General features: G+C 31.2%; 1 protein-coding gene across 2 annotated transcripts; it reads right to left on the reverse strand.

Annotated features, from left to right (window-relative positions):
- Positions 1-56,379: 56,379 nt before the first annotated feature.
- On the reverse strand, positions 56,380-60,172 carry LOC107623667 (putative glycosyltransferase At5g25310). Of its 2 annotated transcripts, none has more exons than XM_016326013.3 (5): positions 60,032-60,172; positions 58,713-59,537; positions 58,487-58,617; positions 57,854-58,202; positions 56,380-57,187 (listed from the first exon to the last, which is right to left on the reverse strand). In XM_016326013.3, the coding sequence occupies exons 2-5, from the start codon at positions 59,481-59,483 to the stop codon at positions 56,522-56,524; spliced, it is 1,917 nt and encodes a 638-aa protein (XP_016181499.1). In that variant the 5' UTR covers positions 59,484-59,537; positions 60,032-60,172; the 3' UTR covers positions 56,380-56,521. The 2 variants fall into 2 exon arrangements, with proteins under 2 accessions (XP_016181499.1, XP_016181500.1); XM_016326014.3 differs by having other exon boundaries at positions 59,882-60,151.
- Between the last annotated feature and the right edge of the window lie 8,416 nt (positions 60,173-68,588).

Genomic DNA, 68,588 nt, shown 5'->3' on the forward strand with positions numbered 1-68,588 from the left:
ACGCAAGGATTGATTGGATTGGATTTCTTCTCCTAAAAAATGGGTTTTCTATAACATTTTATTGTTATTCTTTTCTCCTTGTATAGAGTTAAAAAAATACAAAAGAGAAACGGTTAAAAAAAATTGCCTATAGAATGAAACTGATACATTACAGTGTCTTTGTTTGATTTGATCAGAGTATTGAGGTGATTTTTGTTTCTTAATAACAAAAAATACACAATGAAAATAAAAAAAATAGAATACAATGAAATAAAATTTAATATATATAAAATAGAAAAATTAAAAATATACATGAATGATGTGAAGCATATTTAATTATTGAAGTAAAATAAAAATTAAGGAGGATCAAGTAAAAAATAAAGTAGGGTTGAAATGATTTAAAGTAAAAGAAAAAAAGATGAAAAATGAACATATATTATGTCATGTTGTTTTTTTTATCTACCTTTTAAGTTAAATTCGTGAAAAAATATAACAATATAAATAAAAATATTATCGAAATTAAAAATAAAGTAGCTTAAAATGATTTAATGAAGTATTTTTTGACTGAATTATTTAGACTTTTTGAAAATAATGCTAAATATTGTTTTATATGAATTTTTTATATATAAATTAATGAAATAAATATTGTGTTATCAATATGTTTAATTTAAGAAGTATTTATATTTTTTTAGAATTTTACATATTTTATTTATAGTTCAAACGAAATAAATATACACAAAATTTGGATTATTAATTTTACTTCTACAAAAGATGGGTGGTTAGTTAGGAAAGAAAATAATTAATTAAAAATTTTAAAGTTATAAAAATTTATATTTAAATTGAATTTTATGAGTACAATTAAATAGCCAAGCATTGTTACTGCTATCTTATATTAGTCTAACAAAAATATGATAGTAGTTAGAGGAAGGGTTAATTACAATTGTGAACCCTATGCTTTAGGTGAAAAATGTTTTTGATTGCCAATTTTTTGTTGCATACAAAATCATACCTAACGTTGAACGTAGTTTTATAATCGTGTTTTGGACAATTATACCTTCACTCAAATATCATTATCTCCGTCGTCGTTGCCTTCAGTCGCGCCTCGCAGCACGTTGCACTCGCGACGGATTGCGCTGTAGCCTTGCTGCGAGTCGCCGTCTTCTCGCAAGTCGCAACGACATGTCTGGCCCGTTGAACTCAGGTTCATTGTCGTTGTCGGGGTGGTGGTGGTGGTTGTTGTGTTCCTCGCGTCCTTCGGCAATATCTCTTCTTTAGACAGTACATTCAAAACAAACCACAAGATAGTAGTGTAACCTTTCAAGAACGTCAGCTATGAACGAAAATTGGAAAAAATTGCATGGTTGTTTTCTTCCTTCTGACTTGTGTGTGAAATTTACAATAAATATTTTTAGAGGGATCAAAACCTTTAGCTCAATGGAAGGGCGGTCACAAGCAATTCATCTAAGTTTCGTTCATTGTTCTTGGTAATTAGGGTTACGAATTTTCGGTCTCTTGCAATTGAAGATGAATTTGGGGGTTATTGGTTATTGTAATTGGATATGAGTTTTGCTAATGGAAGAAGAAGAATTTTAGTTCTAAACTGTGTTGATGGTTTTGAATTTTGACGATGATGATTTTCTTGTTTCTTGTTAGGGACAATGGTTTAGGTGATGAATTGTTGTTTTGGTGTTGATCTATGTATAGCTGTTTATGTAGGTTAGATTTTTTTGTCTGATACATGAACAGATGGTGATGAGATGATAGTCGATGGGGCGATGCAGATGGTGATGGAATGGGGGGTGGGGTGGTGGGGGGTTTTGGTGAGAAAAAAGAGAGGGGCATTTTTGTCACCTAAAGTATTAATCTTTTGAAAAATGACAATTTTAAAACTACCTTGAACTTTAGAGACAATTCTGTATGTGAGAAAAGGTCAGGGATGAAAAATAATAAAAGTTGACATAAACATTATATAAAAAATTAATATCAAATATAATAAAATTTGGCGATGAAATATAATAAAAATTGATATTAAAATAATATCAAATATATTATATCCTCTTAAAAAATTAATATTATATAGATACTACTAATTTAGTTACTATAAACATAAACTATTAACTTATAAAAAAGTTGACATTGTTAAGTAACTCCTCTACTTTCGATACTATTTGCAATAATTTTTAATCTTTCTTTAGATGAACTTCTATTTTTTCAAATAATAAATTTTTTATGATTCTTTAAAGTTTTGATTAATTTTTTAAGGATTTAGGATTTAGAATTTTTTAATATCTTTAAAAAATTAATTTGTTTATTTTTAAGTTATAAATTTGAAATTAAAAAATTTAAAAAATTAATAAATAATAAATTATCAATAAATAAAAACAAAAATATTATAAGTTATTTTAATTTTTTAATTTAAAATAATTAAATTTAAACTAATTTAGATATAATACTAAAATTATTACGTTGTTATTATATGTAACAATTATGGTAAAAATTTATAAATATTTGTAATTTATTTTATTTTTATTTTATTTAATTTGAAGCAAATATAAAAATTTATATTTAAAATATTTTTTCGCATAATTTTAATGGCTAAAAAATTTTTTATTATTTCCTGCTCTAAAACAAATAATATTTTCTGCCTTTTAACAATTAATTCCAATTTTTCACAATTAAAAAGTCCATGAATATTCGATCCAAACAAAAAGTCCACCTAGCCATACTACCTTAACGGATAGTAATAAGTAATAACACTAATTGGCTCCACAAGCTGATGCTCCTGTTGGGTCGTTGAGTGAGGTGCTCCTCTAAAAAAGATAGCTACACACGTGTCATTTTAAGGTGAATTTAAGAGGAATATCTGTAAATCTGTATGAATTTACATCTTTATTATAGAGCGACCCTTTATTTTATTATTATTATTATTGAACTATTTTTCATAGTATACATGATACTGCATTAATATTTATATTTAAGTAATTTAAATAATACTAACGGTCTTTTTCAATTAAGCTCTTATTCAATATAATTCAATTTTTAAATCTTATTAACAAACTACTTTTATAAATACTACACAAAAACTTCTCTACTCAATAACTCTCATTCATTAAACTAATAGTAAGTAAACTAATAATAAGTAAACTAAAATTATCAAAATTTTTCAGGTCAATTTTATAAATTTTATACAAATTTAGTTATTTTAGTTAATAATTATATATTTCTTTAGAAAGGAATTTTATTCTAGTACTTGAATAAAATAAAAATTATTTTTAAATAAAAAAATATGCAAAAAAAATTATGTTGACATTGAATTTTAATTAATTAAATTTAAAAATTATTATTAAAACGTTTTTTGTTTGACTCAAATTTTTATATGTTAAAGAAATTTATTTAATTTTTTATTTGATTTATTTTACCATTTCTCGTCTCAATTAATTCCAAACTCTTTTCTTCATTATATATGTACCAACTAGTAGTTTGGTCATTATTCTTTCCATCATTTTAGTCTTCACTCCAGGGATCTTTAGTATTCCAGTACATACATTTTATTATTAAAGACAGTTAGTGTATTATAATAGAGATTTCATATGGGACAAATAATTTTTTCAATTGCTAAATGATTATGTGTTGGTTTTACATTATGATGATCACATGACACGCAGCAAGTTGTTGCAAACAAAATATGGACTTTGCCAATATTAATAAAAGGCGAGAATATTGAAGTTTACTGTTATTAATTGTTATGATCCCAAGTTCATATTGGGACAGATGATGACAAAAAATTATTCGATATTTCATTAACATGATCATAATATGTGCGTGTTATTAATTGCATGTGTTACTATTATATTAACCTTGTTCAGAGAGAATTCTAAAGAAAAAATCAACTAAAATTTTTTTATATATACCCGCATCTCCTTCATTCTTCCCAATCAAATTTACTGCAATTCTCTCTACGGTAATCTTCGTTAACTGAATTGTTTTCTTTTTTTAATTTATTTATTTATTATTGTTACCTATATTATTTTTTTTATCAATAATAAATATAACTTTATTTGTTATAATTTTATTTAGTAGAAGTACATAAAGAATATATAATATATAAAATATAATAATTTATTCTCTTTAATAGTAAAAATAACTTATTTTTCTTTCTTCCTTTCTTAATCGTTATTGATTGATTGATTTATTTATTCAGATAAGCATCGTGTTACCAAAATTAAAGGTAATTTTCTCGGATAGAAAGGAGTTGAAATTTGTTATTAGCCTAGGTACCACTGCGGAGGACGTCATCAACTGGGCTTGTGGAACACGCCGCATTGGGGATGGGAATGCACTTTTTTCGACAACGTTGGTAGACGAGGAGAATGTACCTGCTGAACCTCCTGAACTAGTGGACGAGGACGATGTACTATAAGAACGACTACATCTAAGATCTCTCTAGTCTCAACTATATTAGTATTTTTTTTTGTGATAAAGGGTCAAGGGACCCAAGAAACATCTCTATTATATCAGTTTATAAGCAAAATATTTAATGGATTTGTCAAAGAGATCTATTAGATGGAGTTACCTAAATTATCTATAAAATAATTCTTAACCTTGTGATATATTTATTTGTGAGCAATAATATTTATTATATTTCTAAAATAAATTCAAAGAGACTAATCTACAGTATCTAATATTTTTATTTATATCCATATGAGAAAACAAATCCCAGTCACTAATATAAAAATTTTTATATTTATATTTAATAAAACAGAAAGAGTACATAAAGAATACGCAAAAATAATAAAATTGTGAAAGAATAAGAAAAGAAAAGAAAAAATGAATAAATTTTATTGATTGTTGATTGATTGAAATTGTAGACTATGAAAGTAAAACTAAATATATATAGAACATTGGCCTATAAAAGGTAAAAGCAAATAAAGATAAGATAAAGATAAGATAATAATAAAGACTAAAATTATAACTGAATTTGTTTATTATGTTGGACTGAATTTATGGGCCGTGAGACTTCTTTATTGTTGTTATGGGCTAAGATGAAAAAGTAATTTAATAATATTCATATCCAATATATATATTTGGGGACTCTTGTGTTTGTATTATTTTTTTGTTAATTATTATATATATATATTTTTCTATATTTAAAATTTTAATTTTTTTTAATTTGTCCCTTTGTGTACAACATAAATAGTTTTCATTTATTCTCTTGAAAATGCTATTTATTTTTGTTTAGGAAGAATTATTTTGTGCCTACAAAATTTTTGTCTAAAAATAGAGATAGAATGTGAAATAGAACTCAGCTCTTTATTTTTGAATGGAAAAACTACTATTTGTACCCACAAAAGTACCCATTAAACAAGAAAACTAACGTTATAGCCATGAAAGATGGGTTCCGTAATTTTTCGTTGACTTTTTAATAAAATTTCCAAATTCTCTCTCTCTCTAAAATGCTTCAGCGCACTCTAACCAAACTTCGGAGTTTCGTTTTACATCACTAAACGTGGTTTCAATTTCTTGCTAGGGTTCCCAAAAATGGAGGTGAAACTCACCGAATCGGTGATTACGAAGATGTGCGAGAATTCCAGTTCAGCTGAGGATCTGAAGCCGATTTTGCAAGTAATGGACTTCAAACTTGTGCAATCGCAACAGAACAATACCGAGAGATTCCGTTTGGTTCTCTCTTATGGCTCCCATTACCAGAAAAGCATGCTCGCTATGCAGAAGAACGATTTGATCCATTCTGACAAGTTGCAGAGAGGTTCTATCATCGTTCTCAATCAGTACACATGCAGCCTTGTCCAGGGCCGATCGTATGTGTTGTTTCTCCCTTTTTCTCTTTGTGTCTTAGCTATCAATTTTATCTTTTTAGATTTGGAGTCAACGGAAAGGTGATGGTGTTGCTTTGGATTGAGAAGATTTTCTGGGGGTGGTGGTTTGTTAAAGGTGGTTCTTTATTGTGTTGTTCTCTTATCTTCTGGTGTGTTTGACAGCTTTAATATCTATTCTTGTTTATTCAAGTTTTGATGAAGTTCAATGTTCTGTCCTCCGGGTTTCCAAATTTGTGTTGTCTTTGAAATCTCATGAATTTTAATGCTTCAGAAAATGGGATCTTTGGAAGGAGGATGACTGGGAATTGTGTGATAGCTGAAGAATTAAATGAAAGGAAATTAATTTTATATTCTTCATGCCTGGTGGCTGGCAGCAGCAGAGGAGGAAGACGAGGGGTGAGGGTTGTGAAATTTAGAATTTGGAGAAGAAGATAAAAGGGGTAATTTAGAAATTTTATTAAAAAGTCAACAAAAAATCACGGTTTGGATACTATTGTCACACGGAACCCATCTTTCATGGGTACAACATTAGTTTTCTTGTTTGATGGGTACTTTTGTCAGCGTTCGCAAAATTCATGGGATATTTTAAATAAACAAAAATGGAATGAAATAAAGAAAAATTAAATAAAGGAGTACTTGTGATATTTAAAAAAATAAAAGAGAGAATTATGATGCCTTGAAGAAGGAAATTAAATGAAAAATGTCTTCAAATGGCATATAAAGTTATTACATCGTACATACAAAAATTACTAGTTCTAAATAAAACTCAAAAAAAATTAACTTCTATATTTTTTAAATATAAAATTAGTGCATGTTTCGGTGTATCTATAAATTTATTTTTAGTCAAATTCGCAGGTAACACGCATTTTATGATTGAAAACGGTTGTATTAGGATAGAGATTTCGTATGGGACAAATAATTTTTTCAATTGTTAAATGATTATGTGTTGGTTTTACATTATGATGATCTCATGATAGCTGCAGGTTGTTACAAAGACAAAATGAAATTAAAGTCGTTCGGTTAGAAATAAAGGAAAATATGGACTTTGCCAATATTAGTAAAAGGGGAGAATATTGAGATTTACTATTGTTATTTGTTATAATCTCAAGTTCATATTGGGACAGATGATGACAAAGAATTATTCGATATTTCATTAACATGATCATGACATATGTGTGTTATTAGCTGCATGTGTTACCATTATTAACCTTGTTCAGAAGAGAATTCTGATCTATAGGCTAAGAGCCATGCATAGTCGTGTTGGTAAATTTCCGCATTTATATGCATGGCCATGGGAGTTAGGACCTCCTTTATTGCTAACAATCCTATTTAAGGATATATTAGATAATATATAAAATAATATAAAATTTGAATGTTTATTTAACTACGCAAAAGAATATTTGTAAAGGAATGAAAATGACGTATTGTATTAGCGGGAATTTTGAACTTAAGGATAATAATAGGAAGTTATAAAAATGAGACAATGTAAGAATACAAGTTGAATTGAGTTAATCGGATATCATTTTTCTAAAAAATAAGAAGGTAATTTTATTAAAAAAATATTATAGATCATGGACTATCAATGGAGCTTTGTAAACATGGAATATTTTCGACTCTTTTTATTTTTATTATCTTTAAAAACCTGCATGTTTACTATGTTTTTAAAAGCTCATGTATACCAAAATTTAAATTCTTTTAATATGAAACTCTAATTTTTAATATATTTATTTAAAATAAATTAGTAAAAACAATATACCGAACATATTAATATTGATACATATATTTATGTTGTATTTTCTAATTTTAATATCACAAAAAAATAAATGAATTCTATTGTAATTTAATTTTTGTTATATGTTTTGTAACCATATTTAGATAGGAGTTGTTATAGGAATTAAAGTATTTTTCATACGATAACAGATGTAACAACTAAAAATAAAACAAGTATAAAATAGATAGAATATTATGCTTCTTAGACTTTAATTGTAAGGTGCAATGATATTTAAAATTTGGCATGCCAATTACTCAATTAACAAATAAAAATCAAACTTTATTATAATTTTAAGATGGTATGAATTCAATTCATTATTAGGTGAAATAGTGAGAATTTTGTGTCCAAGGCAACAAGGCAAAACATCTTGATCATAAGTTCATAACTAAATTTATCATTTAAGTTGTCCAACACTCCAACCTATAGACACTAGTAGCATACTTGAGAGATTAGGACATGGTGAAAATCCACATACAATATTAGAAAATAATTTAGTCAAACTATTTACTGATTTTTTGCTATCAACTTCATATGAATAACACAAGTAATGCCTCTGAATCCATAAAATAAATAATATCACAAGTGAACATAGATATACGGCTCACATATTACATATGTATAAAGAACAAGGCATACGGCTCACAAGCAATGTTTTCTAACATATTGAAAACAAATCTTGATTTATGGACACTAAATATACATATTATATACAATGCAACTTCATATATGTTTTTTTACTGTACAAGAAACTACATCTTCATTTGCGAAACTATATTTTCACCCTAAAAGGGCATAGAGATCAGGACCTTCATTAACCAAAGGGGTATTATCAAATCTTTCTTTGCATACAAAAGGGCCTCATGAGATGGCAACAACTATATGTGTCTCTGAGAAATATATATGCATCAACTTATTGGTGACTTTATAGAAAAGTGGTAGGTTCAAGATCTCACCAATTTCTACCTGCTTATAAGAAGGAACACCAAGAGGGAGAAAAAACCTTGTATTTTTTGTTGCATTAGCAAGCTTGTCCTCCCTTTTACTTCTAGAGATAGAACTATTCAGGCAGGTTTCTGCTCTCTCAGACTCAAATGCGACTGATTGGACTACTTCATTTGATGAATTAAGTAAAATAACAGAGTAAGGAAGGATGAGTCGAACCTGCTGAAGTATCGCCTCTTTGGTGGTACTGCTATTCAAGGATGGGTGTGATGAATCATTTTCATAAGGAGATTGATCATTTAGTAAATACCTATGTACAATCATCTGAAAGAAAATACTAGAGACAGTCGAAATAGCCGCCAAAAGAAACAATCTTCGCCAGTCGATTTTGTGGCCAAAGAAACGCCATGATAACTCCCTCATCAGGATAAAAGCAGATTGTCGGAGGCCCCCTTACATCTCATTATACAACATATTAGAACTGAACCATTCAAATATCCAAACAAATGCTACAGATCATAAAAGCTAAGCATGCCATTTCATACATCTCTGTAGTCTTAAATGGCACAAGGACAATTCGGATACCGCAGTTCGTCTGTGGGTGTATGACTGCACCAACACAAAGACACTCTGGAGCTCGACCTAGCCAAAATCCTGCACTTATTTTAATTAAACAATTTTTTCTTGAAAAATGGATGAGGTTAGTATTGGTTAACACAATAAATTTAAAATGTATTAAAAAGGAGATTATTTACAAGTCATAACGGAGGAGAATGTTTATTTTACAATTATGAAGGAAGAAAGTGTCATTTTAAAATTTTTCAAAAGAAAGGAGTGTAAATTTTTCTTAATTTTTTTAATGTATGAATGACGTGAATCTTGAGAAAATTCCATAAATAATTATAAAAATCGCTGTTACTCATTTAACAAATGATTTACTTTATTCATTTTCAACTTGTGGTTCTGTTTTGTTGATTTGTCTTTGTATTTGTTCTTTTTTAATTTATCTTGTATTGTTAGACCTAAGAAATATATGTGTGGGTTCGGGAAAGTCTAGAATCGTATTATCTTATTTAACGAAGTCGTTGTGGAGTATAAGTAAATCAAAAAACCCTCTCCAATACGCTATGTTACATATCATAGTAAATCTTCAACTTTGCCTTACAGTTCGTGCGACTCTCCAACCTCTCCTCCCTTACTCGCTCAGGACGGTCATAGTGCTTAGGATGTCTTGTACCTTGTCGATGGCAGAAAAAGTCTCTCCTAATCAACACCCCATTCACACGAGCTACATCTCCTTTTCGAACTCCAAAACCCCTTAATTTAGCGAACTCCTTGTAGGCAACATAAGCATCCTCCTTCGTTGCAAACTCTTTTCCCAAGAAGTCTTGCGCACCGACTGGACGACTGAGACCACCCTCTGCCACGTCATCTGTACCAGCCGACCTGTTACCATCGACGGCACCCCCTACACTATTTTCCCCGGATTCATGGCCCTCATGGCACTTGAGGCCTTCGTCATCGTCCCATTTATCATCACTCGAGGTCTTCACACTCACTGTTGAACATGCACTTGAAATCCATTAGCAACAAGTGTGCAATCTTCTAGCCTGATTACATACAAAATAGATAAATATAACTCATAATCGCGCCGTTGATACAGTCAAAACATCAACCACAACTATCCCAAAGAGACTATATCTTACTCCACAAATAAGGCATAACCTGCATTATAACTGTTTAAACATAAAGTGACTAAACAAAATATAATTCTTTTAATCGAAGACCCTTAACATTCCTAAACTACAAGAACCCAACCTGAGTATCTATCCTGAACTGAGCAAACAATTTCTTCACCCCTGCACGAAAATCTCAGCTACTCCAACTTCAATGTGAAAATCATACAACACCCACCCCGACAGCAACAATCCATGTACACATTCCTAACCATATCTCCTGATCCCTACAAAAATGCACATGAATCCCACCACCCATGGAACGATATAAACCCTCAAGTTCGGACAACTACATGACTCCATGAACGAATCCCATCAAGCAATGACTAAAAGTGGCAAACACCACTGCATCATTATAAAAAAAAATAGATTATACCACTACTGAAGTTATAATCATATAATTAAAACATATTATATGGCTTTTGAATTCATAAAGACATTCACCAGAAACAAAAACAAAAAATACAGAGTTAACCAAACTAACAACAAATATTCGCTCATCTTGTCTTCTACTTAACTGCTTTAGTTTAATTCATCTATTTCTTCGTAGAATGAAAAATTAGATTGAATAAAGTATTTCTTTCCTTGACAAAGCTCACCAACTTTAGCGCATCTTCATGAAGTTAAAAAAAATTAAGAACCTACAGAGCACCATAAGTTCAACAAGCTTCCCAGCAGAATTGTAGACAACAGGGTAAAAACCCTTTCCACATTTTATCGGCAAGAATTAAAAAATAAAAAAACAACAACGGGGTCTTATAATATAAAAAACATATGAAGATCTAATTATAAATCATTTATGACCTGCTTTACATGATATATTTGTGGCATGTCTGCTACGAAACAAAAAATTGAAATTACCATGTCTATGTCTCTAGTATCTATGAAGGTGCCCATGCTTAGTAGAGTGCTACAAGTCCTCAATTTTACAAGAGCTCCAATATTTAGACGCAAACATGAAAAGGACATTACATTTTGAAAAAACAAACTACTTTACAATATGACTACATCGAATTAGCAGTTTAACTCAATCTCCATGGAGAAAATCTGAGCCATCAAAGTTCTTACGAAAACATGAAAATCACCTATGGGTCAGTAACAGGAAGTGCCTTCTTAACAGCCATGTATTCATTATCATGCCTAGCTTATTAGTAGTATCTGTAGCAATAACAATTTTCCAAACCCACAATATATTGAACTTACTAATTTTTAACTAAAACATATGTCTAAGGAATCTAACAATTTGTTCATATAGGAGTTTGTGAAAGAAGAAGAATGATCTAATGTGACTCAGTCTTTAACTAACTACCCAAGCTCCAATCAGACTAAAATCATGGATTCCTAATCCTATATCCACAACATCAGCAGCATTTCAAATTTTCCCCTTCAAGCCAATACCAGTAACTAGAACTTCACAATACACGTTTCAAATGCAATACATATACTCGATCTAACCTGAACACGTTTCGAAGCCAACACTCAAAGCAGATCATTCAGTGGGCAGAGCAGCTCATACCTTCGACTGACAAGCACGGCGGAGGACGAGCAGCACGATTGACTGTGGGACATGCGCACCTGACCAACATGATGTCTGTGAGCACCACCGCTACCTGGCTATGAAGCATGAGCTGGAGATTGGCATCCGTGGAGAAGTCATTGATCAGGAAGGAGCACCCGAAACAGACGCATTTGCCAATTGTCGGAGACAGTGAGAGTCATGAGACCCGCGGCGGCGGTCTTCGTTAACGCTGATAGGGTTCCTTTTGATGAAAGGAGAAAACTGGCCCAGAGAACCAACTTCTTGGGTTACAGCCACTCTTTTTTAGGATCAAACTAAAAGGCCCAACTATGGCACAAACAGAACTCTCTACAACGAAATCCTGTTCTGAATTAACCTATCCAACCGGCTCGCCCAATCCTCCAATGAGCCTCGCCAGTTTCCTCACAGCTAGCTACTTCCCGCCAGAGAGAAACACCACGTGTCCACAGGAGATGCAATAAAAACAAAAATCTGTAAATCTGTACAAAGATACATCTGAACACTAGATGGACCATTATAATATCATATTCCTTACTATTAGACATTCTTGTAATCAATACTTAATATTTACTTTTATAATTTGATTTTTATATTTAAGAATACAATAAAACTAATAATAATTATAAAGAACGGTAATGATAATTTGTATTAAATGAGTTAATTGTAATTGATTTTTTATTTATGTTAAGTCATTTATCATCATTCAATGGAGATACAAAACCTGAAAGCTATCCTAATATGATTTTGTTTCCGTTAATTCAATTATTTTCATTCAAAATTCACAATTCTAATACCATTGCAAACACAATTAGGATAGGCCAAAGAATTTTACAAGAAATCGTCTTTATCATTGTAAATAGTATGGTATTTGAATTCGACCTTAATACGGTACCTATGGTAGAAGGTGCTGAAGAATTTGAACAACAGACGGACTCACCCGATGAGGTTGTTGTCAGTCAACCAATTTTCGAGAATATGGAAAAGCACACTAATTTTGATGAGATATGGTAATAAATTGATTTAATTTTTTTTGTGTTTTTATGTGCATTTATAATTATTTTGTACTAACTAAGTTCATACACATAACATTCATAAGTTCATATACATAACATCCATAATTACATACAACTAACATCTAAAAATTAAATTCATGTTTATTAGATATTACATTTATATACATACATATCATTTTTTAGTTATTGCATAAGTAACTATAAAGTTAACACATATGTTTTTAAATTTTATCATAATTGAATTAAAAAAAATGTCAAATTCTTAAATTAATGAGAAAATTCCACTCCCCTCTCCTACGAGATGCTAAAATGACACTCCCCTCCCCTCTATTTTATAAATTACATTCTCCTCCTTTCTAACTTTTAAAAAACCTCCTCTTTAATCCATTTAAAACTTTTTGTGTTAACTAATGTTAACTTTATTTATTTTTTAAGAAAAAATAAATTATTTTTTGAAAAAATATCCATTAACAAAAATTTTATTTTTTATCATTAAATTTTGCCTACCAAAATACTCTTTAATAAATTATTCTTTTATTGATACACATAATATCCATAATTTCATATTAATAACATCCATAATTTTGTATTTATAATATTCATAATTTCATACATATGATGTCTACAATTTATAAATTTTTATAATTAATATTATCAAATTTTAAACTATACGTCTTATTGTATTTTTCACATTATCTCATGTGTGTACTAATAGGTCATGATTTTAATTATTTTAATATTTTTATTTAATATTCATATGTATGCTTATTTATTGATTTTAATATGACGAGTTAATAATTATTTTAAAAAATTATTTTTTAATTTTTTTTTATATGTTATTTTTTATTTTTTATTTTTTAATAGTCTATATGTAAAATATAAGTTGTATAGTAGAAATTGTTAAAAATTTTAATTTAACCTTTATAATTTTGGCAAAGAATTATTGTATTTTAATGGATAATAACGTGATTGAAGAATATTAGGGATTTGATTTGGGAGAAATTGAAATTGATTTTGGAAAGAACATTAATGACTCAAAGCATGCAACAAAATGGTTAGTGATAAAGAGGATAAGTGATAAGAATGTGTATGTCACTTGCTAATCAAGAGAATAAAAATTTTTATATAATATTTTTATATTGTAATTATTTTTTGGCTACCTAGCATCTATAAATCTTATCTCATGCTAATCAATTCTCTAATCAAATTTTTTATAGTATCACTTTAAAAGGAAACATCCTGATAATAAATCTTTTCATTTAAGAAGTTCATTTAGAAAATGGATCTTTTCAATTTTTTTTTTAACAATTGAGGGAGTAAAGTATGATTTTTAACCATTAATTTTATAGTAGGACTAAGAATAAATATAAAAAAATAATAAAAAATTAGAGATTACACTTTACGCTCTTATTTTTTTTTGACAATTGAAAAAATTTATTCCCGTTAATTTATGCAATCTCGTGTCATTGATTTTTAAGTCTATATTTGAAATCAATGTTATTTTATGATCTGTGCATTGTCAATTTATTCTTTTAGTATTTAATAAGTTCAAATTATTATCATAATAAATGATGTGGATTAATTGCCACCATAAATCCGTATGAGTTTCGTAAAGAAATCAAAATAATTTTTAATTTATATATGAGCTGGAAATAAAAGTTAATCAAATGGTCAAAGATTGTAATGTTAAGATTTACGAGTTGTGAAACTAAAACAAAATTCTCTTTAATACATGTTAATATAAAGAAGCATGTAGATGAAATTAAGTTAAAAAGTTTGAAAAAGTCAAAGATAAAGTGTTATCAATAAATATGTATCAACTAAATCTTGTAATTTTTTTTACTGAATTAGAAATTATAAATTGTTAAGCTTAACAAGTGACATTTTCTCTTGTATATCATCGTAGGAGTAATATAAATAGATGGTTAGAATTAACAAAATATATGGTATTTTTATGAGTTAGAGTTGTTAAAGGGTAGATTATAAGGTTTTTTTATATGTATTGTATTTTTATATTTGTTTTATTAGCCACTCTTTTAGCTAGGTTACGAAAATTAGTCTTATATTTTTGGTATCTACTCTGTGTTTTTTAAATTGAGCGTTTATATCATTTAGTTTAGTATCAATAAATAATATGAATGTAATTGGAAGTGGAATTTGACTTTGAATGGAGTATTATAATTTAGGTGTTTGCTACGGTATGATAATAAATTCACACGTACCGATACGTTTAAAATATGGATAAATAGTAATAAATTATGTGGTATTTTTTTTTACATCAGTATTTAATTTTTTTTAAATATATATTATATCAGCACTTTTACTAATATATCTCTTTAATTAAATAAAAATAAAAATATATTTTTTATTTAATTTTATAAAAAGTCTTAAACATCCTTATTTTATTTGATTAGACAAAAATACCCTTTTAAATTAATCAAATTTTAGAATTCAATTAATCCTAATTTTATAGTTTCAATTAATTTAAACAACAAAATAAAAACATATAAAAAAAAAACAAAAATCAATTGTTCTTCGTCTTCTCCAATTCCCCTAATCATTCATCCCCTCTCTGAAGCAAAGCAAAACATATCAAAAAAATAAAAAATCAATATGTTCTTCATCTTCTCCTAATATCATTCGTGCCCCCTTCCCCTCTGAAGCACACCAAAACGGTAAAACCCTAGCAATAATTGACTGCATTGATCTCGGTAGCTAGCTACCCACGGAATTTAAAGAACCTAAAGGAGAAGGAAGGCTAAACCACTCAACTCGGCAAACACTGTGTCTTTCTCCTCTATGGAAGTTCTTTGAATGCCCTTTCGCCCTCCATCGTTGAGCCCCGTTGCCCTCCATCGTCGAGCCTCGTCCAATCGTCGTCGTCCAGCGCCTCTCCCTTTCTGGCGCCTCTCCCAGTGTGTCTGGTTCTGCCACTCAACAAACTTATTCCCATATGCCCAACAAGAGTAGAATGAATGAAAGGCAGATATTGAGTAAAAACCATAAAGGTATTGAAGAGATGTGGTTAGAGGTTCTTGAGAGGATTCAAGTTACTGGACTGAGAGAATTTTTTTATAAAGAAGGCAAGCTGATCTCTGTCAGTTTTGGGGCAGGTAAACATCAATTTCTCGCTGTTTATTTTTGCATGTTGCTTTGTGAAGAATTAGGTAAACTGGTTTATGTACTTGATTACACTTAATGTTAGTCAATTGAAGGGCCTTGTAGCAAAATGCATTGAAAACTTGCTTTTGGGTTCGTCATAAAGTTAATAGTGATTTTTAATCCAGTTATGCAGCTTTTTATTTGCTTTCATAAGTAGCTTTCTTTTTTGTTTAATGTGTTGATATTGTTGTTATTATTATGGTAGGTTGCTTATGTGTCTCCATCCTGTTTTTGTTGTTTGTATTGACAATTAGTTACCATTTATCTAATGATAGAGGATGCAATATTGTGCAGCTCCAACTGTGCAGCTAATGTTTAGTTCTCAAATGACAAAATCTACGGCTGAGAAGTTCACAGGTCACATTTTACAAGCATTTGAATTTGTCCTCGGAACATCTGTAACGATAGAAATTAGATGCGAGTCAACTAGAGATGCAGGCTCAGCTGTTCAACTTCCTCTTACATTGCCTGCTACTGATGATAGTTCATCACACATTAGAGAATTAAGTGGTGTCAATGTCGGTGTCGCTCGAGCTCATCCAAGGGGTGAAATTATAGAAGAAGCAGCTTCTCCATCAGAGCACAAGAATGATGCACAGCAAGTTGATGCTCATGCAACATCTTACAGAAGTGTAGAAGGTTCAAGTATAGGGCAAGCATCAGCTTCCCAAAGAAATCCAATAGTTAAGTCTCACTTGGACTGCAGAAAGCTTAGGGAACAAGGTCAAAGTAAAAGTATTGTAAAAAGTAAGGTATCTCTTGCTCATGTAATCCAGCAGGCAAAAAGCCAGCGAAGTGGGTGGTCGAAATGCAAAGTAGTTTCTATTGCTGAAACGCTTGAACTAGAGAATCTGTATGTTGCTTCTTTATTCATTTTCTTTCGATGTGTACACTTCGTAATTCAAGGATGGTAGCTTGCTTAGAATCTCCATTAGCCTGGGTACTAGTAGTGTTTTTCTGTTTCGGTAAACTAGTAGTGTCTCTTTTGTAACTGCCTATTGATTCTAAAATTCTTACTCTGCAGAAAACTGGAACCAAGATCAAGGAGCTTACTTTGCTGGAAAGCATCAAGAGCAACCCGTCAGAAGGTAATCATATTTTGCATGATCTAAACTTAATGTTAGAATTCATACATGAACCTTTTTCCTTTGAAGTAAATAAAAATAATAATATTTTATCCACCATCAAGAATATATTCAAACTTTTCAGGCAAGACTATTAACTAGAAATACAGCAGTGTTAATGCATATGTTTGTAGTTTTTATGCTTCAGCTTCATATATTGTGATTGTGTTGGTGAAATTGCATATTTTTATATTTTGTTTTGCATTTGCTTTGATTACTATACACATTATTGATTTATTTGATTGCATTGGCAGTTGTCCCGCTTGAAAATTCGAACCCGAAAACCAAGAGCATTGCTGAAGTTAGTCTCATATGGGAGATGTCTCTCTTCAAAATCTCCAAGATAGTTTTGGGAATCTCTCAGAGGATCCATCCCACTGCCATTGTAATTTCTATTTGCCTGTATTTAGGTTGGTTTTTTTTCATCCTCATGTTATAGGGTCCAATTTCATAAGGCCAATCTTTATTTCCATTTAGTCTAATAAAAAGCATGTAGTTATATATCTAATGAAGAAAAATTAGGAATGTAGTTGATGTAGTTATTCCATTTTAGCGATAAGATGTTGTATATTTTTCCTTCCAGGCATAAATTTGATGAGAAATTTAAATTTAGGTTCAATTCAAAATTTCATTAACTACTGTGGCAGTATCTTTTGTTGGAGCTCTATTAACTGGTCTCAATTATTGCTTTGGTTGTTCTGTTGAACAGAAAATGTAAGCAAGAACTTGTCTTATTTCAAGACAAATCTGTGAGTTCAGTCTTGTATCTTGAACCCATTTTTGTTAATTTGGTTTTATATCATATTGAGTAATGATAGAGGACTATAAAAGCGTGCATATAAACAGTAGAGTTAGATGACTCAAAATTACCCACTGAGTTTTTTACCCACTGAGTTTTTTTCAGAATCTATACTCCCCTTTTATAAGATTGAACATGACTCAGAATTAGATGAACAAAATCAAAGAGTTATATTTATTACATAAGAACAAAAAATAGTAACATGTAACTCGATACATTAAAACAAAAATGAACCTTTCATCTACTACACCCTGCTGCCTTAATCTACAAAATATATCTTGACAATTCAAGTCAAGAATACCAAAATTTGTGCTACCGATGAAACACTAACAGAATACAAGATATTCAATTACAAAATTTTAAAATGGAAGTGATGAATGATTGGGCTTAAATGTTAATCATCGCTGGGCGATTTGTTTCCTTTGGTCTGATAAACTTGGAAAGCACCTTCACATCACAAATCCAATGGAAGAATCAAGAGGTAACTACTGAAAATATGACATGAAGTCGGTCAGCAGGCGAGTCGTAGGAGCTACACAAATATAGCAATTGAGAGATCTTATATGCACTACTTAGTAGTTAGTATACACTTCTATTATATACCTATTAAAAGTGATTGATAAAAAGTGAGAGAAGATAAAAAAAATTCCTCTTTTATATCATAAACGAAAGGTGTACAAGAAAGGTGCACAATAAAAGTGGTACATTTCTCTATTGACAAAGTATTAATGAGTGCCATATAGCAGTAGTAGTTGATAACATCAACATTCAAGCCCTGAGATGACCAAGACAAGCACTAATGATCTTATGATTAAAAAGGGAAAGTCAATTTATATATATCTGTAGATAAATAAGTTATTATAGCTTCATGCATCACTTAACAATAGTCCAACTGAGGGACTTACTTTAAAGATGTTGCTATGAAGGTTTCAGATATCCTGCTAATCCATCTCCTTAAGAATAACATATTTGCCAGCAGAATCTGTTGTGTGAAGCACTGCCACCTCGCCTTCACCAAAATGGCCCTTCTGAAGCTTCAGATATCTAAAATAGAAAAATATACCGAAAAAACATATAAACAAGCATAATAGAACTAAAGGAAAAAGAATTTTGGAAGATAAATTTGCTAATGACTTACTTGTACCGGTTGAATAAACTGACACCAAACAGAATAGTGCAGAGACCGAGTCCTTTCACCCATGTAAATTTATCATAAAAGTACAATACCGCAACCTACACATAAACAGCATATAATAAGAAAGCGCAAGTAAATCTACAATCAGCAACCGCAACACTAAGAAACCTCTATCCTATTCGAACATAACGTGCAACAGTTATAAAAAATATAGTACTAAATTAATTCATATACTGAAGCAATGTAATCTTGACAAAATGATACCGAAAGGATCTGGTAATAAACATACAAGATTAAGAGGAACCACTGGATATTCATATCAAAAGATAAGAACAATATCGAATCATAGTTCATACCAATATGGTGACGGCCTCCTTGACTATCCCTGCTATTGTGACTGTGGCTGCACCGGTTACTGAGACCAAAAAATATTTGGTTAACACCTGGAACAAGAAAAAATATCATATAGTTGCCTGTTGAGACTATAAGTTTTAAGCAGAAGAGAAAGAAAAGAGAAGAAGAAAGATTATTAAAAAATATGGACGTATTAGTCTAATAGAACATGATGTGTTTACAAGAGAGGAATACTATCTCTATTTATAATGAAGTGAAATCCTAATCCTAATTAAGGATTAAGGAAATGAGTGACATAATCAATCAGAAACCAAGAATTTATCAATGGAATTAAGAGTTATGAATTCATCAAAGCAAGGCAGCAACTAGAGTTTAGTGGGCACTCTAATATTAATTTTAGATCAAGACTATACTCTAAGAAAATGCATGAAATGCCACTTTGATTCTAGACATATTATGTTTCAATACAAGGTTAAGGGGTCAATGCTTCATCCATCCTTCCAGCCTAAACAACTTCTACTTATGTGAGGTATACCACATATAAGAACCATTCCCAACCCAAGAAAAATGTGAACTTCTAAGTTTAAGTTAAGCAATCATTATTTCAGGCATTCAATAAGCCCAACAACACATGAAGTCAGTATTTTGTATTAACAACTTCTGGAGAGGCAGCAGCTATGTATGAGCGTGAGAATCCATCAACCCAGTTAAATAGTTTTCAGTAAGTAGCAGAACAAGAAAATTACAAATACAAGAAATAGAAAGCCTAAGATCATTATGAAACTATACTTACTTTTAAATCATGTGAAAGTTTTAAATTTTCTTCAAGATCGCTTTTTCTTTTGGCCAACTTATTAGATGCAGCTGTGATGGCTTCATTTTGCTTGTCATCGACTGCCTAATAAACAAAAAATATGTGAATTTGGGAATTGTAGTTTAACAAACTACTGAAAGATAACCATAAATAACAAAGACATCAATAGTGATTTACTGAGTGAAACATAATAGATTAGTGAAAGACACATATATGAGCTGAGTAACTTTACCTTTTTTCCCTGATCAGGCAGCATATTCAAAATTGAGCATAAATGAACTTTTAATTATTTAAACAAAAGCTGCATCAACCAGCCCTTTCTCTCGGGTATAATCCAAATCACTCGAACTCTCACTTCCACTTCAAAATTCCAGAAAAAAGGGAAAACTCCACTTGCACTAGAACTCCCACATCAAGAGGGAATGATCAAAATGCAAAGAAATATCCCTTAGAGCTAATAAATAAATAAGATAAAACAAAAGTAATAGAAAAAATCTTCACTTCAAATCCCAACAGAGCTCAATTCATATATCAAAGATACTAATATTAGCTAATATGTATTGATTCTGAATCTATCTAATTATGATCAAATCAATCATAATGTCAAAATGGCATAATAATAAGCACCACTAGCGGAAAAATCATAAAACATAGAAGTAATAATGATGGTCAAGAAAACCCAACCTTAAAAATAATAATACTTATATCTCTAGTCAAATGGAGACATTAAATAATCTGGCAAACAAATACCAACACAAACGTAAACAAAATATAATGTCGTATGTCATTAGACAGTTCATATGCCCACAAGAAAATAATAAAAACAAAAATAATAAAAAATATCCTATGTTGTAAATCTAATCCTGTGGAACCAGCCCTAATTTTTATAAATTGATAGCACAAGCACTTGAAAGGGAGATATAATCAGCAATTTTAACATGCATAAATTAAAAATATAATATATAGATTATAACTCTATGGCTTTTTGTTGTTGATGACATCATTCAAAAGTCCAGCCCATGTATTGCTATCACTGGGTCCACTAGAATACGACGAGACATGAGAAAACTGAGGATATGATGTAATTCCGGCAGTAGAAGGATATTGGTTGAAGTACGCCATGCCATTTGGAACAGGATGAAAAGGAATAGGGAGGACTCCACCATAAGGTTGATAAGGAAGGACCACTGGATAATGATGCATAGGATATTGTGGCAATCCTGGTATTTTGGTTGTGGATGCATCTGGAACTTCGGTCACTTCTATTCCTAATGTGTTGGTCTTATCTTTTAATGTCTCTTGAGTTAGAGTGATTTCTTCGGTCTAAACATAAATCATAATTTTTAAATAATTACGATACAGAATTTAAAAAAAATAAATAAAGAAACTAGTCAGACAAGCGAGAGTCGAGTAAGAATTTTCTCAAAGTGTTGGCCTCACTCACCCTTAAACTCTCAGTTGCACTTATGGTATTGGATTAAAATAATTTAAATTCAAATTAAGACTTTAATTTTCCTTCTTGAATTATCTAATATAAATTATTAGATATGCGAAATGTTACCTTCTGTCGACTTTTTTTTGCCATTTGCTCTAATCTTCGGTGTCTCTGTCAATTTAGATACAGACTTTTTGCTTCCACAACCCTTGAATTTTTTGTAATAGAATAATAAGAAACAATATAAGCACTACGAGAATAATATGTTGCAAATTTGAATTGAAATGACAATAAATTTGATAGATGGTATAACATGGACAAGTGCTTACTTTAAAATTATTGTTATTGTGCACGAGTGTATTTTCTACTGATTTTGTGTTCTAAACGGGAGTCTGTTTATTGGCATCACATTCTTCAACCTGCTAAAAAATTTTTAAAAATTGCTCAAAATATAGCATTATTTAATAGTTCTACGAAAGACACTAAAATAATAGGTAAGCATAAAGTATATCCTTAAGCAAGGCATTATATTAATACCATTGGTTCATCTTCAGCATTTGAGTATTCGGCGGGGGAGTCCTCCTTGGCGAGTAATGGACATGTCCTAAGGAAATGCCTGCTTGACTTACAATGCGAACATCTTTGCCTCTTTTGGCCTTTTGGAACCTTTCTTGGAGCCCTTTTTGACTTCACAATAGCTGGATCACCTATTAGCGCTGACGTGGGGGAAAGCCTCGCTTGTGCATCACCTTTATTTTGCACCTTCGAAATTAGCTTAAGTAACTCACCTGAGATTTTCTTATAGTCGGCTGAATTTTTGGAAGAAATATCACAAAGCTTCCAACAAATAGATGCCATTGCACCGCATCTAAGTGTGGACACTATATCATCAGCAGTGTCTTGCTCGCCAATTGAGCATATAAAACCACTCTTTGCATCTCTTGTCCATCTTTTCAGGATAAGAGATGTAGGGATGCATTTTGCATTGCGATGCTTCAAGACCCCAAAGATGTGGGAACACGGTAATTCATGAGTCTCAAATAGCCTGCACTCACACGCAAATAGGTCCTTGTCTTTATTGTAAGATACTTTAAATTTCCATTGCTGATTAAAATACTCACTCGTGTTGTACTCAACAATGTCTCCACTGTTTGGGCATTCAGTCACATTTAAGGCACCTGCTGCTTCTATCTCATCTTTCACAAGTTTGAAAATATTTCTAGTATAAAGTTCAGCAGCTTGTTTCTCAAAACTTTTCAAGCACGTAGTCAAAACAGGAAACTTATAAAAGGTTTTAAAGTCAGCAGTAAGATGGTTGTTTCGGTAATGCCTTAGTACTTCACTAAATTATGCATGAATTCAAGGAGACTGGTTTTACTGTCAACATAGTTCTTCAATAATGAATGAATTTCCTCACGCTGTGATGTAGTTCTTATGCGGCCAAAGAAGTGCTCCCTCAAATATGCGGTAGCCCACTTCATTCTATCATTATAAATGCCCTGGACCCATTCATTCTCGGCAAGTCCGTATTTGGATATGATCTCGTTCCATCTCTGTTCAAATATTTGTACGGCAAACTGTCCATACAATAATACACTAAAATCGTCCCAAAAATGCTTGTTTTTTTATATTCTGTACCGCACTACGATGGAGATGCCATGCACAAAGGTGGTGTGGTATACCAGGAAATACTTCTAAGATAGCCTCTCTCATAGCACGGTCTCCGTCTGTAACAATGCCTCCAGGTAGTTTTCCTGACATGATTTCCGAAAATTCCTTCAGTGCCCACTTGAAAGTTTCGGACCTTTCATCTGAGAGCAGAGCGCATCCAAAGATAGTTGTCTGGCCATGGTGGTTGGTCCCTGAAAATATGACTAAGGGCTTGTTGTATACATTTTTCTTGTAAGTGGTGTCAAAAGCCAGTACATCGCCAAAACATTCGTAATCAACAATGCTTTCTCCATCAGCCCACACCAAATTATCCAACCTACCATCCTTTAAGGTGAACTTTCCTAGAAATAATGGGTCACTGTCTGCCTTAGAAAATAGATAGGCCAACGCAGCAAATGCATCACCGTCTTTCACTTTGCCACGCCTAGTCTTACTAATGTGGTTATGTAAGTCTTTGCTGGTAAAACCCACTTTATCATATCCACCTTTTTGGGAAACCATGTAACCCATTATGTGGCAAGTTTTAATACCACATGCTCGTAAGCTGTCTGCTTGTGTTTTATCGGTCTCATCAAGCCTACGATTCACGGCAATGAGATGTCTGTACTTAGGTGGACACAGTGGATGATTGTGTTCACTCTCAAAGACACTAACTTTCCACTTACCCGTTCTATAGTGACGAATGAATCAAATCCTCGCCCTGTAGTTGACACGAGTAATTGCCTTATGCTCCCTTTGCCGATTGTCCCTTTTAAGGTGCTTCCAATGTCTTTCTCCTGCTTTATTACAAACCAACTGTCTTGTATTAATGTTTCCATTAGCATCCACCGTCTTCAAGTCCTTTTGGGACACAAATCCATAGCACTTGGCATAAAATTCACAAACTTGATATTCTGTATCAAACACCAGTTCCCATATGTCTTCAATGGTCAAATCAATTATCAACTTTTCAAAACCATCAGCATTAATTATATCTGCCTCTGCTTCATCTACAGTTACATCTACCATATCATCACTTTCATCGGAACTGCACTCATACTCAACACTTAAATCCTCAGATTGATCACCATCCTTATACGACTCTTTGCCATCATTCTCCATGACTGAACTTAAAATTTTAACAAGTTAGGTACTAACTAAATGCTAGGAGAATGGAATAGGCATAATGAACTAAACTTTTTTCTTATTAAAATTATTAGTCAATCAAATTCTATGAAATCTAAGAGCTATTAGTGCATAAGAATGTTAAAACAGTTTTTAAAACTTAAAAAAATTATAATAAACATGTTTATAACGAAGAATAATTTATTTTTTTAAATTCTTTAAAATTTTATAAAATATTTTAAAATAAAATAATTTATAAATAAAAAATTCATAATAAACATAAATATAATAAATAAACTCTTTTATTTTTTAACTTTAAAATTTTACATATGTATCATAAAAATTTATTTTATCCTAAACATTATCATTAAAAATACTAAATTACCTAACTCAAATTTTAGAGACTAATAGTTCAAATTTTAGAGACTAATGTGTGATTGATTTTTCCTTTTTTGCTCTCAATTTCCCATTAGTTTCTTATAAAGTTAATTCCTTTATCATGTGTTTCCCAGTTACGGTTTAATACTTGTGTAACTGATTATTCTTTTCTTTTCTTTTTTCCTCCAAAAAATCCAGTTTTCTATGAATATGATTATGGAAAAGAGAAGCTTAACATCATTCAATTGTTACGAAATATGGCTTCGGGCAAAGATGAGACAAAGGTAGAATTCTGAAAATAAGGCAACATTTCTTGTGAAATTGACTGTATTTGTTGTTGTTAATTACTTAGTTATCTTATGTAATAGTACTGTGCAGGAGAAGATGGCAGAAACCGAATTTTTTATCACCAGTGGTGAAGTCTCTAACAAGAGATGCAGAAGAGAGGAGGGAAGCAGTGGGACTGCTGCTAGAACTCTTTGATCTTCCTGCAGTTCGAGGGCAAATTGGAAGAATTCAAGGGTGCATTGTAATGTTAGAATGATCTTCCTGCTTGAGGTTGCCCTTATTGAGTTCTCTCTAATCATTCTTTCATTCATTATTAATTTTGGTGAAGCAATTTTGAGCTTGCAATATGATAATATCTTAGGTTGTATTGATAATTGAGGATAACATTTGTACAGTAGAGTGTATAAACCACTCAAGTTATTTATTTTGCAAATAAAAGTATCATCTTTTTCTCTTCTTATTCTTGTTTATGGCAACTTTTTCTTGCTTTTGTTGAACTTCAACTCTACAAATTGTACAAATTAAATTTTCCAGAGAGAGAAGACAAGAATTCAACCATTCTCACAATGGCACCACTGAAGGATATCCTTAAATATGTTGGCTGGTTTATAGGTTTAGTAGTTGTACAGTTGTATTGTTTCTAGGGAATATAATAAAGCGACCAATTTTCTAGATTAGCAACATAATAAGCATAAAAGTATATCAAGCAATTAAACCTGTAAGAGAATCCAAGCATGCAGCTGTTATAAGGCACCCTTCCAAGTTTAGTAAGGAAAGCTTTTGCAACCCTGAAATGAACCAGGACATCATCGAAAATTAATGAAGCATAGATAATTATGAAATACTGAAACTCAAGAATTCTGTTCAAACTGGCAAGCTAAGATGCTAGTATTGTATATCGGTACTGTTTATAGTTCACACTGCAACATGTCTACTGACTAACATAAACAATATCAACTTCAGAAATTACAAGGACAAAAGGAAAAACAAAGAGACTTTTCCAAGTATGATTTATACAACTGAAGTCTACATCAAAGAAATGAAGCACAAGGAAGATTGGATATATAACTGAAATTTTTCCCCGGAAAAGACAAACTGATTGGTTGATAGCTGCATTTAGAATTATAACCATATATTCTCATAAAAACATAAAACAAAGAAAAATCCATGGAAGAAGATGAAAATGCTAGGTTGAACCTATAAAATAAAAAATCCTGATTGTTCTGAAACACCACAATAATACAAGGAAACGGAAAGTACCTTTTAGAAAGCTGATGCCAAAATTAGCGACTTTACTGCAAGAAATGTCAAGACTCTCCAAACACGCCAACTCTAGAAGCAAATTGAATAAAATACATTGTTCTGTTAATCATTGACCCATGTGTTGACTAAGACAACAATGATTATACTTCCATATGAAGCTATATAAAATGCACATGTTTAACACCATGAACTATTCCACTGTATAATCTTTTTGTAGAGAATTACCCATTAGAAGAACAAAATGAATATAAAGTTAGCCAATACAATGAATTTAATGAAGTATATAAAAGCACGAGATGATATATTTAATTAAGCCAAAGAGAAATTAACAAAGGCCTTACAACATTTCAAGGCAGCAATATCGAAAATAACACAACTGGCAAATAAGTTAATTCAGAGGTACATCTAAACTCCCCAAAAATAAATTGGGATAGGATCTTGTAGTTCCTATATTTGTTGTTGTTAATTACTTAGTTATCTTATGTAATAGTACTGTGCAGGAGAAGATGGCAGAAACCGAGTTTTTATCACCAGTGGTAAAGTCTCTAACAAGAGATGCAGAAGAAAGGAGGGAAGCAGTTTTAACATGGCAGGAGCAATTTTACTATGGCAAGTTTTCATCTTCCACTCAATGAACAATTTATTAAATCAACCACAACAAAACACAATATAACAATCAAAAGGTAGAGAACAACACCAAAATAATAATTTATCAAATTAACAAGTTAATAAGATCAATTCAAACTGAAAATCAAAATAATAAGAACAATTAACATTTTAAACTACAGCAAACTAACAACAAAATAAGAACTAGAAAACATACTAACCATGAAAACAACAATAGAAAAACAATAACTGAATAATTAATACAAGAAAGAACAAGAAGAAGGAAAAATAATCACCCTAGGATGGAGCAGTTCTGAAATTCAAACAGTACAGGGAAAAGGGAGAAGCTTTAAATCGCGACGGAGATGGCTGAATGGAGGCAGACAATGGTGGAACGGTGGCTGAAAGGCTGTGGAACAGAGGCTGAACAGAGGCTCAAACACGCGGCGTAGAGGACTGAACAGAGGGCTAAGCAGCTCGAACAAGGGTTGGCCAAAAAGGGCAGAACAAGGGTTGGCCAAAAAATAGACGTAGAAGCTTGGCCAAAAAGGAGGTGGATGCGTGGCAAACAAGGGCGACGTTGCGCCAAAGCTGTAGCAGTGGCAGTGGCTAGACGTTGAGGAACGACGACGAGAGATGGCTGCTTCGGTGCTTCCTCCAAGCTGCATTCGATTTCTCTTCTGTCTTCTCTGTGTTCTTCAGTGTGTTTGTTCAGAGGCCAGAGAGAGGGAAGTGAGGGAGTGAGGAGAAGCTCGATGAGAGGAAGGAGGAGAGTGGCTGAGTGAGACTGTGAGAGAGGAGAGGCCAAGAAGGTGCTGCGCGTTTTAGTTACTGGTTAGGGTTCCTCTAACCAACGGCACCGTTTTGAGCAAATTTTAGAAAACCGGTCGGGTCTCGGTTCGGTTCGACCGACCAGTTCGACGGTGCAACGACGGTTTCTGAATTTTTCGGTTTTGATATATGACCGATTCATTTTTTATACCGGTTCACGGTTCGACCAATCGGTTCAAACTGGTTTTCAGAATCTTGGTCCGAACCGCTTTTCCCCTCGGTTCACGATTTGACCGGTTCGACCAGTCGGATCGAACCGTTTTCAGAACTTTGTGTTTTTCCCTTATTCCAAAAATTCGGCCAGGTGATGGTTCGGTTTGACCGACCAGTTCTTGGCCGATTCGATGGTTCAATTGTGGTTTTTGAAATTGGGGGTTTTAACATTTGTCCGAGTTATTTTTTGTAGCGGTTCATAGTTCAACCGGTTCAACCGGTCGGTCCGAACCGATTTTCAGAAGATAGATTATAACCATTCTCTCATGTTGTTTTTATTTTAAAATGCTTAATATATTTTAGTATCAAATTTTCAATTAAGCTTACAACACAGAAGTGGTTCAAGGAATCAAAATGCTAGAGTGAAAATTAAGCTTCACCTAAATTCAACTATAATCGAACGAAAGACAGAAACATTAATTTTCAACAAGAGTCCATAAAAAATATAGTGCATAATAATTTTTTAAGTAAAAGAGATGAAACTAAAAAGTCTTAGTAGTTAATATAAACTAAACATGAAAGTAAAAATGGGGAAAGTTAATTTACCAGCTTTACTATACTTGATTTCTTTTGCTCTTTATCTGTAGCAATCGGTAGGGAGTCTAGCAGAATTGTTTGATGATTGCACAAATAAAAAACAACCAGATACCAATGTGTGTTGTTCTCGTTGACAGGTAAAAAAATCTAGTACCAACTTTCACGTATTAGAATATTACTAGATACAATTTTTTTTTAAAAATAAAAGGTATAGATCAGTTTATAAAGATAAATGCCATTAAATAATAAAAAAATTAAAAATACAATAAATCATATACCTTTTTTAGACCTTTATCAACTTTTCCCATAAATTCTTTCTGATAATATTTCAACAGAACTTCAATTTTGGTATCATATTGCAGTATGAATTGCTGAATTTAATAGTTAGGGGCTAAGTCAGTGACACCAATTAAGTAATAAGATAAAATAAATAAAAACGGTAACAAGCCTAAAAAAGACATTGCGTACCGAAAACACAGCTGGCAAATACCAGTGTGTTTGACATCCTATTTCTTTCTCCTGCATGGTTAGCATAGTAGCCACCAAATCCAACACCTATGTGGTAAATAATAAATATATTAGGAATTAAAGTATGCTAGAGATAGCAGTTTAATTATGCACTTACATCCCCATGTACCCACTCCTTAGGAATTAATGACTTGAAATTGTCACGAGTTCCGCTAAATTTGTTTGTTGTCACCAATATCTCATCACTACAAATACGAATCACATTAATATTGAACTATTTTTAAAATTTTTAGTAGATAGATAATGAGATATTTAACCTTCTTTTATTTGGTGTAAACACATAGGTTGCCATTTTAATATCTAAGTCATCCAAATCCATGTATGCAGGAGGCTTAAATAAAATGGGGTCTACTGCAAAAAAAAAAAAAATTGTTGAGATCACTAAGTTATGTAACCGTAGAGGATTCATGCGAATGCTTGTGATATGAGAACTTACAGATGGCCATTCAATTCTCCGTTTATTGTGCTCGATTTTTTTCTAGTTTAGGGTAGGCATGCTAATAGAATATCCACTTGGTGTACTCTTTTTTAAGAGTGCCTTTTGCTCCTCAGTTAGAGATTTGTGTGAGGTCCCTGGTGGAGTTTTTTTATTTTTTGAAAAGTTGTCTTTAATGGAGGCAGCATTCACACCAACATTATTTTCAGACAAATGTGAATTCCAGATAATTCTTCTCTTGGCCGTAGATTTCTTCTTATCGCGTACACTTGTCTGTTTTGATGCCTTTTTATTTGTACCAGAGTCAGACTGATGATGTTGTGGAGACTTTAGCATTTTAAGAATTTCATCTGTATCTCTTGGATTAGTAGATTGAAAAGGATATAAGAGAGTAGGAGGCTGAAAATTTGTGACAGTTGGACCTACAATAAATGATGGTGGGAATATGTTGTATAGTGATGGATGCATGGTTGTCGGATATTGGTTAGAATATATTGCATCAGTATAAAAACCAGGGTACATAGAATACAAAAATTGGGGTATGTGAGGTATATGGTTCAAGTACGAATAATGTAAGAGTTGGTTATCAATAGCATTAATGCTAACATCTCTTGTGTCTCTCTTGTTCTTGTTACGTTGAGGTGATCCGGATGATTCTTGCTTACCCATATCAAACACTCAAGCATATATGTAACACAATTAGAATTATAATGTGAATATAATTTTCTAATGATCTGCTGAGAAGTGTTTTTATATATAGAATAAAATTTTGTTTGTTTATTCTTTATTATTGAAAATTATCTTTCAAAAAGATTTTATTGTTTTATATATATCATATAATATAATTATAAAGAATGTGTATCTATGATTGTAATTTAAAAAGATTTACTATTTAAAGTGGATATTATTTTTATTTACAAATTATTTAAAATAGATATTATTATTCAAATTTATTATTTTAAATTGATATTATAATGTACATGATAATATAATGTGGAAAGCTTTGCGTATTAATACATAATATTTATTAATAAATATTTAATTTTTTGTAAAAGATCATAACATTACCAAAACATGCTAATTAACATGCTAATTTTAACTTTATTATTCTATGTGATAATAAATACATAATATTTAATAATAAATATATAATATTTTTAAAATTATATATTATTGTAAATTTATTATTTTTATGTCAAAATTATTCATAATAGATATTATTATTTAAATTTATTATTCAATGTGACAATAAATATGTAATATTTTTAAGTTACTGAAAATTTATTTTATTTATTAAAATATGATTTAAAATAGATATTATTATTTTAACTTATTTTAACTTATAACTCTACGTAATACTAGCATTTAAATTTGTAATATTGATTTAGATATAATATTGATTTTGACGGAATATATGATTTACTTATAAATAATATAATTGATGTGATTTATGTTGATTATAAACTAATTAGATTGTCAATAATTAGAATGATTTTGCATTTAATATAGATTCAGCGTAAATTGATATATAATAACAACTCTCTTTTATCATTGTTATGTATTTTTATTCTCAAACACATAACACTATAAGCTAATTACAATGGTAAGAACGCGAAGAAATAATCGAGCTATTTTTGTTGAGGCAAGTTCTATTCCTAACATGAAGATTTGTCAAGAACCAACTGAAATTCTGAACAAGTACGTACTATTTTTTTTTTGTTTATTGTATTATAAATTTATTCTGAATGGTCTTGTATAATTTGTTAATAATGAGTATATTTATTCACATCTTTGATTAAAAGAATAAAATAGAAATTATGTTGATTCTTCAAAAAAAAAAGACAAATGCTGCTATTACCCCCTCCCCATCCCCCTTCTTTCTCCAAAAGGGGACCAAACCCAACCCTAAAAGGTAAAAACCCCATTAGAGCAGAATAGCAGCTAGGCATCCTCACCATTATCGGTTTCAAAAAGTTTGAGTGGTCTGCGCATAACACCTCCTGACGGGGCATCTCCTCCATCCCTGTTGGTCCTTCCAAACCATACCTACTTCTCTTTTATTTTCTTCTTTTTCACTCTGGCGCAGCATTGTCCACTAGGAAAAAGTAACTGGCTGATGGGAGACCTGTTCCACGTCTTAGCTTCGACCTCCCAGTCACAGCACAGACATGCCTGACTGACAGCCTTGTTCCGAGAGTCTAAAGAACCCCCAAACAAAGTAGCCTCAAGCTCCTCTCCTCCTTCATTCAATTTTCATTCTTGAACCAAACATTGATTTTTCTTCCAATGCTTCTCAGCCTAGTGCAGCACTTTCTACTCCAACGACACAAAAGGAAAACCAAGTGTTGCTGCAAAGTTGCACTGAGACATCATCTTCAAGTCATAAGAAGAAGCAGTCCCTTTCAAGATTTAGCGGCTCCCACGTTACAAATCTTGTTAGCCCCCCTGTGCTAAAGCAAGTGAAGAACAAGGGAATGCATGAGAAATACATCAATCCAACTATTTCCCCCTCCTCCTTCGTTCAATTTCTTTGAGTATTCTTTTTTTTCTGAGTTAATTTCTTTGATTGTTGATTGTTGTTAACAAGAAGAATTGTTGATTGTTATTTTTGTTGAGTTAATTACTATTGCTTTTTTTTCAAATTTCGGAGTTAATTTTTTACTTTGATCTGAATTTTTGTGCTATTGATCTAAATCTTGGAATTTTGTTCTCAGTTAGTTGTACATATTCTTCATGTTAATTATATTTTTGTATTCTTTTATGTAAAAGCTAAATGGACTTTGGTTTTTTCATAGTGAATAAAATGAGATTTTGACCCTGCATGCAATGTTCTAATGTTACAGTGAACCAAATCCATCATTGAAGGACAGAGTGACTTTAGACTCATTAGCTAATTCTGTTGAGCAATTGATCCAAATAGTCCAATCTCTTGTTCAACGATTGGAAAATAATGTCAGCTCTCCCTCTAAGGTGTTTAAGGTCTTTGGTTCCAATTCTAAGACTCTTAACCAACAAAATAGTGCATCGAATAATCCATTGTTGCTATGCTGTATTGAGAAGGCCAAAACAGATCTGTCCATTGCTAAAAAAAGGAGAACATATTCACTTGCTCCAATCAATATTCCTGGATTAGAGCTACCTAGTGTGAGTACTAAGTAATAAGTAGTTATTATTATTATTATTATTATTATTATTATTATTATTATTATTTCACTAATAACAGTTTTTTTCTATATATTTAGTGGGTGCAAGTCTGTTTTAGACCAACAGCTTTAATGGGTTTGAACGATACTGAACTTGCAATTGCAGCATACTTGTATGGTAATCATTTGATGGATAAGTAAGTAAACTCAATTAGAATTTTATTTGTTAACGGTGTTGTTGATTTGTTTAGTTATTTTTATTTATGTTAAATTATCTTTGGCAGCTACGAGGAGGATATAGTAATTTTAGAGCTTACAGCTCGCAGATATGTATTCAGGAGCTTGATGCCAGGAAAGCCAATCGTTTCTCTTGTGCTAGACTTAGTAGCAGATATGATGAAGACAGAGTTGACCAGAGAAAGTGGTTATTGGTTTTTATCCACAACTTTTGCGGTAAGTATATAGGAGTGTATACTAAAATAATATTGGTAGTTGTTATTTGTATTGCGCATATAAACTAGTGGCTGAAATAATGTAGCTGTCAGAGAAGACAAAATTGGATCCCAACCGTCTGCCGCTTTGTATCACATATGTTTATTTGGGCAAAGTTGACTGCTTAAAAAGAGTAAGTTTATATCATTTTAAATTCATATTAGCAAATATTGGCATAAAATAATTTTAATAACTAAAATGACTTTCTCTTGATTAGGTCTTTATCCCTGTATCTAAAACTACTGACGAAGGTCATGAACACTGGTATCTCGTAGTGATTGATCGTGTTAAAAGATAAATCATTTTTCTAGACCCATTACCCATTGAAAAATAGTTCAAGCGAAAGAGGACAACCTTGAAATTAGTAACTATATTTTCCTTTTTTTGTTAATTATCTACATATATGACTAAAAAACAAACTCTAACATAGACATAAACAGGCCATTTATTTGGACGAGGTATTGGAAGATCGTTCATTCTATGACTTTGAGACCACTCCAAATCTGATTTCTTCACAATTTGAATTTGAAGAGCTAGAAGGCCTTCCGACCCTCGAAACTGGATCGTAAGATCGTATAATTAGTAGTTATTGATATAAAATTTATGCAATTATATAATACTCTAATATAGCTTCCTCGATATGTAGAAATGACGCGGGTATGTGGGTTACAAGTTGGATGATAGCTTGTTTTGAAGATGATCATTTTAACATAAAGGTAATGTTATGCACTAATCTTTTCCTTCGTTCTTTCTTTTATATTTAGGTAGTTAAGCCTAATGTGTAATTATTCAAATTTTATTAGATGGATGATGGGGTTCGCATGAAGATTGCAGTCTCACTCGTGTTAAAGAATCATAATATGATCAGCTATAGGGTCAAAAAAATGCCATTGAAAATCTTAATAAGTTGTATGATAATCACCATCGTGATGATTATGAATTTGCACAAGATTAGATTTACAACATAGGATATTTATTATTATTTTTGTTTTTATTATTTTCTTGTGGGCATATGAACCGTCTAGTGACATGCGACATTATATTTTGTTTACGTTTGTGTTGGTATTTGTTTGCCGGATTATTTAATATCTCCATTTGACTATGTATAAATTTACACTCTTTTGGTGATTGAAATTTAGTTTTTTTATACTCTTTTATAATCTTTTCGTTTAGTGGCATCGTTTTCCTTGAAAGCATGTTTCTCTTGCGGGGATGACCCTACTCTTTTATAATCATGAAAGTCTAAGGCAGAGGCTCCTTCTGACGACAAGTCTGAGCAACCTTCTGAGACTAAATCTGTGCTACCTGCTGAAGCTATGTCAGCACCAGATTCTGCGGACAAGGCTGAGCCACCACTTGAGGACAAAAGTGACAATCAAGAGGCGATTCCCGAGGGTATTCCACAGCAAGATATTCAAAGTAGTGAAAATACTCTTTAGTCAGTCATAGTAGCTTGATGTAAATAGAACTGAACGTGAGGAAGCTTCTGACCTGATGGAGGAAGCTAATGAATTTCCTCAGAGCAATAATGGTATAGAGGATGATGTGAATGTTTGTACAAATAATGCTGATGTTGCTGAAACAACAGCAGAGGTGGTGAAGTGGCTAATGGTAAAAGTTGCAACCATGTTGAACCCATACCATCCAGGCATGATGAGACTTCTATGCTGCAAGCTGTTCCTGCCGATACAAACGTTGAAATCAAGAATATATTAGAAGTTGAGAATAAGACTGATGAAAATCAAGCTGCTGCAACTGCAGACAATGGGAATGAAAACTCAAGTCACATGCTTTTATTTATATCCATTCTAAAAAATAATTTTTTTACTTGAAAAAAGTATCTAATATCTTTATTTATATTCATATGATAAAATAAATCCCAGTCACTAATATAAGAAATTTCATATTTATATTTAATAAAATGGAAAGAGTACATAAAGAGTACGCAAAAATAATAAAATTGTGAAAGAATAAGGAAAGAAAAGATGAATAAATTTTATTGATTATTGATTGATTGAAATTTTAGACTATGAAGATAAAACTAAATATATATAGATCGCCTATGAAAGTTAAAAACAAATAAAAATAAGATAAGGATAAAGAAAGAAAAGATAAAGATAAGATAATAATAAAGACTAAAATTATAACTGAATTTGTAGGTTCGTGAAACTTCTTTATTGTTGTCATGGGCTAAGATGAAAAAATGGTTTAATAATATTAATATCCAATATATATATTTGGGGACTCTTATGTTTGTATTATTTTTTTCTTAATTATTATATATATAATTTTTTCTATATTTAAATTTTAATTCTTTTTTAATTTGTCCTTATTTTTTTGTGACATTAATTTGTCCCTTTGTGTACAACAAAAATAGTTCTCATTTGTTCTCTTGAAAATACTATTTATTTTTGTTTAGGGAGAATTATTTTGTGTCTACAAAATTTTTGTCTAAAAATAGAGAAAAAATAGAGATAGAATGTGAAATAGAACTCAGCTTTTTATTTTTAAATATTATAGGTAAATGTTAGGCACCATGTTAATTTGATTAATATTCTTAATTAATTGTACATCAATTGTAATGTGAAAGTTCTCAAAGTGGTCAAACATGAAACGAAATAAAGAAAAATTAAATAAAGGAGTACTTGTGATAGTTTAAGAAACAAAAGAGAGAATCATGATGCCTTGAAGAAGGAAATTAAATGAAAGATGTCTTCAAATGGTATATAAAGTTATTACATCCTACATACAAAAATTACTAGTTCTAAATAAAATTTAAAAAAATTAACTTCTATATTTCAATGTATCTATAGATTTAATTTTAGTCAAATTCACTGGTAACATGTATTTTATGATTGAAGAATGTTGTATATTAGGATAGAGATTTTATATGGGACAAATAATTTTTTCAATTGCTAAATGATTATGTGTTGGTTTTATATTAAGATGATTTTATGACAGCTGTAGGTTGTTGCAAAGACAAAATGAAATTAAAGTCCTTTGGTTCGAATTAAAGGAAAATGTGGACTTTGCCAATATTAATAAAAGGGGAGAATATTGAGATCTACTATTGTTGTTTGTTACTAGCGGCTCAACAGGTACGTCTGTTCAGCCGTTTTTCTATTGTTTTTAAGAAATTAATTTTATTTTTTTAATATATTATTTGTTCTTCAAATTTATTATATCACTATTTTTTATTTTAATATTGACGTTATCTTATTTATATCATATTTTAGTATTGGTGTTAATATATTATTCACCCTTTAAATTTATCAAATAAGTATTTTTTTTTTCATCATTTCAAAATTAAGGTAGCCTTAGTAATATGATATTTTGTTGAAATTAAAATTACTATAAAAAACTTTTAAAATGCTAAATTATAAAAGCACACATTAAAGATATATATATGTTATCGGAAAAAGATATAGTTAAAAAAACGACAAAAATATTATCCTAATTTAATATCAATAATTATAAAAAATTATTCAATAATTAAAAAATAAATTATAAAAAAATAGTTTAAATTATTTAATATTTATAAGAAATATAAAATAAATAAATTTAAATTAAAAAATAAGGAAAAAAAATTATGTTGTTATTATGTGTAATAAAATTAAAATAAAAATTTACTAACATTATTTATAAATTAGTTATTTATATATTAAATTTATTTATTTTCTCAAACCTATTTAATTTGAAGCAAATTTAAAAATTTAAATTCAAAACCCACTTTATCTTTATGTATAATTCTAATAGATAAGAATATTTTTTTCTTTAATCTTATATTGAACATATTTAATTATCTTTAATTTTATTATTATTTCTAAGGTATTAATTTTTATTTTGATTATATCATCCCATCATATCATACACAATTATTTTTTTTACATGTATAACTATTATTGTTCCGTCGTCATTATTATGTTGCCTTATTTTATTCCCCTCCCTTTTTTTTCTTCTTCTATTAACCCCAGCTACAATCAATTACCACCATACCATTATCACAACTCTTTTTTTTTTATCACTTTGATCCATAACTATCCATTGTGTTAACTTTTGGGTTGTTAAAGAATTATTTTCTTGTTTAATTTAGATATCTAGATGTATAACTATTATATAGATATTTATTTTTCGTAGTTGCTTTTTAAGTCATATTTTATCATTTTAAGAAAAACTTAAGATATCAAGTATTCAAAAATTTTGTATTGAATAATTAAATAAAAAATATAAGTTATTTAATTTTTTTAATATATAGAATAATTAAATTTGAATTAATTTAGGTATAATACTAAAATTATTATGTTATTATTATGTGTAACAATGAAAATAAAAATTTATAAATATTTATAAATTTATTTATTTCTCAATTTTATTTAACTTGAAGCTAATATAAAAATTTATATTGAAATCACTCTTTCTCTTGCATAATTTTAATGGTTAAAAAATTTTTATTTCTTATAATTTTATTTTGATATTTTAAATTATCTTTAGTTTTATTATTCTTTTAAATTTTTTAATTTTTATTTTTATTATTATTTTTTTCTTATCATTATCTATCCACATGTTCATCGTTGGCTCACCACCACTCTTATATTGCCTTGTTCTCTCTTCCTTCCTCCATTTTTATTCTCCTTCTACGTTCTCTTCAATCGCAATTAGTTACCACTGTATATTAGTTCGTTCGTAATTATTACACTCAAAAGTGAATACTACTTTAAAAATAAGGTTAAAAAAATCTCGTAACTCTTATGTGAATTATCTACACTCTTATAAATATAACGAAGAAGTAAATTTAATTTTTTTTATTATGAGTTTTTTTTATTATCTAATGCATACAAAGTCACATATTTTTATTTATGATTAAAAGTTAAAAATTAAAATTAAATTATATTAGTACTTTTTGATTTAATAAAATTAAAATAAAGTACAAAAATAAGGATAAAAACTAAAAAAAATAGATCTAAAAAAGATAATGTTAAATTTTATGTCATTATGTATGAGAACATTGATTTATTTTATTATATTTAATTTTATACCAAATAATAAAAAAGTTAAATTTTATGTCTATTTTTTATTATTTATTTTATTTATCTATAGTTGTTTAAATTAGACTTTACAGTTATTGAGTCATGTTTTCTTTCAACAAAAATAATAGTTGTGAAGTCATTTTTATTTTTTTTATAGTAGTACATCCATTATATCATGATTTTAATAATTAATGTAAATTTTAAAAAAATTAAAAAAATTTATATTTATTTTGATTACATTTAAGAGTTAATTATATCTACTCCTATAGTCAAGAAATACACTTAACTTTTTCTATAACAAATAATTTTTTAATCATCTAATTTATAAAAAAGTTCCATCTTTTTATTTATCCTAAAAAATAAAAATTAAAACTAATATAAATACTTTTTGATTAACAAAACTAAAATAAAATATAAAAATAAACCTTGAATAAAAATAAAAATACAAAATTTTAAATTCTAAAATATAAAATAGTTATAAGATAAAAAATTATTTAAATATAATTTTTGTAAAGTACTCCATGAATAAACTTAGAAGAATGAATATTATATGCAAAGAAAATCATGATATGTTGGTATAAAATTACTATGTTTAAAATTTTTTTTAAAAAATATTCCCCTTGTTAAACTATTTTACTTTTATTCTTTTCAAAACATATGGATAATAAAAAATTTTTATCACTAATTTACAACCAAAAGAAAACTCTTAATGAAGTTACTATAAAAAATGTGTGGAAGTTTTTTTATTCAATGTAACTCTCTGATGCACAGGATAAATTTTTTGAATAATAAACCTCTCTCGTTAAGGACAATATTAGAATTTAAATTGACATTATATGTTATGTAGGTATTTAGAGTATGTTGAAAGAGTATGATAATAATTTGAAAAGAAAAAATATCCTGGGTAAATTTATTTTTTAAAAAATTACCCCTTTGAACTATTTTAATCTGCACCAATAATTTACCTCCAATACAAAAATCTTAATGAGGTTAGTGTGAAAAAATAGGTAAAATTTTTTTATTTAACATGACTTACAAAAAAAAATTAATAATAAATTTCTCTTTAGGAGTAATATTGAAACTTAATTTTGAACACCAATTATCATTATATATTTTGTAGGTATCAAGAATATATTAAAATAATATGATATAATAATTTAAAAAAAATTATTCTTTGTATATTTATTTAAAAAATTTATCATATTTAAACTATTTTTATTTTTATTCTTTAAAAATACGCAACAATGATACCTTTCTTTTCAATAAATACAATATTAGAATTTAAATTTGGACACCAAAATTCTTTATATTTCAATAGATATAGTTATAGATTAAAATAAAACACAGAAATAAGGATAAAAACTAAAAAAAATAGATGCATATAGAAAAGGATAATGTTAAATTCTATGTCATTATGTATGAGAACAATGATTTATTTTTATACCAAATAACAAAAAAGTTAAATTTTATATCCGTTTTTTATTACTTATTTTATTTAACTATAGTTATTTAAATTAGACTTTATATTTATTGAGTTATGTTTCCTTCCAACAAAAAATATAGTTATGAAGTTATTTTCATTTTTTTGTGGGAGGACATTCATTATTTTAATAATTAATATAAATTTTAAAAAATTGAATAAATATATATCTTTATCTTCATTCTATTTAAGAGTGAATTATATGTACTCCTATAATAAAGAGATAGACTTAACTTTTTCTATAATAAGTAGTTTTTTAAATATCTAATTTATAGAAAAGTCCCATCTTTTTATTTATCCTAAAAATTAAAAATTAAAACTAATATTAATACTTTTTAATTAACAAAACTAAAATAAAATATAAAAATAAATCTTCAATAAAAATAAAAATACAAAATTTTAAATTCCAAAATATAAAATGATTATAAGATAAAAAAATTACTGAAATATAATTTTTGTAAGGTACTCCACTACTGAACTTAGATAGATGAATATTATATGCAAAATAAATTATGATATATATTGGTGCAAAATTACTGTGTAATTTTTTTAAAAAAAATATTGTCCTATTAAACTATTTTACTTTTATTCTTTTAAAAGCATATCCATCGCAAAAATTCGGCATGAATAATTTACATCCAATAAAAAATTTTGGTTAAATTATACAGTTAGTCCCTATACTTTTACTGAAATTGCAAATTGGTCCCTACACTTTAAAAGTTTGTAATTGAGTCCCTAAACAAAATTAAATTTTGTAATTAGATCCTCAATAACGTTTACCGTAAAAAAAAATGCACATTTACCATAATGTCCTCTTCTTCCTCTTCTCTCCTTTTTTTTTTCTTCCTTCTCTCTTCAGAATTTTTCTGTTCTTCTTTTTTAACAACAATAGGGCTTCAACAACAACAATCCCAAAAAGATAACATTTCAACAAATCAAACAATCAGAAATTCAACTCAACAACCAAATCAACACACAACAACAATAAAATCAAAAAACAAATCAAAATCAGAAATTGAAGTAGTCACAGAAATAGAAGCAGAGGCAGTAATAGAAGAAGAAGCAGAGGCTCAAGCAGAAGAAGAAGCAGAGACAGTCACAGAGGAAGAAGCAGCGCCGGCGGGGTCCCCCTCCAAGCTTAGCCGGCGCCGTCCCCCTCCCCCTCCCCCTCTTCCTTTCCCCTTTCCCCTCTTCCTCCCCTCCTCCTTCACGTTTACTTTCGGCTCCCCCTCCCCCAACCCCCAAAACGCGTTTCCTTCCCCCCCCTCCCCCACCCCACTCTTTCTTGTTGCTGCTATAATCTGTGCTCCTTGGAGAATCAGATTAATTGCTTCCAGTAAACAAGTCTCAGTAATTAAAATCTAAATTCACTTTATCTACCATGAGTTAAAATTTCAGATTCAAAAAATTGAAGAAAAATATGAGGTCTAACATTTCAAGCAGAAGCAGAGAGAAAGGTTGAGTGAGAATAACAGAAAGAGAAGCTTTGAGAGCTTGAGAGGGAGACAAGAGGTTGTCTTCCCTAGAAAGGAAGCAAACAACATCAACCATGCACACTTTGCCAACGCATCTACATCACTCTCCTCCTTCTACTTCTGCTTCTTCTTGGAGATCCAGATTTCAACAAAATGAGGTTTACGATGGAGTTAGGTTTTCCGATCCAAAACCCTTCTGACTTCAACAACGTCGTAGAAGCCTTTGGCTGGGAGGAGTTCCCCTACCACGGTGGCGCCGCTCCCCGCAGCAACGTTATTTGCCGTGTGTTCACCGCCAATGAATCCCCACCGAAACCGTTCCCGAAGTAGCCTTCACAGGAGCGGGTAAGAAGGGAGAATTGGCCATGGCTTTGAAGAGTGATGGTGCGATTGTTGTTGTTGCTGTGATCTTAAGAGAGGAACTTGATTGTGAAGGTTGGTATTGGAGCGTAAAGAATTGGAAGAGTATGTGAGGAAGTAAAGGAAGAGAGAAATGGAGTTGAAGATGAAGAGGAAGAGGAGAGTGTTAGGGATGGGTTAGGGATTTTTCCTCTGTTTTGAAAAGTGGAGAAGTGACAGTGAGAGGACTGAGGAGGGGGTGGGATGGGTTAGGGATTTTTTTTGTCATTTTTAAATAGTTAAATTATAGTGTTGGTCCCTATACTTTTACTAAAATTATAAATTAGTCCTTATTGTTAAACACGTGCAACTCACATGCTTAAAATAGCAAATATATTGAGGAATATTCCGTTAAATCAAACGGTGTTTGAACGGTAAGGACCCAATTACAAATTTTATTTTTTTTTTCAGGGACCCAATTACAAACTTTTAAACTATAGGGACCAATTTATAATTTTACTGAAAGTGTAAGGACTAACTGTGTAATTTAACCAAAAATTTTTAATGAAGTAATGGTGAAAGATGTGTAAAAAATTTTTTATTCAACATAACTGACGGGAAAATTTTTTTTAATAATAAACATATTTAAATTATTTTACTTTTATTCTTTGAAAATCCGCAACAATGATTTACATCCAATAGAAAACTTTTAATGAAGTTGCTGTTTGAAATGGGTGGAAGTTTTTTTTATATTAAGTAACTGACGATTGTACAGAAGAATTTCTCTTAATAACAAACCTCTCTCATCAAGGGCAATATTAAAACTTATCATTATACATGTCATATTATATGTTACCTGTAACAAATTGAGGATGGTTAGTGGCTCTGGCCATTTGTCTAATTGTAGTTAATCGGACTACTCCTATATTTATAGTTAATCGGTAACTCTACCTGTGCTTGACAATGGAGTTGGGATACGAGTTATATCAGTTGATATGGCAACTTATTTTCTTTGTCAAATCATCTCCCGATAAGTTGCACGTCTTCTAGCTAGGTGTTGTTGTCGCTCATATTCTGTCTTCTTCGCCTAGCATATTCTGTCTAAGTGGTCGACGTTGCCATGATTGTTGATTTATTGAATTTTTCATTTCTATTTGTCTATCAGAACATAAGGTAAGAAGACGAAAAGAAAAACAAACAATTGTAAGTGGAGCAGTTTTTATAATCTTACTTTACGATTAAAAGTGAACAGTTTTTAAATTTTTCTCACGACTGAAAATGAAGCAGTTACATAATTCTCTCGTGGGTTAATGCAGAATTTACAGAACATGAGTACGTGACTTAGTACGTACGTAATTTTAGATTTATATGCATGGCCATGGGAGTTAGGACCTCCTTTATTGCTAAAAATCCTATTTAGGGATATATTATATAATATATAAAATAATATAAAATTTGAATGTTGTATTTAACTACGCAAAAGAATATTTGTAAAGGAATGAAAATGACGTATTGCATTAGTGAAAATTTTGAACTTAATGATAATAATAGTAAGTTATAAAAATGAGACAATGTAAGAATACAAGTTGAATTGAGTTAATCGGATATCATTTTTCTAAAAAATAGAAAAGTAGTTTTATTAAAAAAATATTATAAATCATGGACTATCAATGGAGCTTTGTAAAAATGAAATATTTTTGACACTTTTTGTTTTTGTTATCTTTAAAAATTTGCATTTTTACTATGTTTTTAAAAGCTCATGTATACCAAAATTTAAATTCTTTTAATATGAAACTCTAACTTTTAATATATTCATTTAAAATAAATTAGTAAAAATAATATACCGAACATATTAATATTGATACATATATTTACGTTGTATTTTCTAATTTTAATATCACAAGAAAATAAAATGAATTCTATTGTAATTTAATTTTTGTTATATGTTTTGTAATTATATTTAGATAGGAGTTGTTATAGGAATTAAAGTATTTTTCATACGATAACATATGTAACAACTAAAAATAAAACAAATATAAAATAGACAGAATATTATGCTTCTTAGGCTTTAATTGTAAGGTGCAATGATATTTAAAATTTGGCATGTCAATTACTCAATTAACAAATAAAAATCAAACTTTATTATAATTTTAAGATGGTATGAATTCAATTTATTATTAGGTGAAATAGTGAGAATTTTGTGTCCAAGGCAACAAGGCAAAACATCTTGATTATAACTAAATTTATCGTTTAAGTTGTCCAACACTCCAACCTATAGACACTAGTAGCATACTTGAGAGATTAAGACATCGTGAAAATTCACATACAATATTAGAAAATAATTTAGTCAAACCATCTACTGATTTTTTGTTATCAACTTCATATGAATAATACCACAATATTAGATATACGGCTCACATATTACTAGGGCTGGCAAAACGTACCCTACCCGCGGGTACCCTATCCGACCTAACCCGTTCGGGTAGGGTGGGCTACCCGACCCGCTGCGGGTAGGGTAGGCCTGCGGGTAGGGTGTACCCTACCCTACTCTACTCGCACCCCCCCATATATAACATGTTTTTTAAAAATTATATGCATAGTGAAGGAGGTGAGAGTTGAACCCTCAACCTCCTTCATGTGTAGCAGGTAAGTAACCACTACTAGTTACTTACTTTGATAATATATTGCATTTGTATATTTATGAAGTTACCATAAAATAAAAATTAAACAAAAATAAAAACCATATATAATTTATGATTCAGAAATCACTCAAATCAGAAACCCTAAGACTAAGTGGGAGGCTGGTAGCGCCGTTTCTTCCCAAGCCATAAGCCTCAGTGCTTCACTGCAAGCTCCAACTCTCCCTCCTCGTTCCTCCATTGCCAATTTGCCGCCACTCTTCTTCCTCCTCTGTGCTCTCCTCGCAACGCCACTGATTCGTGACATTCTCTCCTCTCTACGCTGTTGCTCTGTGCTCTTCTTGGTATGTACTTTGCGTTTGAATCTGTGAAAATTGGGGCTTTACTTTGCGTTTGAATCTGTGACTTTTCCTTCTCTGTATCTCTGCTATCTTCTTTCAATTCGTTTATATATATATATATATATATATATATATATATATATATATATATATATATATGTATCAATCTTAATAATTATACTGGTGGTGAATCATAAGTGTTTCATGCTAGAGTTTGGTTAAATGATGTGATTGGTAGCTGTAGGGAAGTAGCTATACCAAAAATAAGAGAGAAAAAAAGAAAAGAAAAACCAAGTTCATGTAATTATTCGGTCCTACTATTACAGTTTATGCAATATGCATGTGTATATATATGCCTTTGCATTACACCATAATTATCTGTATTATTTAGTTTTATTCAATGCTTGCTGTGCCCAACCAACCAGCTCAGTTTTTTTTCTTGGAATGTAAATGCTTGAATTGATCAAATTTGTTGCTTCAGATTTATAGTTGATGTGAATGCAATATATATTGAAAAATTGTATTATTAAATATTATCCTCAGTTTAATCACATACGATTTTTCAATATGAAGTCAGGTCATAAAAGAAATTTCTAATTTTTATAAAAGGATATTATTTTTTTATCAATTGTATATTAGACAAAAGAAGAAGGAAAAAGGTTCATTTGTGAAGACGAAATTTGATCACTAGGTAGAGGAAGATGTTCATCCTTTAACTCCTGATTTTGATATATTAGCTTGGTGGAAGGTAAATGGAGTTAGGTTTCTAACTCTTCAGAAAATTGCAAGAGACATATTTGCCATTCCTGTGTCTACTGTTGCTTCTGAGTCTTCTTTTAGCACAAATGGCCGTATAATTGCTACTCATCGTGGTAGTCTTCATGAAGATACGGTAGAAGCTCTTATGTGCAATCAAAATTGGTTGTGGGCAGAATATTATAAAAGAGGTTATTTATGTTTTCAAGTTTTTTAATTTGTTTAGAAATTATAATTGTGTTAAAATTATATATAATAAAATTGTTGTATTTGATTTTTAGGTGAAAAATCTGATTATCAAACTGCTAATGAAGATGATGATACATTTTCTGAACTGATGGAAGAATAATGTTGCAAGAACTTGGAATTAAAAAAAATGTTTGAAGACATTTATCTTTGTTTATGTTATTTTAATTTTATTAAGAACTTGATAATTATGCTATTTGTAATTTTATGTTGGATTTGTTTAGGACTTTATTGTTTTTAAATTTAATTTAAACTTAGTTTTTTATTTTATTAATATAACAATATGTATGTTTGTAATTTTATGTTGAATTTTTTTAAGATTTTATTGTCTTTTATTTTAATTTGAATTTAGTTGTTTATTTTTTTTATTTTATTAATATGTATGAAATTTGGAATGAGTTTTATATTTATTTTTAAAAAATTAATATTTCTGCGGGTAGGGTAGGGTAGGGTAGGGTTTTATAATTTAAAGTGTGGATAGGGTTCGGGTTGAGAGATTCTCAACCCGCGGATAAGGTAGGGTAGGGTTTTATTGAGATTTTCTACCCGAGGGTAGGGTTAGGATATGGTCTAAACCCTACCTTACTCTACCCATTGCCAGCCCTACATATTACATATGTATAAAGGACAAGGCATATGGCTCACAAGCAATGTTTTCTAACATATTGAAAACAAATCTTGATTTATGTACACTAAATATACATATTATATATAATGCAACTTCATATATGTTCTTTACTATACAAGAAACTACATCTTCATTTGCGAAACTATATTTTCACCCTGAAGGGGCATAGAGATCAAGACCTTCATTAACCAAAGGGGTATTATCAATCTCTTTCTTTGCATACACAAGGGCCTCATGAGGTGGCAACAACTGTATGTGTTTCTGAGAAATATATATGCATCAACTTATTGGTAACTTTATAGAAAAAGTGGTAGGTTCAAGGTCTCACCAATTTCTACCTGCTTATAAGAAGGAACACCAAGAGGGAAGAAAAACCTTGTATTTTTTGTTGCATTAGCAAGCTTGTCCTCCCTTTTACTTCTAGAGATAGAACTATTCAGGCAGGTTTCTGCTCTCTTAGACTCAAATGCGACTGATTGGACTACTTCATTTGATGAATTAAGTAAAATAATAGAGTAAGGAAGGTTGAGTCGAACCTGCTGAAGTCTCTTTGGTGGTACTACTATTCAAGGATGGGTGTGATAAATCATTTTCATAAGGAGACTTATCATTTAGTAAATACCTATGTACAATCATCTGAAACAAAATACTAGAGACAGTGAAATAGCTGCCAAAAGAAACAATCTTCGACAGTCAATTTTGTGGCCAAAGAAACGCCATGATAACTCCCTCATCAGGATAAAAGCAGATTGTCGGAGGCCCCCTTACATCTCATTATACAACATATTAGAACTGAACAATTCAAATATCCAAACAAATGCTACAGATCATAAAAGCTAAGCATGCCATTTCATACATCTCTGTAGTCTTAAATGGCACAAGGACAATTCGGATACCGCAGTTCGTCTGTGGGTGTATGACTGCACCAACACAAAGACACTCTAGAGCTCGACCCAACCAAAATCCTACACTTATTTCAATTAAACAAATTTTTCTTGAAAAATGGATGAGGTTAGTATTGGTTAACACAATAAATTTAAAATGTATTAAAAAGGAGATTATTTACAAATCATAACGAAGGAGAATGTTTATTTTACAATTATGAAGGAAGAAAGTGTCATTTTAGAATTTTTCAAAAGAAAGAAGTGCAATTTTTTCTTAATTTTTTTTAATGTATGAATGACGTGAATCTTGAAAAAACTCCATAAATAATTATAAAAATCGCTGTTACTCATTTAACAAATGATTTACTTTATTCATTTTCGACTTGTGGTTCTGTTTTGTTGATTTGTCTTTGTATTCGTTCTTTTTTAATTTGTCTTGTATTGTTAGACCTAAGAAATATATGTGTGGGTTCGGAAAAGTCTAGAATTGTATTATCTTATTTAATGAAGTCATTTTGGAGTATAAGTAAATCAAAAAACCCTCTCCAATACGCTATGTTGCATATCATAGTAAATCTTCAACTTTGGCTTACAGTTCGTGCGATTCTCCAACCTCTCCTCCCTTACTCGCTCAGGACGGTCATAGTGCTTAGGATGTCTTGTACCTTGTCGATGGCAGAAAAAGTCTCTCCTAATCAACACCCCATTCACACGAGCTACATCTCCTTTTCGAACTCCAAAACCCCTTAATTTAGCGAACTCCTTATAGGTAGCATAAGCATCCTCCTTCGTTGCAAACTCTTTTCCCAAGAAGTCTTGCGCACCGACTGGACGACTGAGACCACCCTCTGCCGTATCATCTGCACCAGCCGACCTGTTACCATCGACGGCACCCCGTACACTATTTTCCCCGGATTCACGGCCCTCATGGCACTTGAGGCCTTCGTCGTCGTCCCATTTATCATCACTCGAGGTCTTCACTCACTGTTGAACATGCACTTGAAATCCATTGGAAATAAGTGTGCAATCTTCTAGCCTGATTACATACAAAATAGATAAATATAACTCATAATCGCACCGTTGATACAGTCAAAAAATCAACCACAACTATCCCAAAGAGACTATATCTTACTCCACAAATAAGGCATAACCTGCATTATAACTGTTTAAACATAAAGTGACCAAATAAAATATAATTCTTTCAATTGAAGACCTTAACATTCCTAAACTACAAGAACCCAACCTGAGTATCTATCCTGAACTGAGCAAACAATTTCTTCGCCCCCGCACAAAAATCTCAGCTACTCCAACTTCAATGTGAAAATCATACAACACTCACCTTGGCAGCAACAATCCATGTACATATTCATAACCATATCTCCTGATCCCTACAAAAATGCACATGAATCCCACTACCCATGGAATGATATAAACCCTCAAGTCCGGACAATTGCATGACTCTACGAACTAATCCCATCAAGCAATGACTAAAGTGACAAACACCACTGCATCATTATAAAAAAATAGATTATACCACTACTGAAGTTATAATCATATAATTAAAACACATTATATGGCTTTTGAATTCATAAAGACATTCACCAGAAACAAAAACAAAAAATGCAGAGTTAACCAAACTAACAACAAATATTTGCTCATCTTGTCTTCTACTTAACTGCTTTAGTTTAATTCATCTATTTCTTCGTAGAATGAAAAATTAGATTGAACAAAGTATTCCTTTCCTTGACAAAGCTCACCAACTTTAGCGCACCTTCATGAAGTTAAAAACAAAAAATTAAGAACCTACAGAGCACCATAAGTTCAACAAGGTTCCCAGCAGAATTGTAGACAACAGGATAAAAACCCTTTCCACATTTTATTGGCAGAAATTAAAAAACAAAAAAAATAACAACGGATCTTATAATATCAAAAACATATGAAGATCTAATTATAAATCATTTACGACCTGCTTTACATGATATATTTGTGGCATGTCCGCTACGAAACAAAAAATTGAAATTACCATGTCTATGTCTCTAGTATCTATGAAGGTGCCCATGCTTAGTAGAGTGCTACAAGTCCTCAATTTTACAACAGCTCCAATATTTAGATGCAAACAGGAAAAGGACATTCCATTTTGAAAAAACAAACTACTTTACATTAAGACTACATCGAATTAGCAATTTAACTCAATTTACATAGAGAAAATCTGAGCCATCAAAGTTTCTTACTAAAACATGAAAATCACCTATGGGTTAGTAACAGGAAGTGCCTTCTTAACAGCCATGGATTCATTATCATGCCTAGATTACTAGTAGTATCCGTAGCAATAACAATTTCCCAAACCCACAATATATTGAACTTACTAATTTTTAACTAAAACATATGTCTAAGGAATCTAACAATTTGTTCATATAGGAGTTTGTGGAAGAAGAAGAATGATCTAATGTGACTCAGTCTTTAACTAACTACCCAAGCTCCAATCGGACTAAAATCATGGATTCCTAATCCTATATCCACAACATCAGCAGTATTTCAAATTTTTTCCCTTTAAGCCAATACCAGTAACTAGAACTTCAAAATACACGTTTCAAATGCAATACACATACTCGACCTAACCTGAACACGTTTCGAAGCCAACACTCAAAGCAGATCATTCAGTGGTCAGAGCAGCTCATACCTTCGACTGACAAGCACGGCGGAGGACGAGCAGCACGACTGACTGCGGGACATGCGCACCTAACCAACATGATGTCTGTGAGCACCATCGCTACCTGGCTATGATGCATGAGCTGGAGATTGGTGTTCGTGGAGAAGTCGTTGATCAGGAGAGAGCACTCGAAACAGACGCAGTTGCCAATTGCTGGAGACAGTAAGAGTCACGAGACCCGCGGCGGCGGTCTTCGTTAACGCTGATAGGGTTTCTTTTTATGAGAGGCAGGGGTGGCAAACAGGCTTAAACCCGCCGGGCCGGCCCGCGTAACCCGCCAAAAAGGCGGGTTAGGCTAGAAAATTGGGACCGCCAAATAGCAAAAGCCCGTCTAACCCGTACCGCTTAAACCACAGGCTTTGGCGAGCTTTGGCGGGGCGGGGCGGGCTTCCCCGCCGGGTGTAACAACCCAGACCACCCGCTAGCACGATATTGTCCGTTTTGGCACACAAGGCCTCACGGTTTTGCCTTTGACGATAGGGATGATAGCCGAAGTCCGCCACACTCACTCGTCAAAACGCGTCATGCTAGGAAGAGGTATCCACACCCTTATAAGGCATGCTTCGTTCCCATCCCCAACCAATGTGGGACCTTACACCGGGATTAGTATTTTTTTGGCAAGGGGTATTTTTATAATTTTTTTTGCCAAAATCCAACTTTTCCCAACCCAATTTACAAGAGAATGAAGATGAAAATTGAGTGTTTTGGATTATGTTTATTTTGTTTTAGAGGCAATATTTATAATTATGTTTTGGATTATGTTTATTTTGCTTTGAGAACAATATTTATAATTATGTTTTGGATGAAAACTTTGTTTATAATTATATTTATTAGATATTTATAATTACAAAGACTTTAATATTTGTGAATATAAAAATTATAATTTGTTTATACCTTTAGAAATTATAATAGTTAAAAGTAAAAAACAGAAGAGATTTTTTTATACCTTTATATATATTATTTAATAGTTAAAAGTTAAAAAAAAAAGATATTTGGTGGGATTAGCCCGCCAGCCCGTCGTTAGGCAGGGCGGGCTTTCCTACTTGCCACCCCTAATGAGAGGAGAAGACTGGCCCAGAGAACCAACTTCCTAGGTTATAGCCACTCTTTTTTGGGAACAAACCAAAAGGCCTAACTATGGCACCAACAGAACCCTCTACAACGAAATTCCATTCTGAATTAACCTATCCAGCCGGCTCGCCCAACCCTCCAATGAGCCTCGCTAACTTCCTCACAACTAGCTACTTCCAGCCAGAGAGAGACCACGTGTCCACAGGAGATGCAATAAAAACAAAAATCTGTAAATCTGTACAAAGATACATCTGAACACTAGATGGACCATTATAATATCATATTCCTTACTATTAGACATTCTTGTAATCGATACTTAATATTTTCTTTTATAATTTGATTTTTATATTTAAGAATACAATAAAGACTAATAATAATTATAAAGAACGGTAATGATAATTTGTATTAAATGAGTTAATTGCAATTGATTTTTTATTTATGTTAAGTCATTTATCATCATTCAATGGAGATACAAAACCTGAAAGCTATCCTAATATGATTTTGTTTCCGTTAATTCAATTATTTTCATTCAAAATTCACAATTCTAATACCATTGCAAACACAATTAGGACAGGGCAAGGAATTTTACAAGAAATCGTCTTTATATTGCAAATAGTATGGTATTTGAATTCGACCTTAATCCGGTACCTATGGTAGAAGGTGCTGAAGAATTTGAACAACAAATGGACTCACCCGATGAAATTGTTGTCAGTCAACCAATTTTCGAGAATATGGAAAAGCACACTAATTTTGATGAGATATGGTAATAAACTGATCTATTTTTTTTTTTGTGTTTTTATGTGCATTTATAATTATTTTGTACTAACTAAGTTCATACACATAACATTCATAAGTTCATACACATAACATCCATAATTACATACAACTAACATCTAAAAATTAAATTCATGTTTATTAGATATTACATTCATACACATACATATCATTTTTTTAGTTATTGCATAAGAAACTATAAAGTTAATACAGATGTTTTTAAATTTTATCATAATTATTGAATTTTAAAATATGTCAAATTCTTAAATTAATTTATTCAATTGATAAATTTACTCAGAACATCCATAAATTAATACACATAACATCCATAATTTCATATTAATAACATCCATAATTGTGTACTTATAATATTCATAATTTCATACATATGATGTCTATAATTAATAAATTTTTATAATTAATATTATCAAATTTTAACCTATATGTCTTATTGTATTCTTCACATTATCTCATATGTGTATTAATAGGTCATGATTTTAATTATTTTAATATTTTTATTTAATATTCATATGTATGCTTATTTATTGATTTTAATATGACGAGTTAATAATTATTTTAAAAAATTTATTTTTTTAATTTTTGTTTATATGTTATTTTTTATTTTTTAATAGTCTATATGTAAAATATAAGTTATACAGTAGAAGTTGTTAAAAATTTTTAATTTAACCTTTATAATTTTTGCAGAGAATTATTGCATTTTAATGGATAATAATGTGATTGAGGAATATTAGGGATTTGATTTGGGAGAAATTGAAATTGATTTTGGAAAGAACATTAATGACTCCAAGTATGCAACAAAATGGTGGTGATAAGGAGGATAAGTGATAAGAAGATGTATGTCACTTGCTTATCAAGAGAATAAAATTTTTTATGTAATATTTTTATATTGTAATTATTCTTTGACTACCTAGCATCTATAAATCTTATCTCATGCTAATCAATTCTCTAATCAATTTTATTTAAGGTTCTAAAAACCGGACCGGACTGGCCGGTTCGACCGGTTTAACCGTGAACCGGCGATGCAAACGGTCCGATCCTCCTGCAGAAACCGTTCTGAAAAGAACCGGCGAACCGGCTAAAAACCGGCCGGTTGGGCCGAACCGGTGACCGGCCGGTTCTGCATAAACGACGCCGTTTTATTATAAAAAAAAGAAACCCTTAACCCGACCCGACCCGTAGAGCACCCTGCACCCCAACCCCCCTTTCTTCCCCCGAATCTGAAATTCTGAATCATATTCATCTGCGTGAGAGAAGAGAACAGAGAAGACTGAACCCTAGCCGCCCGAACCCTAGCCTGCCACCGCGCCCTCCTTCGTCGCCGCGGTCACCGGTCAACAGCGCAACTGCCGTCGCCTGGTCGTCAGCCCAAGTAACCCTCCTTCTTCGCCTGGTTCCCTGCCCAGTAGCCATCCATCTGCGTCGTCTTCATCTTCTCAACACCAGCAGGCAGTAGCCCGTCCCATCGTCTTCATCGTCGCGCGGTGAGTAACTTGTCCTCTGCTCATCTTTGTTCTTTGCCTGTGTGAACTTCGACTTGCCTCTGTGAACTGACTTCCTCTGTTCATCTTTGTTATTTGCCTCTGTGAACTTCTTTGTTAGTAACTTGGTTTGCAGCTCAATTTCTGTTTGTTAGTAACTTGGTTTGCAGCTCAATTTCTGTTTGTTGGTAACTTGGTTTGCAGCTCAATTTCTGGTTGTTGGTAACTTGGTTTGCAGCTCAATTTCTGTGTATTGCTCAATTTCTGGTTGTTGGTAACTTGTTCTTGTCTCCGTCTTCTCTCCTGAGAGCCTCTGTTTGTTGATTTTTAATGTGAAATTGTCAAATTGATAATTTTTGCTGATTTTGTGTTGCTGCTCTTTCTTTGATTTCTAAAATTTTGGTTAAAATTTTCTTGCTGCTGCTAAAAATGAAAATGAAATCATTATTGGAAATTTTGTTTAGGGATTAGGGATTACTTGTTGCTGTTTGTAATGTTTGTTGAAATTTCAGGTTTAGTGTGATTAGGGATTACTTGTTGCTGTTGAAATTTCAGGTTTAGTGTGATTAGGGATTACTTGTTACTGTTTGGTACTTGCTGCTACTATTCTAGTGTTTTTTAACTTTTGAATCAACTGTTTTTGAATTTTTGTTGATAGATTTATCGATTTTAGTATTTAGGGTGATGATTTGTTGCTGTATTTTAATTTTAGTTGCTGATTGTTCTTGATTTCTGGCTCTTTTTAGTATATTGTGCTAATTGTTCTTGATTTCTGGCTGTGTGAATGTTCTGATTTCTGGCTCTATGAGTGTTGTTTTGTTTTTGTTTTAAGGCCCTATTTTGTGCTCAGTTTTCATTTTGTAGGAAATTGTTTGAGGTATATAAGAATTAAGAAGGAAGATTATCCCAACAGCTACTCTGTTGATTGATTCTAGTCCCCCACAAGCTTGAAGAGAGGAACCCTTCATCATTGGTTTGTTTATGGCATGCCATAATGCATATTATTGTAGTTTGTTTGTTTATTCATTGAACTTCCACAAAATCAGTTGTTTATGATCCCCTTTTGTCCAGAATAAACAATTCTTGAGTCCTTGCTTAGCTTTATGTCAGGTGGATTATGTGCTGTTAAGTTGTACAAGCATAAGAGTTCTCCTTGAATATAGTATATGCAGTCTAATTCTGATTTGGTATAATTATACCACAAAGCTATAATTATACCACAAAGCTATACCAAAAGAACTGGATTGGTAGGAAGATCTTTATCAAAAGCTATAATTATATTTTAGGATATATATTTAAAATTTATATATTATTTTATTCTAAAACGATTTTTTCGGTTAGACCACGGTTGGACCAGTTGAACCAATAAACCAATAAACCAGTGATTAAAGCGGTTTGATGATCGGTCCGGTTCTCCGAACCTTGATTTTATTATAGTATCACTTTTAAGAGGAAACATCCTGATAGTAAACTTTTTCACTTAAGAAGTTAATTTAGAAAATAGATCTTCTCAATTTTTTTTAACAATTGAGGGAGTAAAGTATGATCTCTAACCATTAATTTTATAGTGGGACCAAGAATAAATATAAGAAAGAGAACAATAAAAAATTAGAGATTACACTTTACACTCTTAATTTTTTTTAACAATTAAAAAAATCTATTCCCGTTAATTTATGCAATCTCGTGTCATTGATTTTTAAGTCTATATTTGGAATCAATGTTATTTTATGATCTGTGCATTGTCAATTTATTCTTTTAGTATTTAATAAGTTCAAATTATTATCATAATAAATGATTTGGATTAATTGCCACCATAAATCCGTATGAGTTTCGTAAAGAAATCAAAATAAATTTTAATTTATATATGAGCTGGAAATAAAAGTTAATCAAATGGTCAAAGATTGTAATGTTAAGATTTACGAGTTGTGAAACTAAAACAAAATTCTCTTTAATACATGTTAATATAAAGAAGCATGTAGATGAAATCAAGTGAAAAAGTATTATCAATAAATATGTATCAACTAAATCTTGTAATTTTTTTTTACTGAATTAGAAATTGTAAATTGTTAAGCTTAACAAGTGACATTTTCTCTTGTATATCATCGTAGGAGTAATATAAATAGATGGTTAGAATTAACCAAATATATGGTATTTTTATGAGTTAGAGTTGTTAAAGGGTAGATTATAAGGTTTTTTTTTATATGTATTGTATTTTTATATTTGTTTTATTTACTAAGTCATTAGCCACTCTTTTAGCTAGGTTAAGAAAATTAGTCTTATATTTTTGGTATCTACTCTGTGTTTAAATTGAGCATTTATATCATTTAGTTAATTAGTTTACTATCAATAAATAATATGAATGTAATTGGAAGTGGAATTTGACTTTGAATGGAGTATTATAATTTATCATTTTGTATTTCTATGTTAGGAATTTCGTTTGGATGGAGTGATTATCTATCTAAGTCTCTTTAGAAGAGATTTGATTAAAATAGAGTAGTATTGGCAATTATCATTTCATATCTCCATAAAAATTGAGGAGTATTATACATACAAGTCATACAAATTAGAATAAACTTAACAAAAAATACGCGAGCGTGTGCGCACTACTCAACGGTTTTCATAGCACGTTTCGCGTTTTTCTCATCTTCTTTTTTCTTTTTCTTTTTTTTTTTTTGGCGTTTCTCCTCATTCTTCTTCAGGTGTTTCATCCTCGTCGTCGTTTTTTATTATTGTTATTGTTGCTGTATTTTTTTCCTCCTCATCTTTCTATTAATTTTGCAATATTATGTATCTTTTTCTTTTTGTTTGATTTTTTCTCCTAAAAAAACTTATAAGAAAACGAAATAAGAAGATGAGAAAGAAGAAGCAATAGAAGATGAGGAAGAGGAAGAGAAAGAGTTTTGAATTATGCAGAACTTAGAATAAAAATACACCCAAAATTCTTAAAAATACACCCAAATATCTTCGTGTTACACCCAAATTTGCTGCAAATACAGAAAAATATTTCCTCTAATAATACATTTTTTCTTTCTGAATTAAACCACACCTCAACCACTTGATTGGATTCAAAACAATAATCAATTTCGTAAAAAAAAAGAAAAAAGGAAAAGGTGGTATTGATGACGACTATAACGAAAAAGAATAAAAAGAAGAACGTGCAGTAACAATACAAAGTGCGTGTGCGTGAATATAAATGACCTGTATGTAGAGAATAATTATTAAAAGTTTAAGTTAAAAATTTAATTAACGTAGAATTATTACCCAATTTTATAACTTTATAATATCATATTTCTTTAGTAAAATATTTAACATTCTCTTTATGTCAATTTTGTAAATTTTACGCTACCGTTTCAAGACACAGAGTAAACTTCAACTAGTACTGATCAGAACAAGGTTTTTGTTTTTTTGTTTTTTTTATTTCTTTTTATTTTGCTTCTTCTGAAAAAGAATAGATATACAGAGATATTTTACTTACAAAAAATGAAAGAAGACGACTTTGAAACTCGGTATTAATCTCAATTCAGTTATCTAGCTCTTGTGGTGAAGACTCTATTGAACCAAATAGAATGAAGTATCATGTGAAACATATCATACTTCTCAGGGCTCCTATGCCAAAGGAAATGCTGCTGCACTTTTTTTACCCTCATCTGCATCTGAAGATACCTCTTTTGTGGGATTGAAAGTAGAATACTCTTCAAATTTGGAATATCCTTCTCCATAACAATAACAGCAAATGATTCCCAATTCAACACTTCAAAGAATGGAGGCACAAAGTTATCAGATATGATAACAGGAACACATTCATAGAATATGGCCTCAACAACTCTTGGACTATTAACTTCATACCCTTTTGCACAAATGCAGTACTTGCTGCTCTTCATGTACTGAATGTAGTTTCTGTTACCCTTAGATTTTGGCAATATACCAAAGATTTTCATGTCAGGGTCTTTGTTCTCCCAATGCTGCAATAGGATTGGCCTAACATAACCATGCATGCCACCAGCAAAGAATGCCAATGTTTTCCTTTTTGAAACTGGTCTTCCACCAATGTCTCTTGTGGGTTTCTGCGCATTTCTGACATAGGTTTCAGGAAGAGACACATCTTTACCTATCACAAAGCCTTCTTTGACATCAGAATTGCATAAGGCTCTTATGCACTTGGCCATGTTCTGTCTTGTTTCTGTTGGGGCCTGCATGGTGAAGATTTTATCTTATATTGTGATAAAAGATTCAACAATCTTAGTATAATCAAGCTGCTAGATAGCATCTACGTTGCACAAATACAACTACGATTATTGAAAACAATACAGTATTATACATAGATATAACCATTTAATGCAAAGAATTGGTCAAAAATTAAAGAAGTTTAAAGTAGCAATACTTTAAATTACATTAACCTCTCTTCTTTAGACGATATTACACACGACTCCCCTTTATTTATGAAAGTATGCATCAATTTCTTTTATATTTAGGAAGGGAAGCCTTGGAGCAACGGTTGAGTTGTCTCCTTGTGACCTTAAGGTCACAGATTCAAGCCGGGGAAACAGCCACTGATGTAATGATTAGGTTAGGCTCCGTGCATTACACCCTTTGGGTGCGGACCTTCCTCGGACCCTGCAGTAACGTGAGATGCTTGTGCACCAGGCTGCCTTTATGTGGCCCTTGGTACTCTTGTATTTTATAAAAGTGTGACACTAGTCTGCCATATATAAAGCAATGGTACAATAGAGCAAATGCTCCTCCCTATGTATATCATTTAATCTTAAAAAAGGTCAATGTATTATGTCTAAATAGTTAATGGCCTTGGGAAATTGAGAAACAGAGAGCATGATGAATTAAAGTAGGAAAATGCATACCCAATCATGGCAGGCAACAAGGAAATGATCAGCACCTCCGGTTCTGTTCCAGAAAGGATGTTTCGCTGCGATCAAGTCGACATAACCATTCAGATACTTCCTCAGGTTCCTATTATTATGCGAATCCGGTACATACAAGGTTTCCTCTAGCATCCGGGAACTGAAAGGTAAGTAGAACAGGTGTGCCTTCTTTGGGTCCTTGGTAACAAATCTTTTATTACCTTCCATCTGCCTCATGAACCATCCCTCGGAAGCATAAATTCCCAAAAGATATGGCAAATGCATTATTGGTTTAGACCCTTCTCTATATACATAAACTTTGAGAGTCTCTTCCATTAATTCATAGCTCCTGATAATTAGACAGTAACAAGATAATAAGGTGTAATAGATTGCTGTTATGGATTTTAGACAAGTTCACATAGTTGCCATTTTAGTTAAATGTTTGCTCTGAACTAAAAGGAGATTCTTCTACATCAAAATATGAAGACCTTGTTGATAACTTGCATATTTATGTAAGAGACAAGATAGCAACATAAGAATTCTGTCGAATATGTGCTTACAAAAGTCTATAAATATGTGATGTCAGTGTCAGGGATAGAAATTTTAAAGAAAGTAACAATATTCAGATGATACCTTTTGAACATGGAAAGATTTCGATAAAGGGGGGCGTAAAGATTATCAACATTCTCTACAATTGGTGCATTTTCAATCTCCGATCTAACCTTCAGTAGCTCATTATCAACTGATGAAGACCACCTTGGCCTCTAAGAAACAAATTAGCAACATTAGAACAAATCAGAAGAAAATGCTATAATCTGTAAGTCATTGATGGAACAAAATGTTAAATCGAGTCACATACCATAGAACGATATGAGACACGGCTTTTAAGCAATAATTCATTCATTTCAGAGATTGATGTTACTTTCGGAACAGCTATACGAGAATCTTTATTCTCCTTAGGCATACTACTGATAGAAGAGTTCTTGCCAAGCACATTGACATCATCTTTTGGCCTCTCATCATTCTCCGAATCGATTTCATTGGAAATGTTCAATAACCCTTGAGGAGGTGTAATATTTGGCTTCATTTCGACGGGAGGACTTAAATATGTATCTGATTTATGCTCTAATTCAGATGAAGTGTTGACCTCTCTTGTAAAATTCATATCCATACCATTGTTAGAACTCTTCAGTTCAAGATTCTCTGCCTGCTTTATTGTAGATCCATTATCCGATATCCTTACATTTTCGACCACGGGATTTTCATCGGACTCATCAAATCCTACAAGAGATGAAGTGTTTGATATGGATACCTTTTTTGGTTCTACAACAAAACCTGCTCCCAAAACATTGTCCTTTTCAATTGATGAACTAGTTGAATCAACTATCCTCTCAAGAACATGTCCATTAGTAGAGTTTGCTATATCGAAATCCGTAGTAACATTGTTAAGTATAGACTCAGATGGAGGATCTGCTGGATGGAATCTACTGCTTCCTGATGATGTTGTTGTTGTTGCTAAATATGGAAGCTCAGAATACTGGAAGAGTAAAAACACTGCAAATGTAATGCCAATAAGCCATAGCAACCTCTTTGTTTCAAGCTGAAATATGGAGAAAAATGCTTGACCCATTTTTGGTAAATTTACCGAGAAACCATCAATTGAGTGTTGATTACCTCATCAGTTCTGCAGATTACAAAAAAGCAACACAGATCAATAAAAGAAAATGGGAATTTTTTTTTTGTCCATACATGAGGTCATAGAACTATAAGCCAAACTAACCCATGATCAAGAATTCCACAAATGAATTCATAGAAGATGAACACCAAGAAATAGCAAGAAATTCAACAAAAAAGAAAAGAAAAGAAATTCATGATCATAAAGAATCCAACAACAATCAAAATCAAAGGCACCGCACTACACTACACAACATCATCTGATTCTTGTTTGCATGCAAAAGAAATTAATCAAGATAAACAACAGAATCAAATAGAAGGAAGCAAGATGAGAAATTAAAGCAGTAACTTTACCAAGAAACACAAACAGAAGTCATTTTCAGCTCCTCCCCTCTCAACAGAAGAGAACAGAGTGAGTTGAAAATAACATGAGCCAGCAAGTAGCTGAATAATTGATAGGAGACGTTGAAAAAAGAAAGAGAGAGTAAAATAATGGGAAAATACCTGTCACTGGTTCAAAATTTCCATGGTTGGCAGCCCTAAGAATAATAAGGGAATTTTCTTTTCCGTTTTCTTTCTTTTGTTTTCAAAGTGACAAAGCACAAACACAAGACAAGACAAGTCAGTTCAGAGTTCAGACATGGATCCCAATTTTTACAGTTTTCTATTCTCTCTTTCTCTCTCTTACGTCAAGTAAGAGTAAAACAAATTATATAAATATGTTGAATTTTATTCTGTGTATAATTTAGTGTTTAGTTTTTCTTGAACTTATTTTTTATAGTTAATTTTAAATATTTAATAATTATTTATTTTTATATTTCAAAAAATTAAGTATTAATTTTTTAATAAGTTAGACAAAAAATTTTAAATAGCATAACAATTACCTATAAATATATAAGAATTATTATTAGGGATTTTATTTATTTAAATATTTTTTTTATACTATTATAAAAGAAATTATCTCTTAATTTTGCAAGATAAATTGGTAGTTTGAGTCGGCAAAATTAAAGAAAAATTCAATTGCGTACTTAGTACTTACTGGTTGCAAAATTGAAAACTGTTTTTTTCTACTTCAATTTTGCAGCTATTGCCAATGTACGTAATTGAAGAAGAATATTTGCATAACTGAAATAAATTTTTGAAATTCCTGCTTCTTCTTGACGAGTAATTTTGGGGAGAATAACATAGTAATTTTAACACTGAGATGAATAAATTGATTCAACATTGATTCATTTATTTTAATTTCCATTTACTGGTTATTATATGTAAATGTAAAAGTATTGATCTGACTCTCAAATATAGATACGAGTTATGTAGAGAAGTTGGTTAAACAAAATATTTGTAGAACCGTCCAACTATAAAATTAAAGGGAAGTTGTAGTTGTTAATTTTCATGTACTTGTTCATTTTCATGCACTTTTTAATTTTCATGTACTATATATTCTTCAATTACGCTTATAGTGACAACGAATTTATAATAAAATACGTTTTTCACAATTATATGCGTCGCTGCGAAATTGGAGTAAAAAAAATCTTCCTATTTCACGAACAATAAATATAAAATTGAGAGATAATGTACAAAAATGTAAATTTTTTAAAATAATAAAAAATAGAAAGATTATTTCTTATTACTATGGTGATTTCAGTAATTATATAATTTTGATATTAAAATATATTATTAAAATTAAATTTATATTATTTTGTATTTTTATAATACTTTTTATTCTTATTTTTAAAACTAAAAAATATTTTTAAATATAAATAGTTACTTTAATTTTAATAATATTTTTTAATAAATATTATTAATATTAAATGTTCATAAAATATATCCAACACATATTTAGAATATTCTCCATGTGTTTAACACGCACTTTATGTGTTGCAATACACACACTTTACGTATTGACTCTCTACTTATAAAATTCATTCACCTATAAATATATCAAATAATTTTATTTTTAACAAAAAATACAAATATTTTTTTCATATAAAAAAATTAGCTGTAATAAGATGGTAACCACTAAAGTGAATTTACAATAATAATAATAATAATAATAATAATAATAATAATTTATTATTATTATTATTATTATTATTATTATTATTATTATTGTTAAAAGTAGTAAAAGGAAACTGTTCACTTGTACTTTTGGTAAATTTTATGATACTTATGTGATGATGATTAATTTTTGTCAAATTTATTTTTTATAAGAAATTTTTAAATTTTAAAAATTATTTATTTTTAAATTTTTAAATTAAATATTAATTTTAAATATTTTTAGACAATTTGGACAAAAATTTTCAAGTATCATAGCAATCGCCTGTACTTTAGTCTTTTCTGTTTTCTCACAAGCTGTCAGCCGTCTGCATTATTCTCGTGGAAAATTAAATTATAAGGACAAAAAAAAAAATTTACTGTTCCTTGGCTGTTCATTGTTAGTTTGTTACCGCAACTTACCATTATTCCAATGCGACTGTCCGATTATGTTGAACCGAATCTAAGCATAATATTATCTGAATAAATTTACTTACTGCCTGATTTTACTACCCTTACCTTCCTTCTTCCTTTCATGGAAATGAATAATTGTATTTACTATTTAGTGTGTTTTTCTATAATAATAATAATAATAATAATAATAATAATAATAATAATAATAATAATAATGTCAAGAGTCTTTAATTTTTTTGATTGCCATATATCGGCAAATAGTCATTCATGATCATTTTTTTTTTCATGGCTGAATTACTATATACCTATGGGTGATATAGTAATTCTATTTTGTGGGAATTTAGCCTATCTCTGTAAGACAGTTTTTTTTTTTTTTTTTTTGTTCATCTTTATTTGTTAGTGGATATAGAATGTTTATTCTCCAATTACAGGTACTTTTGTTTAAATATTGTACATATATATGAACAATTCTCAATTAAATTAAAATTTGAACCATGATAGATAAATCACATTATGGTGAATTAGTTTCTAATATCCTCACATCTCAGTTTATATATTATGTTTCTTTGTCCAAAAAAAAAAAAAAAGGAGTCAAAAATGGGGTCCATTATTTTAATGTTGAATATGGTTGATCAAATCTCAATTCTCAACAATTTGTACTTTCCGTGGGGCAAAGTTAATGGTGAGAGGAGAGGAGAAGGGCTTTTATTAGAAAATAAACATTATGATCAAGTTCATCAATAAAAAAGAAAAGGCAAAAGAAGTTCAAGGGCCAGCTTGAGAGATTGGATAATAATGATGTATCATGTAAAGTATATGTTAAAATAATCAAAACGATTTCTTGGTCAGTACGTACAGTCTTGATTCTTGTCTTGCAGCACATGAAAATTGAAAAATGTCACAATGGGTGTAGCTTGGTTTTGATATGTTCCAATGCAACTTCCAAGAAGGTGGTCCTACCTTACTCCCCCATCCTCTTTAGTTTTTGAAGGGATTGGAGGGATTTTAGTGCACAATTTTTTTTTTTACAAAAGTATTTTTTTATATACATTAAATAAATAAAAAATAAATTAATAGACATATGTTAAGATTTTTTTTAATAAATAAAATAAATTTAATATTTAAAAGATATAGATATGAATTCAAAAATTTATATTTTTTTCTGTGTTACATATTTCATTTTTACAGAGCACATTTAAGTTAAAATTATATCTCGTCTTCACAGGGAACGAAATACGTTAAAAAATTCAATAATTTATTTCATCCGCAACCGAAATACATATTTAAATATCACCTATATCTATCTCGTGCTCAATGTGAATAAGATACAGTAATTATTATATCGTGCTGAGGACGAGATATGTGTTTAAGCACCTCATTAGTTCTGTACACGGGACAAAAAATTTTACTCCTGTAAAGAGCTCATTTATGCCTATTCTAACAAATCTCAATTTTCTCCTCATATTCTCTTAACATGTCTAATAGTGAGTATATTATTGTGAGTATTTATACAAATGGTTGTGTTAGATATACTGATAAAGGCGTCGTGGTTCAATCTCCTAACCCCACATTGTTTCGAACTCCTCGAGTTGATAACTTTAAAGCTATGAAGAATTTGATATTGATGAAGATGGGAGTTCATGATCAGAGGGAGGTTAGGAGGATTGGGTACAAGTTTCATACAGTCTTGGCAAACCAAGATTTTAAATTCAAGCTTTTTTTGATTGCACGCGATGAACATGTTCATGCGATCTTTGAGGTTCATGGGAGAATATTAACGCAGTAGGTCATGAAGCTCTATATCAAGGGTCAATGAGATTGGTGGTAATGGAGTCTACTCGTCTACATCCCTAATATCGAGACCACTGATTGATGTATCTTCGTTATATTACACTACAACAAGCGAACACATGGAGGAGGACTCTGAAATAGATGAGAAATATATCATTGAGACCAAAGTGTCCTTCAGTAGCTCTAAAGAAGATGAGTTTGTAGCGGATATTCCATTGAGAGAGATATTTCTATTACTGGCACTGCTTTCTGTGTTGGACCTATCCAGTATACTTAGTCATTATCACTAGGGGTGTTCATGGTTTGGTTAATCCAAAAACCAAACCAGTTTTTTGGTTAACCAAAAATATAGTATTGGTTAATTAACCAAATTAGTTTTATATGATGAAACCGGTTAGTGAAATTCAAAACCGGTTTTTAACCGGTTATTAAAATAAAAACCGGTTTTTAAAAAATAACCGGTTTTGTACCAAAAAACCGGTTTTTATACTAAAAATTGGTTTTTATACCATAAAATTGATTTTTACATGTAAAAATATATTTTTACACAAAAATTAATATTTTTATATATAAAAACCCAAATTTTTACACAAAAAACCGGTTTTTATACTAAAAAATTGGTTTTTATACCATAAAATTTGTTTTTACATGTAAAAATAGATTTTTACACAAAAATTAATATTTTTACATAAAAAAACTCAAATTTTTAAACCTTTTTTTAATTGAATTTTTTAATCTAATTTTTTTTTCTAAATGATACGAGTAACATTTGTAAATAATGAAGTCCCTTCCATTGCTTTTGTTCCTTTTTGTTTCTTATCTCTTTTCAGTATTTTCTATAAATAATTTTTTCTAATATAAATAATTTTCTTTCTAAATGATACGAGTAACTTTTTCTTATCTCCTTCTTTCCATCTCTCTTCTTTTCTCTCCCCCTCCTCTTCTCTCTTCCTTCTCTCTCTCTCTCTCTCTTTCTCCCCTTCCCCTCTCTATCTCTCCTCTTCTCTTTATTTTCTCTCTCCCATTTTTCTCTCTCCTCCTCTCTTTCTTTTCTCTCTCTCTCCCTCCTCTCTATCTCTCTCTCCCCCTCCCCTTTCTTTCTCTCTATCCTTCTCTCCCTCTTACTCCCCATGCGCTCTCTCTCCCCCTCCCTTTTTCTCTCTCCCCTCCTCTTCCTCTCTCCTTCTCTCTCCCTTCCTCTCTTTTCTCTCTCTCCTTCTCTTTTTCTATCTCTCTCTCCTTCTCTCCCCTCTCTCTTTCTTCCTCTTTGTCCTCTTTCTCTTCATCTTTCTCTCTCTTCTTCTCTCTCTCTCTTATCCTTTTTCTCTCTTCTTATCTCTCTCTCTTTTTTCTTTCTCCTCCTCTATATTCGCCTCCTCTCTTTCTTCTCTCTCGCTTTAGAGAGAAGAGGAGAAAAGAGATAGAAGAGGGATAAAGATTGAGAGAAGGTTGAGAGAGAAAGAGAAAAGAGAGAGTAAGAAAAGAAAGAGGAGAAGGAGAGAAAAGGAAGAGAGGAAGAGGAGGAGAGAGAGAACGAAGAAAAGGAAAGAGAGATGAGCGAGAGAGAGAAAGAGAGAAAAGAAAAAAAGAGAGAGAGAAAGAGAGAAAGAGAGAGAATGGAAAATAGAGGAGAAAGGAGAGAGATATGGGAGAGAGATAAGGAGAGGAGAGGAGAGGAGAGAGAGATAGGAGGAGAAAGATGATTAGAGAGAGGAAGGGGAGGAGAGAGAAAAAGAGAGAGAAAGGAGGGGGAGAAAGAGGGCAATGAGAGAGAGAAAGTGAGAGAGCAAAGAGAAGGAGAGAGAGATAGAGAGAGAATGAGAGAAAGAGAGAGGGAGAGAGAGAAAGAAGGAAGGGGAGAGAGAGGGAGAGAAGGATAGAGAGACAAGGGAGAGAGAGAGAGAAAGAGAGAGAGAAAGAGAAAAAGAGAGAGGGAAGGGAGAGAGAGAGAGGAGGAAGAGGGGAGAGAGAGAGGAAGAAAGGGAAAGAGAGAGAGGAGGAGAGAAAGAGAGAGAGAGAGAGAGAGAGAGAGAGAGAGAGAAGGGGGAGAAAGAGGGAGAGAGAGAGAAGCGGAGAGAGAGAAGGAGAGAGGAGATAAAGAGAAAAATGAATGAGAGAGAGAAGGGAGAGAGGGGGAAGGAAAGGGGAGAGAGAGGGAGAAGAGAGAGAAATAGGGAAGAAAAGAAGAGAGAGAAGGGGACAGAGAATAGAGAGAGAGAGAGAGAGAGAGAGAGAGAGGATGGGGAGAGAGAAAAGGAGAGGACAAAGAGGAGGAGGAGAAAGGGGAAAATAAGAGAGAGAGAGAGAGAGAGGAGGGAGAGTAGGGAAAAAGAGAGATAGGAGGAGAGAGAGAAGAGAGAAAAAGAGGAGAGAGAGTGAGAGAGAGAGAGAGAAAGAATGGAGGGAGAGAGAAAGAGAGAGGAAGGGGGAGAGGGAGGGAGAGAGAAAGGGAGAGAAAGGGGGAGAGAGAGAGAGTATGTAATTTGGTTTTGAAATTAGGTTTTGATTTTAATTTGGTTTTGGTTTTGGTTAACCGGTTAAAAACCGGTTTTTTTTAATTTGGTTTTGGTTAACCAATTCTAAAAAATATGGATATGATTTTTAAAATTGTTTTATTAAACTGGTTAACCAAAATGTGGTTATGGTTTTTTAACCGATTAACCACATTTTGGTTTTTTTTATGAACACCCCTAATTATCACACAGTTAACCTTAATGCAAAAGAGAAAGATCCAGTTTACGGTATCTACAGTGTAGGGGATGATTAAATTACAACTTGGATGTAGGCGTTGAGTTCATGGTGGGTCACCGATTCAGGAGAAAGGAAGTTGTACATATGGTATGAAGATTATAGTATTCGACGGGTTACGGAGTTCATGGTTGTAAAGTCTAATTATTTGAAGTATTATTGTCAATGCAAGTAAAGCTCAGCTGAGTGTCCTTGAAGCATACATGTCTCAGTATACTTAAACAAAATATTGACTATTGGTAAGTGATTAGTCACCCTTTATGTTTATTTAGTTATGGTTTTTGATATAGGAATAAGTTACATGTTTGTGGTCATGTACTTTAGGAAGGTTTGTAAGTTCGATGGATTTCATACTTGTCTGCACCAATGATGTCTGCAAACCTTGCTTAATTAGATAGCATGGTGATAAATGGTGTCATTATGTCTATTATCCAAGCCACCAACTCACCAATATCTATTTTAGTATTGTGAAGTGTCGTGCAACAAATTATCGCTTCAATTCTTCCTATCAAAAAGTGTGACTAAGAAAACAAAAGACAATTACAAAGATATATAAAAACTGAAAAGAGTCATATAAGTTCCCTAAACTTTTACAAGCATTGCATCACTGTCTTTCTGGAGGTGTTAGTGCATATTAATCTTTTACATATTTTATTTGAAATTAAAATATTGTATTTGACTTGCGTTTTCCTCTCTCAATAGTCAATACCCCTTGTATGTATTGTGTTCACACATGAAAATTTAAATAACTACATTGTTTAATTTATATAATATCTTTTTCAAAGAATGTACAAAATAATTTCACTTAAAAAAAAGACCCATTAATTTCACCCCTAAATGGTAAATCATACAAATGCTAGTGACTACAATGACTTTAAGGTTTTTATCAATCAATATACAACATATAGATAGGATGGATTGTTTTGCCTTTGGGTTTCCTATTGTCATGGTATGATAAACATATTAATCTTGGACGATTTGGCTGTGATTAGATCTCTAATAATTTTTTTCCAAACCAAAAAAAGAAATTAAAATGTTATTCCACAATTGACGAGGGTTACTCGAAGTAGAGATTTTTGGTGATCTTGGACAGCTTATCGCTATAGGGTTGGGTCATTTGGAGCAAAGTGGAATGTACTAAAATGACGAAGACGAATGTGTGAAAGTCTGCAGCTGAAACCGCTGGAAGCAACGCACGTGGTAACAGTGGATGGCATTTTGTGGCCTAGAGAAGCTCACTGTTCTATGGGATATCATCAAAGGATGACTCATGTTTCAACCTTTAATTGTTTGGGTTTTTTGTGCCTCCAGGGGTTTTGAAAACATAAAACCTCAAAAATCAATCGCATCCTAAAGCCCAAAATCACTTTACAAAAAAGAACCCATTTGCTACATCCAAAGCCAAAAGGAGAAAGTAGGACTACATCCAAAGCCGAGAGAACAATTAGAAGCCTTCAGGAAATTTGTTAATAAGAATGGGCTAATGGATATTGATCTGAAAGGGGGAAGATTTACATTATTCAACAATCCAAGGAATAGTTTTGTAACCAGAGCGAGAATAGATAGAGTATTAGTGAACTGGGCATGGAGGAGCCAGTATCAGAATGCCACACTTACAGCATTACCAGCCATTAGTTCTGACCGCTGCCCAATCTAACTCACTCTTAAACTGAAAATGAAGTTTATAAGATAATTTCGATATGAGGCGTTTTGGGATGATCATGAAGACTGCAAAAATATAATCAAAAGAGGTTAGCAAAATCAAATCACCCGAGGAGATAAATGGAAAAAATTGCTACACAACATGAGGAATTGCAAAAGGGAGTTGACGCAATGGAGTAAAAATACTTTCACGAGAGCTGATAGAGATATTAACTGACTAAGGGAGGATTTAAAAAAGCTTCAAAACATGGAATTTTCAGAGGAACAACAAAGGCAAATGCAAAAATTAAAAGAAGAGATTAGTCAATTATGGAGAAGAGAAGAGAAATACTGGGTACAAAGGTCTCGAATTAAGTGGTTGAAGTGGGGTGACAAGAACACATCCTTTTTCCATGCTACTATAATCCAGAGA

The sequence above is a fragment of the Arachis ipaensis genome, chromosome B10, assembly GCF_059453495.1.
Source record: "Arachis ipaensis isolate K30076 ecotype BB chromosome B10, ASM5945349v1, whole genome shotgun sequence".
Lineage (NCBI taxonomy): Eukaryota > Viridiplantae > Streptophyta > Magnoliopsida > Fabales > Fabaceae > Arachis > Arachis ipaensis.

What these genes read in the sequence shown, in the direction of transcription:
- LOC107623667 (XM_016326013.3), bottom strand. Translation starts at nt 59,483, where the DNA reads ATGGGTCAAGCATTTTTCTCCATATTTCAGCTTGAAACAAAGAGGTTG. An exon ending in AATCTTTCCATGTTCAAAAG is followed by an intron (nt 58,203 to 58,486) that starts GTATCATCTGAA and finishes TCTAATTATCAG; the next exon opens with GAGCTATGAATTAATGGAAG. An exon ending in TTGTTGCCTGCCATGATTGG is followed by an intron (nt 57,188 to 57,853) that starts GTATGCATTTTC and finishes TTCACCATGCAG; the next exon opens with GCCCCAACAGAAACAAGACA.